The 72,089-nt window shown below is 42.4% G+C and overlaps 1 long non-coding RNA gene across 1 annotated transcript; it reads right to left on the bottom strand.

Moving 5' to 3' along the window:
* Positions 1 to 18,257: 18,257 nt before the first annotated feature.
* On the bottom strand, positions 18,258 to 48,548 carry LOC146805614 (uncharacterized). Its single transcript, XR_014967863.1, has 5 exons — positions 48,473 to 48,548; positions 48,271 to 48,381; positions 48,062 to 48,177; positions 47,907 to 47,983; positions 18,258 to 19,078 (listed from the first exon to the last, which is right to left on the bottom strand). It is a non-coding gene; the product is annotated as an uncharacterized LOC146805614 (long non-coding RNA).
* Between the last annotated feature and the right edge of the window lie 23,541 nt (positions 48,549 to 72,089).

Genomic DNA, 72,089 nt, shown 5'->3' with positions numbered 1-72,089 from the left:
GGAATCACAATACTACCCAGATACTGAAGCCCAAATGTACGCTCTGTAGTCTAAAGAGCAGTGCTTAATAGTTGTAGTTTTCAGTCCATGTGGCTAAAATAAAAACAAGATGACAGCAGCTGAGTTCAGAGAGTCTATTTGGTATCCTGCTTGTCAGATTACCCGATGTTGTCATGGAATGTCAGGGTTATGAGGGGCCCCTGGAAGGTGGTTGAGCCAGACAGGCCTGGGCTGACCATCTAACCTGATCTGTTCCTGGTGGGGTCATTAATGTATCAATATAACTTACAATAAACCCTCTCCTAATCCACTAGTTTTCTCTGTGTATTTCTACATGGCAACCTGCATCGTAACAATGGCGATCAGATTATAGACTTTATGTATGTAAGGTCCAGTGAAATATAAAGGAAAAAAAATGCTCCCAAGAAGAAAGCATAGGAAGGTCAGCACTGCTTTGGATGAACTGTGGTTTCAGCTGTTAAAGCAAGTATTTTATGAATAAGCAGCTGCATCAAGATGGTATGGAAAAATAAGTGACGATAAGCAATTGAAAGAGGAATTTGGACTAAATCTAGCAGAAAATGTAAGAAGTTGGGAGAAGAGAAGCTCAGCAGATTTCAAATGTGCCCAGGATTACAAGTTGTGTTATCGGTGGATGCTCAATTGGGGCAGCTAACATGCTTACAGTATGTTTTGAAGGTGTGTAAGTCATTAGAAGATCTCTTCAAAGAATATGTTTTAGTGTAGCACTTTTTTAAATATCGTTACTAGGACACAAAGAGGAAATAATGTTGTAGAGGACTACAGTCTGAAGTCAGTGCACAGTGTGATAAAAGACACCAACTCCTGTTTGCATGGCAGATAGGACTGCCTCTACTAGTCCCCACACCCTTCCCTAACTGTAAATACACCTCTCTACTTTAAAAGTAGAAATCCCCCCTGTCCCTTCTCCCAGTATACTGACTTTTGCCCTAAAAGGCATGAGATTTTTTAAATTTTTTGTAGCCACAACTATTTTTTCATTCCCTTTTGTAATTAGCAAATCAGGGGTACTTAATCAGTTGGCACTGGTTCACTGGCTGATAACACTTCTATGTGCCTGTTTGACTTTGTTTTCAACCTTACAGTGAGTGCAGTGCCGTTGATTTTAGATATACACATGCACCATTGAATTTTGAATTTGTGTTCAGTTTCACTTAACTGTTGCAGTGGGAGACAGCTGCAGTTTTCTACTTTAGCACATGTCCTCACCTCCACTCTCTCGAGGACTCACTGCCTTACTCGCAGCTGCAAAGTCAGGCAGTGAACCACCCGGAACCTGCTTTGTTTCTCGAAAGTGAATGAATGTATTACACCAGCCCCTGAGCAGCCTAATTGTGGAAGACATTTAATTTAATGACAATCAAAGATGATAAAGAAACTCATTGTTATGTAAAGATAATTATTCTTCAAGAATTTTTTATTTGGCAGCACGTGTCTGTTGTTTTGCCGCCTGGATATTCCCTTCACGATATGCGCATCTGAGGGCAAAACAATAAGAATTCTACAATGCTAAAGACTTAAAATCAAATATTGCACTGGAGATGGCAAGGCAATTTTTACTGGCTTCACTGTTTTTCAAGTTGAAGGAGAGCGACAATTATTTCGGTTTGTGACACTTTAGTAACGTATAGGGAAAATAAGCAAAATTAATTTTGGAAGGGTGACACTTCCAAATTGCAGAAAAAAACAGAACATGTTTTCTTTGAATTTGAACAGCTTATGGGGTCAGTTCTTATGCATATTTTGGAGATATTAATGGTTAATTTCTTTACAAGATAAAGTATGTTCAGCAGGTGATGTCAGATGCTGCTGACATTTTAAAGCTTTTGAATTTTCAAGTTCTACGTTTTCACGGAGATCTAAGTGTGTCTATTAATTTGGACCTAGGGTTTAGGGCACAATATTTGTTGCAACTGTTTTTAGTGACAAAAACTACTTCTTGTTATTTAAGAAGTAAATGAATGAGCTGCACTATGTGGGTGCCTTACATTTCAAAGGGGATGAGTGTGCTGAAGGACACCCTTCGAGATAGAGCAAGATTCCCTTACAGAGGAAGAGTATGTGGGTTGAAAGATACCTGTTTCAAAAACACTTTAGGGCATATTTACAAGCCCCTTGCGCTGCGTCACTTGTTTTTTTTATGCAGTAGTGGTGTAATCACTGCACCACACTGCTCCATATCTACAAACTGACGCATTGGGTTCAATGCGTCAGTTTGTATGCGTCAGTTTGTAGAGCCCTGCATCTGATTATACTTACGGCACGTATAATATAATATGCAGGGTAAGCGTTCCCACGTAAAAAGAACACGTAGAACTGACGCCATGAAATTTACAACATTTCACTGTGTCACTTTACGACTGGACTGCTTTAAAAGGATTATGCTTGCTCAGACCAGGTGTAAGGATTGACACAAGGCTTTTACAATGGGACTCACCTATGTGTTCTGACGCATTGTTGGAATTGCGTGAGTTTTACAACCAACTTTAGCAATGCATCCCTTTTGCACCGACAGATGCATCAGACTTTCTGACGCAACTGTTAAATCTGTGCTCCATGGAGCCCTGTATTGAAAGTACAGTGCGTCCACAGTGTTGCAAGGACATTTGGTGCAGCCGGTGCAAGGAAACTGATGCATCGATGCCGGTGCGTCCGTTTTTGTAAATTAGGACCTAAATGCCGTTACAGGGGATGAGTTTGTGGGGTGAAAGATACCTATTGCTACAATAAAAAATGCTCTTACAGGGATTAAAACACAAGAAGCCCTCTTAGGGGATGAGTGTGTGGAATGACAGATTCCCACTGCTAAAACACAAGATGCACTCATAGGGGATGAGTGTGTGGGTGAAAGATACCAATTGCTAAAAAAACAAGGTGCACTCATTAGGGATGATTGCATGGGGTGAAAGATACCTATTGTGAAAACTCAAGATTCACTTACGGGGGACGCGTGTGGGGAGTGAAAGATTCCTATTGCTAAAACACAATATTCCCTTACATGGGATGAGTGTGTGGAGTGAAAGATACCCACTGCTAAAACACAAGATGCCCTCATAGGAGATGAGTCTGTGGGGTGATTTTTTAGGTGCAGAAAATCACTTTGCATAATTCCGTAATAAGGTTCTTTTGAATGTATTTTATTAATAGTGTGCTCTATTTTCTAAGACTTTATTATATTTTCAATGTGCTATCTCTATAACAAAACGTCTGTTAGTTGCATTGCGTTACTACACAGAGCCTTCCATAGTAGCTGTTTATAACTGATCAGTGAAGATTAATTTTCATTTGTTTTTATGCTGGTGGTGTATTGGAGTGATTATGGCAATGATTTTTATTAATTGTGCTAAATAAAGATTTATCTCATCTTATTAACTAAAATTGTGCGGCTTGTTGACAAAATCTCATACTTGGTTTTTGCTCTCAAAGGGGATTTTACCAGGTTATTGACTTTATATTACTGACCTACAGTGATATCCACTTCAAAATATTAACCTGTACAATATTTTCAAGGCCAATAGTTATTGAATAGGAATAGTAAACCTATACTCCCCTACGTAGGCTTACCTTGACAATTTTGTGCAAGTCTATATTTTGCAGTCTATATCGTAGCGGGTCGATATTTCTGTGTTTAATATTTTAACAAAAAGCCCTCACAAAGATTCCTTTCTTTCTTGTACGATTATGGGATTGAAGTACTGGAACAGAAAGAACAGAACAACCCAGATATTCGGGTACCTAACAACAATCACTATACACCGCTTCTGCTCTCTTGGGAACTTGTCTACATTGCTGGGGCTGACACTCAGCAAATATGTTGGGGCGCTGTTAAAATCAGATATTTTTGGAATATGGACAAAATAACAATTGGCTAGAGAAGGGAATTGCACAGTGACCTAAGTTGTGTGATGGCAACACTGGATCCTGAGTTAAATTGCCATGATCAGCAAAGATTGAGTAAAGTGCATAGGGTCCACAATGGTCGTGAGATTATGAAGCATTTCCTTTATTTCTTGGAGGGTTGCAGGACACAACACTTTCTCAAGCACGAATATGTGCACGTTTTCTGTATTGAAGAATTGTAGGGCATGGAGCAAAATGATCTAATGGGCTTAATTTCATGGTCTAATCCAGTACTAAAAGCATATTATAAAGGGCACGGCTCTGGAGGTTTAGTGATCTTTTATTAACACCTATACATAGTACATTCAACAAAAATTCTGTATTGCACTGCACAATTTCAGATTTTGAAATTATCTACAGAACCACTAAACCAGCCCTTTTGGATATCGATGCAGCACCTAATGTCTTTTGAACTAATCTCAGGTAATAATTGTAGGTAGTTTTAATTTGATCATAATTTGATCCTAAAACAACATAAGCATTTGTAACTTGAAAATGTGGAAAATTCCTAAAATATTTACGTCACATGTTCACATGATGGCTGTACGCTTTTTAGATCAGCCACAAGAGATGAATTTTAGATACGTAAATGATCATTTGAAACCTAGTATCCCTTTTCATACCACCCAATATCCTTCAAAGGGTTGCCCGCTCTGGATTACATCATTACAACAGCACCTATTTCTTAATTGTTTGACCTTTCATATTGATGTCAGGGTGCAGGGTGGTCTACTCCTGCAAACTGCAGGCATATCTTATGATTTTGACTTCCTAGTATTGGTGGTAGGGACGGACACTTCTGAATCTTGGATTCAGTGAAGTGTATAATGTGCCCCTGATGGCCATGGTTTGCTGGTGTCCTTGGCCATGATCCAGTTTTCTGGCCCCTGCATCCACTAAAACAGCACATGGTGCTGCCTCTCCCAAGGGGTCGCTGTAAGAGGCTTTTGTGTCAGGCAGTGATGTAACAATAGCCCCTGCATTGCCTGCGGTATGGGGGGCCCTAGAGCTCTAGGGAGCCTCTTCCGGCACTCCTTTGCCCTTTGCAGGGTGGTCCCCTCAAGCTTTGTTACACCACTGGTGTCAGGTGCAAGTATCAGGGGTTTTAGGCATTCTAGAAGGCTCTTGGAGGACACTTGAGCTCCCAAAGACAAGGCCCACTGTGGCACATCTGTACCTTCACTGAGGAACACTGGAGCTTCACCAGAAAGGCTAGCCACAGAGGTGAAATGTGAGTGGCAGCCCAGGGGACTCCAATCGAGTGCACAGGGGAGCAGAGATACAGTGAGCCACTTAAGAGGTCACAGCAGAACCGGAGCCTCAGTGAAGAATGTCAGTCCAGAAGCTAGGGCCTCATGGGCTGGGCGAAGAAAAGGAGGAGAGAGGTAGTAATCCACTGGTGGCGAGATCTGAGATATAAACAGGGCTTAATACCATGCATCTGGAATTTGTCCTCATAGGTGGCCCATCATCAAGCAGATGTACATGGGCCCCTGCTGTTCCTGTGGTCCAAGTTGAAAGCTAGCTGAAAAGCATAGCAGACATGTCTTCCACTTCTGTTGATGATGAGGTCATGTGGCAAGGCGACCGAGCACTGATGAAACCTATAAATGCCGTACATAGTGAGTTAAAGGAGGGAATTGGCAATATCAGGAGAATTGTGCATGGGGTAGAGAAAAACCTGGAGAGTGTGTCGGGTGGGATCATGGTAGTAGAGCAGGAGGTAAAGTGTACTGGAAGTAATGATTTAACTCTTTAGGGTCATGTGACGGACATGGATGCACACGTGGTTGAGGTGGAAACCTCTGGGGATAAGGCTGTGAATGACCATGTCACATTAAAAGAACGAATTCCTGTACCATATGAAGCTTATGGTCCAATTGATGGAGAGAGTGAAGTTTGAGGGCTGTGGTACAATGGAAAGCGTTGCGGTGGGGTCCAATAGATTGTTGTTGTTTCAAGACCGGAGCAGTGAGACATGGACCCGGAAGGCAGCATGGGACTTTGAAAAGAGCTGACACAAGAGGACTTACATTAACAGTGCCCTTCCCAGCGAGACTCAAAAGTGAATGGTGGGGAAGAAGTTTTTTTTAATCCCACATGGAGTCCTTAAAAAGAGCTTAGAATCCATTCACTGAGTGCTTCTGTTACTCGCTACAGAATCCTTGGGGTGTCTTCTCATGGATGGTAGGAAGTTTAATAAAAGTAATGTAATTCTAACATACGATCACAAACATGCAACTTTAGCACAGTGGAACATCTCTGGTCCTAGTGTGTTCATCTCCAAGACTGATTTGTGAGAAACTGGGCACATTTATTGTTCATTTAATTGTACATTGATCAGTAAGTCTTCCACGTCTGTCCCTACAACCATATTAGGGATTTTCAGTAATAAATGTCTTACAAATCGTGCCAAAAACGTCAAAACAACACTCCCAGCACTGTAACAAAAAAAGCAAAAATAGAAGAGCTATCCCGAAGCAATATTACAAAAAAACACAGTCTGCGATGCAAAAACTGATTTATTTGATAGACGAGTGGTGGTGATTTCATTTAAAAAAAGAAGAAATTACTAGAGAATCCATTAATGATTTTGAATGTAAATCTAAAACGCTTTATCTGAACTAGGCCCGAGTTTCAGAATGGACTGCATCCTTTAAAATCAGTAAGGGATCAAAGAAGCTGGTTCTGAATCTTGCAAATATCAAGCTCTGTTAGTCCCTGGCAGGACGAATAACACAGTTGAAGAAAAGTCTTATTGGCCTTTCCTTTGGTGGTACCAGGACCAAACAGTCTATGGGTTAACATAGGAAAATATAACTCTTCTTTTTGGAATGAATAAATAACTTTTTTATTTTGTACATTTTTAGGAGGCATGACCATACTATGCAACGCTCATTGCTTAAACTTACACCCTTTGTTCAAAAAAGCGGATCTCGCAGTGTCCCCAAATGATAAATGAATAGCACTTCTTGATTGAATCAAAGCAATACTCAATAATATTACTACATGAACTGGAAGATTGGATAGAAGCTCACATTTTCTACAATTCTTCCAAACAGGATGTAAAACCTGTGATAATAATTGTACACTGAGCATTTACCCACGCGACAGTACTCTGTAACTCTCTTTGTGTTACTTCTCTGCATTCAATAGAGTTATTTAACAATTGACAACATTTAATAGTTACATTTGATTCCGGGGCTCTTGCTTCATGGTATTATATAATACATTGTGTGAAGAAATAAGTCTGTGATGGAAAACATATTTACCAATCAGGGTTTGAAGAAATGCTTATTCTATGCTCCTTGCTGTTTTGCCTCTATTGACCTGATTTGAATGTTATTATGGTAGACGTCTAGGACCCAAAGTGGCAGCAGCCAAAAGGTGTTTCAGACTGGAAAGGGCATCTTTTGCCAAATCCACATTTTACTGTTACTGAGGGCCGATCAGTACAAACACCCATAGGTTTTGACACAAAGCCCGATGTACTGAGGACGATTGACCAGACTTTGCATCAAAAACTAACGCCTAGTAGAAGCAGACGCAAACAAAGGGGAATGTGTTGATGAATCCCAGAAATGCATTTCATGTGTGCTGTACTGCATATCACATACACAATCTATACGGCCTTTTTGCGGTTTTCTGCGCACAGGCTAGGCGTTATTCAAACAATATTAACAGCAGCAGCAGGGCAAGATCTCTAGCTAGGTCTCTGCACTGTGTTTGGCCCTTCATGCCTTGGAGCGAATTTGGATGATGTGATGCGTAGTGTGAAATCCAAGACACTCTGGGGCATATGTACAAGCCACTATGGCCACCACAACATCACTTCAACTGGCGTTGTGGTGTCTGCGTCTTATGTACAAGGCAGTGTCAAGCCACTTAACGTGGCTGAACGCTGCCTTGTACATAAGGCCCTCTTTCATGACATGGTTAGTGTGAAAGAGGTGGGCAGTAGGTGTTGCGGTGGGTGTTCCTTCGCATCACCCATTCATTTTGAAGCTGCCCTCTTATGTACATAGGAGGCAGCGCCAAAATTAAAACCAGGTAAATCCTGGTCTTTTTTTGCAAAACGAGGAGAAAGGCATTATTTCTCCTCGTTTTTGTTTTTTCCATGTGTGCTGCCCTGTGCAGCACAAATGGAAAAAGCAAATTGCCATGGTTTGTTTATGTACAGGAAGGTATTCCTTCCTGTACATAAACAAACCTTAAAAAAATGCCATTTTGTCACTTTCATGTGTGCTGCATGAAGCATCACACATGAAAGTGACAGAATGGCATTTTAGGATTGTGTATGTGCAGGAAGGTACACCATCCTACACCTAAACAATCCTACCCTGCATTCAGACACCCTTGCACTACGGTGCAAGGGTGCCTACGTTGACACTAAGTCGCTAAACTTTGCGCCATTGCAGGGGGAAATGCAAGACTGCACCACATTCTTGTAAATATGGTGCAGCCTTGCGTTTCAGAAGCAGCAGAGCGCGGCGTTTAGCCAAGGAGGCTAACGCCACGCTCAGCCACTTCCTTGTACATATCCCCCTCTGGGTCTCATTTATGGGTTTTTTACCATACGGCAGCACAGTTGGCCTTGCTGTTGCGCTGCCCTGGGGCAAAAGAAAAGGGCAGGAATGCGCTATATCTATTGGATATGGCGCATTCCTCTACTTTCCCCTGCACTGGCGCACAATGGGCTGTCGTGCACCAATGCAGGCACCTTTGCACCATGGTGCAAGGGTGCCTGTATTGCGGGGATGACTATTTATGTGCAGGAAGGAAAACCTTCCTGCACAAAAACAATCACAAGAGGCTTTATCCTCTTTCTATGTGTGCTGCAGAATGCAGCACACATAGAAAGAGGAAAAACAAGAAGAAATAAAGATATTTCTCCTAGTTGTGCCTCCCTTGCGCCTCCCCTGGGGAGGCGTACATTTTTGGCACTACCTCACACTTACGATTTCTTGTAAATCTGGGGCAGTGTCAGAATGCCATGGATGTTGTGGGAACGCCCCCAGCAACACCCATGCAATGCCGCTTTCACAAAGTTTTCTGCGTGAAAGTGGCACATATTTTTAAGGCCATGAAAAGCCACGTAAGGTGGCTTTATATGGCCTTATAAATATGCCAGTGGCACATTGCACCACTGGAACATCACAAATGTGACATTCCGGCAGCGCTATAGTGCCAGTAGGGCCTCATAAATGAGGCCTCTATGCCTAAGTCTCTTCACCTAAAATGGAAAACACATTCCTGCACCTGTTTCAGTGCTCTGATGATGCAGTTATTTTGGACAGGAAAGCTGTGAGGCGACTAAGCTTTGCAAACCTTTAAAATTTACATTAAAACGTGACTTGGTAATAAATGTGGGGTTCTGGCAGCAGTATTGGTGGCCACTAGCACTGACTATGGAGCCTACCAAGGAGAAACGGTACCAATTTGCACCAAATACAGTCATCAAAATCAAACCCTCTTGATAATGTCTATATTTTTCATAGCTTACAAAGAATCACCTGGGTTTTAAGGTGGGCGACCTTTAGTGCCTTTGGTGCTGCAAAAGAAGATGATAAATAGCCCACTACATTGGAGTGTCTGTGTGGAGGGAGAAAGTGGAGATCCAGAGACGGGGTACTGAAACCTTGGAGCAAGATTGTACAACCAGGGATGAGCTACCCAGGGAAGAACGGTTTGTAAGCGTCAACTCAGTTCCATCCGGATCCCATAAAAGCTCTTATTCCACCTCCGTAGGGACAACAGGATCTATTAGACCTTGATCAAACACTGCAGTCACAAGACCCTCTGCCGGCTTTTCGGACGGACCATCTGCCTTACTCTTCCATTGGAGAGAAGGGAAAGAAGCTAGGTATTCAGGCAATATCTTGGAAGGGTCTTTACGAATATTAGAGGCCAGCAACTTTCTGGGTTGCCTGCTCCAGATCTTCTTCCAAATCACTGTCTGGGAGGTCAGAAAATGAAAAAAAGGACTCAGAACTGTCCCTCCCTTGTTGCAGCCAACTCCATGCTACCAGGGCAGAGAATGTGAATGGCTAGAAGAGATTGGATCTGGCAGGTAGTGAATGAGAGGCCACTGGCGGTTCAACCCTATGAGTCCCAAAGACCGGGACCTCCAGAGGATCCAGTTGAGAAGGCGAAATATGAATTGACAGAGGCAACTTATCATAACCAGATGTAGTTTCACTATCATGGAGAGAGGAGGCTGCAGCTGCAACTGCAGATGAGGGCATCCGCACCCATCCTGTTGAGGCTCCATAGTTGCAGTCGGTAGGGATAGGCCCACTGTTAGAAACGCATCCATTGTGTGTTGAATACAATGAACTTGACTGCCCTTCCCTGGTCCAGCAACGTCTCTGGGCACTTTCTCAACTTGAGATATCTCTGCGGCAGCCAACACCGAGGAATCTTCAACCCTCTCTTAACCTCTAGGAGGTGAGGAGAAGGGACAGGTGGCCACTTTCTCCCCCTTAAGTATTCATACTACCATTGCCCCCCTTGCCATGCAACAAGTGCTTTTTCTCTCCGGCTTTGGAGAGGTATGAGAAACGTGGGGGGCATCAATTGCCAATTGATCACCTCTCTTCAGGGTGCCCTTTGCTAAAATCCTGGTCATTATGCTCATTACAATATGGGCGGTGCCCAAAGCCCTCCTTCTCCAAATCAGCAACTCCAACTTAATTGTCTGCAGGCAGGGTGCAGACCTTACAGCCTGCTGCAATATATCTTGTAAAGGAGCAGGCAAATAGAAAAATGGAGCCTGGTGGGCAGAGCCTGCAAAAAGGTGGCCACCCCAGTCAATATGCACGTTTCTTTGCACTGTGAGTGACCCCAGGCCATGCTCATCAAAACACCAGCAGCCCGTCCCACCAGAAGTGGGGGCCTTGGAAATCACTGCTCCATTGGATTGCGTTGCTACCCACAGTCATCCGGCCCCTCTGCACTTAGCAGTTGGCGGTTGCGGATGCCAATCAGCACATCCGCTGCTTTCCGCTGATGCCAGCAGATGGTGATGATACCTGGAGATTCGTAATTCATTTATTTTGAGAGGCATGATCAGCTTTGAGTGATTGGGATATGAAATCCATGATACAGCAGGTGCATTGCTTCCCCTTTCGTCAGCCTAGTAAACCTTCCCGACACCCCGGGCCATATTGATTTATATTTTGAACTTTATCTTTCGACAAGAGGTTTTTCAAGCTGCCAGCTAAAGCATGTGGCATTGATTTTTTTGTTCACTCAGACTTTTGTCATCGAACAATTGTGAGGCGCTGGCAGATGCGTGAGTTCATTCCAGCACTGCAGAAGCTGTGGGCCCCAGTATCGCTTATGTAACCTGCAACCCTATGAATTCGGAAAGATGGCCAGACCTTTTATTGTTATAATAGTCATAAAACACAGGAACTACTGTCTAAGTTCTTCATGGCACCAGGCTGAGATGCCCTCTTTCCCCACAGCTGTTCTCACTCTATATTGAACCGTTTATTCCATCTCTTAAAAGGAGTGTGGAGATACAGCCCTTGAGGTTTCATTGATACAAAGTCAAAATTCTTGCTTACGTGGATGACATTGTGGTTTTGATGCCAAATTGGGGATTTGAAGGCAGTGGTGTAGCAGCCCAATCATTTAGGGAGGTTTTGGACTACAGGCTAAACCCTGAAAACACTCAGCTGTTATCCATTGTAGCTCCTTCTGACCAGGATCAAAGGTGGGTGCAGTCCCTTGTCTACCTTGGGGTCAAGGTAACAATTAATATACCAGAAATCTTGGAGCAGAATTATGGGATGTTGTACCCGCATTCAGCAGTGGTCTTTCTAAAGTGGAACTGTCTGCATGTAGGGCTTATAGGTTGCTGTAATCTAATTAAGATGACTATCCTTCTGCGGTATTTGTATTTTTTCCATTGTATCCCACTCTTACTTCTAGCTGCTTTTTTTCAATAGAGTGGCGGCATTATGGCAGACGTTTATCTAGGCCTACCGTAAACTTCGATGCAGGATTCAGATTTTACAGCAGACCAAGGATATTGGGGAATATATCACTTCCTATTCTTAGATAATACTTTTTGGTGTCATCCTTTACACAGCTCTGGTGGGTGCTGGAGTGGTTGCCTTGGCCACTGGCTGGCATGTTTTCACAGTTTCTTCCGTCAGGCAAATTGATTGTCTCCGGTTCCGGTATTGTTGATACAATGTACTTTAAACATTCTCGCTTTAAGACGCAAATCATTTTTCATCAGGTCTGGTGCTCTTTTAGGAGAAATGTTTCGGGTTTTGCCCCGTTTAATTCACTTACGTACTTGGGCTATAACCCCAATTGTCCTCAGAGCATTCATGATGTGTTCCAGGAGATATGGAAAAGGTTCAATCTTCGGACTTTAGGTCAACTTTTCAAGGGTAATGTTCTATCTTCCTTTAGTAGTCTGCAGCATCAGGTTTTCCTTCCATCCAGGTTCTTTTTTTAGATATTTACAATTACAGAATTTTATTTTTGGCCTTAAGGGAGAGGACCTGACCTGCATTGATAGTTTGGGCTTGCATCTCATTAGGGAAACTCCCTGCCAAAGAAATTTAGTGTTTGTTTACAAATCAATGTATATGGCTTCACATAATCTAGTTGAGGATTTGTCCTAGTAGAGGGTCGATAAGTGGAGCTATTGGCTTGGTTCGGATGCTACTGGGGCCAATCTATAACATAGCAATAGGATGTCCCATTTTGTTCTGAATGCATCTTGGATCAAGGTACATCACCTTAAATGTATCAATAACTGGTACTATACCCCGCATTGTCTTTTTATTATGAAGCCATTGCCGGATGATCTGTGTTTTTGTTGTTGGTTGGCGGGGGCTAATGCAATCGATATCTTGCCTTGCACTGCAACTGTTTTGGCAATTTGTTTTTGGCAAGGGGAGGGCATATCAAAAGTGGTGGTTCTGCTGATCTGAAGCTTATCATTCTGGGGCATTCACTGACTATTCCCCCCGCACTTACCTGTATTGTATTTCTTTTCCATCACTTTAGCGAGGATGGTCTTGGCATGATTCTGGCTTGCTAGTGATGGAGCAGGGTTTTCACGAAAAAAAACCTGCTCTGATTGAACCTCTCATTTTGCAAAATAATCATAAAAAGTTAACTGTGTGCTACTAACCATGTTTGAATTTAACTGTGTATGCGTAAATGAGAACGCGTTTAGAGAAAATCTGTGGTAGCCCGCAAGCCTGCACATGACTAATGCAGAAACTAAACACTAAAGGGTTGCAAGTTTAAATGATCATATCAATGCTTTTTGAATCTTGAACAAACTATTAATATTGCTAAGCAAAACACTTTTAGAGAATAAGCTCTTGCAAAAGATATGATATTGACGTTGTATTTGTCTTCTCCTAGAAAATGGCCTTTTCTGTGCTGGAGAGAAAGGCCTCAGAAAATCTAGCTTGAAATATTAAACCATGGTGTGAGGAAGGGAGAGTGCTTAATCAATTTTCCGTGTGTCTTTGGTGATGACCAAGATTATGGAGAAAAAAATTAGCCTCTGAAAACGAGTTCCTCTGGAAGTGGACATGCGGACAGAAAAAGTAACATTAAACGTGAACGATATGTGAACATGCTGCGGAAGAGAAAGATACAGAAGCCTCAAAATGACGTATTGAGTTTGGACAATAGTGTGTTTGAAAATCGGAACTTGCTCGGAGATGTTTGACCAAGACACCCCTTGTTTTAGCCAATTAGAATCTTTAATTAGGTGGGATGGATAAAGTAGGGGTTGGACTTGAGTGAATGTGGGCTATAATTATACCTAGGAAGTAGGTAGGTCAGGCTGCGTATACCTAACCGTGAGAGGAGAGAGCTGTAACACTGTTTCCTATTCTTGTGGGAAGGCTTATGATCTGCTGATCCTGACTCTTAAACTTTGCATTTCAAATTCTTTTTTGAAGTGCTCTGCTTAGTCTCATGGCCAGAGGGTAGCATTTCTAATCTTAAAAACTTGAATGATAGGTAACTATACTCAATCTCTGATTTGCATAATTATCTTGCAAATGTTTTCTCTTCTTTTGTCTCTCTGCCTATCCACTCACGCTGTTCAAGAGATGTATACTGTTTTGATTGAAAATGAAGTTTCATTTGTGTGAATTACTCTGATTTGTGCTGTATTTGTACTTGATGAGCATTACATTATTTTAGATAAAGATTATTGTTATTAACAGAAAAGTGTCTGTTGTTATTATGGTAGGATATTGATTCACAGTGTAAATTCAGATTATTATTTACTAAATCCCTGCCTTCTTAAAAAAAAGTCCATCATTTACAGGTGATGCATGAGTTGGTTAGTTTGATATAAAGTCATACAGTGTGGAGGGAACTAAAATTTGGGTCTAAGCTATGAATGATTTTCTCTAAGTTCACGAAACGCTGCATCGCTAGCGAGCCACTGATCACAAGCAATCTAGAGATGGCCTTTATTGACAATGACTTGCAGAGCAAACGGCTATGTTGGATCTGGGATCCCCTTCTGGGCTGATTGGCAGAGATGGCGGTTTTCCAGGGCTGGTCCACCTTTCCTTGAGCTTTGGGGTTTTAATGTTCTTGTCCACGGCCCTCTTCTTCTCCTTGGTATTAGCGCATATATTTATTTTCTGGCTTTTATCATGTAAGATATTTTTCAATGATCTCATGCTGAATTTGTTATGTCCTCTGCCCCAGTACTCAGGATTTTTGTTGCTCCTTGTTGTTTAAAATGGAAAACCCCAATAAAAAAGAAAAAAAAAGAAATTCAAACGCTCTTTAGAACTGACCCTTAATTCAGAAATAATTGTAGTGCAAACATCTCTGGGAATGTCTTTCCAAATATTATCCTGTTTAAAATGCACTTTTTTCCACAACCTTTTCAAAAACGTCATGAGCGATAAACCTTGTTCAGTGTGAAAAATGCTATATGATTTATCATGACTTGTTCTTTAAAATCTTTGGGTAAGAATCACCAAATTCACAAAAATCTCCCCATCAAATTCCATGTGCATCTGTTTGAGCTTTAGATCACTGTTATCGTACCTACATTCATTTTTTAGTTAACCGTTTCCCAAAATGTTGCAAAAAAGTATTTGGCTGATGAGTCCTAGTTCGCCGGCAGATGTGTTTTAAAATCATAAACTGTTTGATGAATGTTAAAGGATCAGTCTGTTCTAAAAAACACAATTTACACAACCTTTCCTCAAGTGTCTCTGACAGAGAGCCCACATCTCATTCATGTTAAATTGCCTGTAAATCCATCTAGTTTACAGAAATTTTACTGGCCAAGCATACTTTATAGTGCTACAATTGTCTTCAATTTTCTAAAAGAGCTGATCACGAAAAGATGCAAATAGCAATTCATGAAAATAAGTGTAGGATATACAAATGTTCTGCATGGTTATCACAGAGTTTTTGCCTTTTTCTGGACTACAGCCTGCTCTCCAGAGGACAAAGCATCGTCTCAATGCTACCTCTTTTGAGTTGCAGATTGCAAGAAAGTGGTTTATTAGTTGGGCTGCATTGGCATCCACCAGTAATATCTTGTTAGGTCCAGTCACAAGTTTCAGTAATTTAAAAATGAGCTCAACCCTGGCAGCTATGTCACAGAACAGAGAGTCTTAACTTAATGAAAATGTGTAAAGCATTAAGAAGTACTAAAATGGTTAAAAAGTAAAAAACACAATACAATAAAAATACTACTTGAATTAAAAAAAATATTGAAAAATGTAATAACCAAAAGGACAACAAAACAACAAAAAAACAATAAGAGGAACTAGAGATATGAATTTTTAAAGGTTTACAAAAATATAACACCAAAAAATGCAAAGCACAAATATGAGTCAATGGTTGTGGTAGACTGGGATCCATGCGCGATTTGAGGCTGATCACGAACCAAGTTACACCAAACCAATGACCTCGTATCAGGCAAAAATTGATTTTGGGTTGCTTGTGTTCCAGTTCAGGGAGGACCTAGCCTGGCAATTTGGACTGGACTGATCCTATTGGAGCAGGGTCAAGGCTGATTTCCATATGGCTGGGTCCAAACTGAGGTGCCATGGTGAACAAAAGAATGATGGGTTGGAATTTTGCCCCGAGTGATTGTCAGTGATTAGACTTATTGCAAGCATTCCTCCCATCGCCCTTTGTGTACTTTGATGTAATGCCCAAAGTGGTAACTGTAGGTCTAGACGAGGGTACCATGCTCACTATGCCACTTAAGCTAAACTACACCCAATTGATGAACCCCAATCAGAGTGAAACTGGTCTTGAGTTGCTAGAGTTCTAGTTCAGGGAGGACTTGGCCTGGCAGTTCGAGAGTTGACTGTTCCTACTAGAGCCCTGGTTGGAAAGTGGATTTGTCCTCCTGAGCCCGGAAGTAGAAAACGCTTGAAAAAGTTTCAAAGTTAATCGAACAATGGACTTAGGCCAGATGTATAAAGGTTTTTTGCGTGCCCAAATGGGTTTTAGACCTGTTTGCACCTGAAAAAAACTTGTGGCCCATGAACTAATCCTATTTTACGCAATAGGATTAGCGACTCGGTATTAGGAAGGGGCGTTCCAAGGGCGTCCCTTCCTAATAGCGACTCCTTAAGCTATGTAAGAATAATTTGCAACCGCAATTGCGGTCACAAAACTCTTGCAGTTTACCACCCTTCTCAGAAGGGTGGTAAAGCACTCACTTCCCCTTTCCATTTGTGAATGCATGCGCAGATATTTTTTAAGGGCAAGCAGTGGTCCCAGGGACCACTGCCTGCACTTAAAAAATGAAACTGAAAAGTTTCATTTTTATTTTTTAAATGCTTCCCGTTTTCCTTTAAAGAAAACGTGCTGCATTTAAAAGTAGTCCCAGACATGGAGGTCTGCTGGCCCCAGCAGGCCACCATCCCTGGGAGTGCCAGCCATTCCCAATGGGGTCGCAAATTTCGACAGCCTCATCAGTATGCATTAGGCATGCAATTTGCGACCCCATTGTGAGCTGCAAACAGTGTCTCAGACACTGTTGTGCATCCCAATTAGCGAATCGCAAATGTGACGCAATTTGCAACTCGCTAATTGGTGGGTTGCACATCTTGCCCTATGTCATTTTCGTCAAGCAAATGTTTTCTACCCACTGGCCAAATCTGAAATTGTATCTACCACTGTGGAACTGCTGGCCAGATACTCGCCACAGGTTGGTCCTGCTAAGGCTTCTGGAGCTTTTGAGACTTTTGCTTGAAAAAGTCCCTAAGTCCCAAATAGGAACTTTGTCCTTTTTTTCAGAGGCGCTGGAGACTTTCAGGGTGACAAACCTGAAATTCAAACCGATGCTGTGGAACTGCTAGTTGTGCACTTTTTTCGGTAGGTCCCCTCAGATCTGAAGCTCTAGAGCAATTGTTTTCAAAAGATTCCAAACATTTAGTTGGTGCCCAAGCAACCACAAGCAACGAGGACTGCAGAGAGATTACCTAGAGACTCTAAGCCTGCAAGGCAGATCCCAGCAGCAAAGTCCAGTTCAGGTTCAAGTTGCCTCCGATCAGCTGGGAATTGTGGAAGAAATGCCTCTTGCAGCTTTTTCATGTACATGTAGCTACACAGGAGGCTTTTCAACCGACCCATGGACACTTCTTTGTAGTGGGTGCACATACCTCATACAGATCATCATCAGTGATGCCATCAGTGATGTCACAGACCATGTCATGAGTGATGTAATATGAGAGGTCATAAGCAGGGCATTGCAGGGGTGCTAGTTATAGTTAACTCAGCTTACTATAACTTCTGAATTTCTCTGGTTTTGTATCAGTGAAATGAGAGCCTAACTAAAATGTTCCTATAACCTTTGTTTTTTTGAGGGAATTTTTAAGTTCTTTTAATGCATTTTCATAACTATAACGTCCCTATAACCTTTGTTTTTTCAGCAAATTTCGAACTTTGTTTTATTCTATTTCATAACTATAACATTCCTGTATTGTTTTTCAATAATTAGACATTGAACATTACATCGGCATGGTGCACCACCGATTGGTGTATTTGTCTTCTATTTATTTAAAAAGTACATTAATCATCTCATTTTAAGATATTTTAGAGTTTCGCAATGATATATTGACATATTTTACAGAAAGCTTCAGTGTAGCTGTTTAGTGAGATACTATTTTAACTTTGCCTTTTGGATTCATTTGTCAAAAAAACATCAAAAATGCATTTTCCTTCTTCACAGTGACACCGGAGGTCGCGATGATGTCATTAGTCACAAATACAACTGACAAAGTGTAAAAAAGATATCTAGACATATTTTACTCAAAGTTTGAGTCTCACTGTTTAGTAACATATTGGTTTAACTTTATTTTCACAACACGTATGTCAAAAACAACAGTTTCAAAAAATAACCTTTTGCTTCGGAACTTGCAAATAGAACATGACTACCAAATAAAGAAATGTCATTGGTTTGCACAGTTTCATTTATGAAAGGAATTACACACCCATTTCTCCCTTCTTGAACTTTCCAGGTACTGGTTAGTTTGTTGTAGGAGCTGTCCCAAACTGATTATGAAAATCGTGCTGGTTTTTAACTTATTTGGGCTATATCAACAAAAATAAAATGGCATCAGAAGAACCAGAGGAAGACCTACAACTGGTTGAAGTTGTTGAGGACTAGAAGGACTCAGCTGCACATGAGCAGTCTTTGGATGAAGAACGGCCAATGAAGAAACAGAGCATAGTTTGGGATTCATTTCACTATTCCATCTGGTGAATTGAAGACCACAACTAAATCGGTGAGGTTCAGCATATGTGAGAAGACGTAATCTCAGGGCATAGAAAAACAATATTTATGTGGTACAACAAGCATGTTGTACCACTTGAAAACATACCAAAGAAGCAACTTAAAATAGCACAGAGAAAAAATGGAGAAGGACACTCAGCCTCTAGAACTCCAGCCCCTGCTTCGGGCAGCAAAGTTGCAGCCAAAGTGAAGAGAAGATGCAGTGAAATGTCACCAGAACTAAAACGTTTTGCTACCTTCTGCATGGACCTCAATACCATTGTAACAGCTGGGAAGCAATCTGTGGATGTAAGTTTTCAGAAAGTGAAGAAACATACTTATTCATTATTTTTCCTTTTTATTGCAACAGTTCAACCACTGTGAAAAAAAAATAAACAAAGAAAAATATATTAGGATTTCATTTTGAACATTAGGAAACCAAAACAAGATACAATGGTGAAGTAGTGAAGAGACTTCTTAGATGCAACTTAAGGTACCTCCATTTAGTTTTTATCTGTAGTAACAGAATGTAGTCCTGCATTTGTTTTATGAATTCCTTTCCTACATTTAGAAAGAGTCTTTCATTTCTAACAGCTTGTTGGAAACCAAACCCCTCATATGCTGAATAATGTCGCAGAAACACATAATTCATATACATGTCAACACAATACCACATTTTGTTATCCTAAATTATCCTTAGAACTTTGTTTCTACAGATAGCAGATATGAGTTTGGTAACATTTCAGGTACTCTTGATTTGAATGTCATTTCTATGTCATTGCTCTCTGTCCATCCTCTTGTCATCTTAAATATATTGTGTAGAGGTTATATCAACTCCGTCATGAAATATGATTGCTAAAGTTGTGAAAGCTCTTTTTGAAATGGAAATCTGTCCAGCTACAAAGTCTGTAATTTCACTTTTTAATTTAGTACCATCCTCTCTGCATCGTTGTAGCATGACTATGACATATTTACCATACCTTTGTGGTAACAACATAGACCTAAGTTCTCAAATGCAGTTTGGACAGGTCATATCTTGATGGGCATTTTTGCCTACATTTTCACAGGCCAAAGATTTCCTATCTGGTAACGATAAGTAGAAGAACCATTCCGAATTGATTTCAGTACTAGAGGTGAATTCACAATATTCACACTTATGGTTTCATTTATAAGTTAAACCAAATAATTCATTGATATTCTTCTTCTAATAGTTCTAGCATTACCATTGAAAATTCTTGAGCATCCTGCTAAACATTTTGAGAAAATACTACTAATCCAGTACAGTACTCTACCGGTTAGACCTTTCTGCAGCTCTGTTGGTGGTGACTTGCCTGTCTTTGGCTCCATACAGACTATAGCCTGAAATGGATATATACTTTGAATAAAAATGGACTCATAAACATTTAAACCTTTAAGTGATTCTCGGAAGGGAACCAATATCACTTTGTTATGCACAGCTCTAGCTGGCATTTTATTATCCTCTAATTTATAGTAAGAGTTCTTACATATAAATTGCTGTGTGGACAAGTCAAAGTGTCCCTCTACAAATAAGTACACAGCAAACTTTTGCCAGTTATCATTAATATACAAATCAACAGTCCATGTTTGAACTTTGTAGTGAGTGTGTCGACAACATATACAAACATACTCTGGTTTTTTACAGCACACTTTGTTAAATTTTGTAATCTCTTCTTCAAAACTATCAACTATAATGCCTCTGTCCTGTTCTGCAACTCCTCCTGTTATCAACTCTTCATTTTCCATACAGTCATGTTCTGGAAAAAATAAACAAAACTGCACATCATCACAAACCTTTTCTACCTCTGCCACAGTACCATGCAAAAGTACTCTATTTATTTCTCCTAAACATAAAGCAGGAGTTGTCACATAGTACAGCCTCCTAACTAAAGTTCACATTGTTGAGAGGTGTAAAGCTTACATCCTTAAATGATGAAAGGTTTTTTTTGCACACTTTCTTTGATTAACAATCTAGTGAGTGTCCCTCACAATGTGTATTCTTTCTAACCTTGCAAGGATCCAATCCTTGTAAATCCTTGTACTTTTTTTGCGTTTCAAACCTTGCCTTGGAAAGATATGCAGAAATGTTCTTAGTATATCAATGGATTGCTGATGAATAGTACATACACTACTATAATTCCACTTATATACAAGGCCTGACTACGCCCTCCCGGTACCTCTTTGGCAGTAAATTGTCCTACATTTCTAGAGACCATTACCTCTGTCACTATAGGAGTGCCATTCTTCATTTCATAACATCGTCCTCTTTCATCAGTAGAATGAACTAATGTGTTATCATGGAGATGTTCATAAAAAATAGGCTCTGTAGTAGAAGTACGTATCCATTCTACGTTTCTTCTATTCATTACTCATTTCTTCTGGTTTTGTTTCCTCATGTACAACAGATTCTGTCTGCTGGTTAAGGTGTGGCCATCTTTGTTACATTCTTTCCTGTTCTTGTGATATAGATTTTGTCCACTATTATTATTTCCCACAGTTTACTTTTCATTGTCATTATTGTGTAATCTTTGCAGGTATCTACATATATTTGTTAAGAATTGAAGTTGCCCTCTTCCCAGTAGCTCTTTTTTCTTTCACCACTTGTTCTGCATTTTGACCATTTTTTGTCTCAGTTCTGCATAGATACTGTAGTTGCTTCTGTTGCTTTTTCCTCTGAGCGTTTGTAGGCATTCTACCTGTCTGTATTTATGTAGATAATGTTCTGTAAAATAAAAAAGTATATTTTGATTTTTACTCTAGCCAACTTACTAACTACTTTACTACATACGCATAATACAAAAACTGTTTTTATGTTATGTTGTTGTTTTAAATCTGCAGTTGAACTTAGCTACATAACTACATGCACTTACTTCAACATATCAAACCCAAAGCAAAACGCAAAACTCTATTTATTAGTTACCTTTTAACATTATAGCACCCTCTCCTACAACACAGCAGCACCATATATCAATTCTCACTTATACAATGTAAAAGACCAGTTTATCCCTTCTGTGGTAAATTTTAAAATGACCATCAACCAAAGTGTCGAAGTACGTATAAGGGCTTATTTACAAGCCCCTTGCACTGCAGATGTGTACTGGCAGCGCAAGGAGTTTGTAAATAAGCCCCACAGTGTCTTAATCCTGTAAATCCAAAAACACAACATACAAGCTATTTGTGTGCCTCTCTACCACTGTGTCACTGGTGTATTTAGTATCTCAGTACCTTTCTACTTAGATACATCAGATTTAAATTTTGGGAAACGGTGGATATAAAAATCCGCACATTAATCTCTATCAGAGCGTATAGCTCACTAATTCTTCCGAGTACATGCAAAGAGTGTATGACAGGTTGCATATATAATTCATCAGATTGTTCTAAAAGACTACATATTCTGCACTAAAACTAAATACATTGATTTGTGATTGAGTATATCAATACTCCCTGGATGATTGAAAGAGTGCATAGGTAGTGCCTAGGTGATGATTCCCAGATGATACAGGTAGTGCCTGGATGATTCCCTGAGTATGTGAGAATGTTGTGGGTCATTCCATATCTGCATGGTTACTACCTGTGTGTTTGCATGAGTATATCACTACAATCAGGGTGTTTGGATGGGTGCATGAGTAGTGCCTAAATGATTAGATAAGTGAATGACTTATGCCTCAACAATTCAATATATGCATAGATAGTGGTTGGATGATTAAATGAGTGCAACTCTGGTGCCTGGATGATTGCAGGAATGCATGCATAGTATATAGATGATTTATAGAGTGCATTGATAGTGTGCATGTGATTGTTTAAGTGTATGCACAGCACCTGGCAGATTAGATGAGTGCCTGAGAAGTTTTTCAGTGATTGGACGAGTACATAGATGCTGCCCATGTTTTGTGTTGTTGAGTGAACAGGTAGTGCCTGGTTGATTAGATAAGTACATGGGTAGTACCTGGTTAACTGAATGAGTGCATCAGTAGTGCCTTGCTAATCAGATGGGTGCATGACTAGTGTCTGAGTGATTGCATGAGTCCATTGTTAAAGCTCGAGTGATTGAATGAAAGCGAGTTTACTACTGGGGTAATTGTATTAGTGAAAAAGTATTGCCTCAGTAATTGAATGAGTGCATTGGTACTGGATGGGTAATAGGTTCACTGCAATGGTACAGCCTGTGTAAGTGAATGAGTGCATGAGTTGTGACTCAGTGTTTCGATGAGTGCATTGGTCGTGCCTGGGTGTTTGAATGACTGCATAGGTACAGCCTTGGTGATTGTATAAGTGAATGGTTAGTGCCTGGGTGATTGGATGAATGCATGTGTAGTGCCTGCATAGTTCAGTGACTACATAATTAGTGCCTGCGTGATTGCAATCGTGCATGTGCATTGCCTGGGTGATTAATTAAGTGCATGGATAGTGTTTGAGTGATTCAATGACTGTCTGAGTAGTGTCTGGGCGATTGGATGAGTGCCTGGCAGAATGACAAACTGCAACCTAAGGGCTGTCCTTCCTGTCCATGTCCACACAAATCAATTGGGCATGTACTCTTTGCCTATAAAGCATATGCAAAGCCAAGAAGCAAATGGTTATCTCCTGTGTGCAGACAACTAGGGACCCAAAGCTCTAAAGATGCCCTATGGATATTAAAATCAGATGCCAGAGCTCTTTTCGCTTGTGCCAGTGCGAAATGTTTAGGCCAATTCTGGGCGATTAGAAGGAGGGCACATTTAACAGTGTTGACTGGTGCGGATAGATAAAATACAGACTGTACTGACCAATCAAGAGTAGCTTAATCTCTAATGCTGCTATTTTATAGTCTTAAATAATTGTTTCTATGATTGTATTGTATGTATTTTACTCTGTCTATTGTGACTAGCCTTGTTCTTAGATTAGGGGCAATCACTTTCTTTTTTACTGCTCAATATGTGGGCTATTAACCTGGAAACTGATTTGCACAAAGTTTGATGATGCATTTACACTTTAGCCCCATAATCATGTTAGAGAGATCTAAATTGTGAATTGTGAGGAATTGCTTTATTTATATGATGTCAATGTTACTTTTATTATGTCAACCTGAGCGCTTTTATTCCTCATTTGCACACTTGTTTTCTGAAATGCTCTTTTAGTCTAAAATGATACACTCATGATCTGTATGGTTGCTTCTTTTATGGTTTGTCAAACCAAAATAAAGAATTTGACTTGGAGTGCCTGAGTAGTGCCTGGCTAACTGAAAAAGTACCTCCATTGCTGTCAGATACATAACAGTTGTTACTATATATGTGACACATTGTTTAAGTCAGTCAGTCAGTATCAAACTACCTATTTGTAGTGTATCTATCCTTTTCTACTGAGCTATGTGTGAGTGAAGTCTACATATCACACTTTTATATATAATTGGATACATGGCTGTCTAGGAGCATACATTGCTCTGTTACTCAGCATACAAATGCATCAGTAACTTTCTAAAACTGAAAATAAGAATTCTCCCTTTTTTAAAGCACAAAACATTTTTTTAATGGTATACCTTCATATTTTCTCAAATATTGATTGTGTTTTTAAAACATATGTTCAACATATCTCAAAGAAAACTTACACACAAAGTGAAGCTAACACAAGAACTCTCAACAGATATTCTGCACTATTAACTCTCCTCAATTTTAAACACGCATGTTTAAAGAAATACACTACCCTCAGCATATACGTGACATTTTCATCAACCTTAAAGAACACAGATCACCATGTAAATATATATGTGATTTCATAATAGATATACACCTTCAGGCCATCTTTCCAAAAATATATAGTTCTCTACATCTTTAAGTAAACTGAAGAGTCTCATCGTACATACAACTATCTGCGAGCAGAAAAACCATATCTCTCCATTTAAACATATGCAAACCGGTCATGTAAGTTAAAAACCACATTGACAAACAGTTTCTAATACATACCTAACAAGTATTACTAGTTGATAATCCATATACAGGAGCAGCACGTTTTCTTCTCTGTAATTCATGACTACACTACTCCTGTTTAATATTGTGACTAAAAGTACTACAATTATCAGAATGCAAATAACATAGATCTGTCTAATCTGCACATGATGCTTAGACATTTAATACACTGTAATTTTTTAAGGCATTGCTCATTGTAACTTTCAACAGTACTAACATCTTAAACACATATCCTCTGCCAGATACAATTCATCTGATATATTTTGTTTTCATATCACTGTGATACTCTTTTTGTTTTTATAAATCTCTCATATACATCTTCATTCCTAATTTAAATGTTTTAAATCATTAAAAAAGTTATATACATACCAGTGAATTGAGTTTTAAGATTATTTTGTTGTTTTAGCTCTTTCTAGATAGTTTTGACACTGTTAGGATTTGTAGAAACTAAGCACAAGAATGGTACACCACTCTCATACAAAGCAATTATAAAATGGCAACCCCTTCAACTTTCCAACCTACGATTATGAGAAAGGCAGCAAATGAAATCATGTCTTTCATTTTAGACTACTCTATCTCCACCTGTGAATGGTTAGCATCTGCTAACCCTTTCCGTCTCATTGAAAAAGAGATTCCAGTTGATGCATTTCTGTGATGTTTTCACGATCATCACGGAGTAATCACAAAAACCTATATTTAGCTTTATTTTTTTTAAATTTAGATACTGCACAACAGTTATTACAAGGTCCTGAGTTAATTAAAGTGTATCATTCCTTAAATTGTGTCATAACTCCTCAACGTTTAAAAAAATGTTCTGTTTCTTTAACATCCTTCCCTCAAATGCAATCTTAGCTCAGTGTATCTAGCAACCCAGTGGAACCAGGAGATCACACATTTACAGCACATTCTAGAAGGAACATGCTACTTCCAAATGAGATACAGCAGGGGTGGTTTACTCCACAGATTCAAAAGCATATCCATGTCTGTATTACATTTCTTTTTTTTTAAAACAGCTTCTTGCTAAAGCATCCAACACATCACCTAATTTTATTCATTTACATGTTGACAGCATCCAATAAAATATATCTTATAAAAAAAAAAAAATCACCTCAGTTTTAACTGCTTTACATTTGGAAAACTAACACATTTGGCTCCAGCCTTCTCCTGACTGCTATTGCTCCTTCACTTCAAAATGCTTAGAGTGTGGATTGTTTGCCATAGCTATGCTATGTCTATTGGGCTAAAGAGGCTGCAAAAAAGAGAGGTATTGATAGGGGGTTTGCCAAATGTGGAGATTGCTTAGTTTGGCCAGCGAGGGTTAAAGTTTCATCAATTGCTGCATGGTTAAAACCATTGTGGATTGCCGAGCTCCTCACCTCATTATTGTACACTGTGGTGGAAATGACATAGGCACTCTAACTGGGGTAGGGCTGGAAATCCTAATGAAGGATACCTTTGCTGAACTGATGTCACTTTTGCCTCACACTGTCTTGGAGTACTCTAATATGTGCCAAAGACAGAAATGGAAGTGGTCAAATCAATTCTGTGCCACAGATTGACAAAGCCAGGAAACATTAATAAAACTGATTCTGCATTCCTTAGAGCCCATCACATGGGTTGTATCTACAACAGCAATCTGCGTTTTGACATGCATGGAATTCATAGAAAAGATGGAGTGCACAGGGTGTTTCTAGGTATCCTGGAACTCTGCATCTGGTGTCATGTGTAGCTGTCATATACTAACAATCAACACAAAGGATCTTGTCAGAGCCCTCCTAGTACTCAAAATACTGTTACATTTCTTTGTAAAGATCCTTGTTTTTTTAGTTTCGGGGAATGTTCATGACGACTTCGTGATGGTCACGAATAAATTATGAGATCGCACAACAAAAGCAAACATTCAATGGCTACCAGCAGATGCAAAACTAATAAGTAAAAAAAAATCCATTCTAAACATTGCACTACACATATTACTATGTACATGCTACTTCAAATACATGTCTAAACTCGTGTTTGTGTACTAAGTTTCTTTAAAAACCATCTTTACAACCTATTTTAAGTATTAGCAGTTATTCACTGCGCCGTGATGACATCGTTAACTGCGATGATCGAGCCTTTTTCATCAAGTGTAAACTACATATATGCACAAATAATTCAGTATTATACACACTAGGGGTTTATTACTGTATTTTAAGTCATGTTTTTCTAGTGTTTTTATAAAAAACATCTCAAAAACCTATTTTCTGTGTTTGCGGTGATGCCGGGAGCCACGATGATATCAGTACCCATGACGATCGCATTTTTTTTACAGACAGAAAAACAAATACATGCACACATATTATCGTATATTTGGCACTAGCTGTTTATTACTGCACAGTCCAAACTCATGTTTCTCAAGTGAGTTTATATATAAACCATCTCTAAAATGGATTTTCCATTTTCGTGGTGGTGCCGGGACTTGCAATGATGTCGGTGCTCGCGATCACAGTGAACACTTCGCAAAAATGCAAAACAAAAGCAGGAATTACAACTAGATAATTCATTCTAACATCACACTGGATAAATCACTATCTAAATACCTCTATTAAAACATTTATCAGTCTCTCAATATTTCTATAAAAGTGTGATTTAACGATTCGCTGGGTTATGTGAGTAGGTGCATAAGTCTCCCACGGGGTCTGTGACTGGCTGCATAAGTCCTTCAGTAGGTCTATAAGTGGGTGCATAAGTCTCTGAGTGGATATATAAATAGGTGCAGGAGACTTTGAGGGAGTTTGTTAGTTGGTGTATAGGTCTCTGACTGGGTTTGTGAGTTGTTGTGTGAGTGTCTGAGTGGGTATGTGAATGGGTACATGAGTCTGTGACTGGATACATGAGTCTGTGACTGGATCTATGAGTGGGAGCATAACTGTCTAAGTGGGTCTGTCTATCAGTGGGCATGTGAGTGGAAGCACAAGTGTCTCAGTGGGTCTGTGAATCAGTGCATAAGTGTTTGAGTGGATCTGTGACTGGGTGCATGAGTCTCTGAGTGGGTTGTGAGTGGGTGTATAAGTTTCTGACTATGTATGTGAATAGGCACACAAGTCTCTGAGTGCATCTGTAAGTGGGTGCATGAGTCTCTAAATGCTTATGTGAGTATACACATGGGTCTCTGAGTGAGTCTGCGAGTGGATGCATTAGTGTCTGAGTGGATATGTGAGTGAGTGTACAAGTGTCTGAGTGGATATGTGAATAAGTACATGAGTCTGTGACTGTGACAAGCGAGGATGTGTATATAGATACTTTTCATTTTATATGTCCACCAATATTGGCGATGTTGCCCTGATAGTTGCAACATCCCTCCAATGGTACAGGGGGGGGCTGTGCTGGTGGTCGCTTCATCGTCACAAATACCGTACAACATTAAAAAATCTATTTTGAACACATAACTTGTATCACTAGCATCCATATTTCTCAAACATGGGGTCAGCGTTACTCCACTCTGACCCCTTATGTTCGCTTTAACAGAAATGTTCAGCCCCAGGAACAGTTCCTGATCAATGAAATGGCGGCCACAACTTTCTGTTCAAGTTGTGTCCAGCCAAACAGAGCATCCATGTTGGTGTGTGCATTCACATTTATTCTTGAAAGTATCTTAAAATATCCGCTACCAGAGATATCACTATAATTTTTGAATTATATTTCTCAAAAACTACAAAACAGATTTGCACCAAATAACAAAAAGTATATTCTATGTAACAATATCTACCATTCTATCAAACTTCGTGTAATTCCATCCAGCAGTTCAGGCTGTAGATTTGACAACGCATTCCTATGGTAATTAACAACACAAATGCACCTTCATTTTGCACCCCTATTTCTCAGTTCCCCCTGCACAGATTCCCCGCAAACTTTCCACGACACACAGAACATAGCTTGACACTTTTTTGGGAAAATGTCATGAACATTGGTCAACCAACGCCAACGTTATTGGCAAGTATATATGTATGTATGTATGTATATTACCTACTGGCAGTCGCCAGTAGGTAGTTATAGTTAGGACCTATTTTCCATAGGAAATCCGCAACATTCTATTTGGAATAACGTTGGCGCCGATTGACGAATCTTTGCGAAATTTTCCAAACTTTTGGCCAGCTCTGGTCCGCTCCTATCCTGAAAATTTCACGGTGATTCGTCAAGTGGGGGCCATAAAAAAAGGGGGTCCCAAAATGCGTTTTCCCCATGCATTTTCCCATAGGTCCTGTTGACGCAGCTACAGCCCGAACTTCTGAACGGAATTACACCAAAATTGGCAAAGAAGTAGTCCTCAGTTCAGACTCGCGCCTTTTGCCTAAATGGTGTAAATCCGTTCAGTAGTTCCTGAGAAAATTAGAGTTAAAAAGATAGATATATCTGGGCGGAGCCTAACAAAACATCTCATCGTGAGATCTGATTGGCTGTCAGTACTTCATCCAAGAAGTGTTGGCAGCCATCTTGGGGCCAATATACATGATAACACCTCATTAAAAAGCATTGCAGTTAATAGAAGGTTTTAAGACTTTAGTTACATTATAAATCATTTGTTGATGGTACCATACTCATTTTAGGAATTGTGTTGTGTTCTAAGGTGATTTTACCATGTGAAAAAGCCTTCTGCTGTGATATCATGAATCATGTTTGAGAGAAACCTATTTTCTCATGCTTTTCCCACAGAGGTTTGGAAGGTGATTTATAAGCTAAACTGATAGCATATTTTCTGTAAATGCACATTATCTTTCTCAGTAAAACATGTACATCCAACAAGGGCAGATACTGTCAGTTGATTCCTTTGTGTTCTACTGCAGCTTCCCAGAGTGTTCTAAAGAACAACTAGAGCGCTAACACTCCTAGTTATGACAAACGTATTGCACACCTGAAGCCATCTTGATTGGAATAAAGTGGTAACTCTTAAAACATTTAATTTAAAAAGAAACAAAATAATGGAGATCATTTTGCCATAGAAAGTATGATTAGTGCTGCAGAAAGAAAAATTAGGGCACATTTTGAGTGACTTCTCAAATCCTCTTCTATTTCATGAAAAAATTCTGACATGCAGACTGAAACATGCACTTTCAATACTAGCAGCAGACTTCCCTGGTAAGCAGTAGCTTTACTACAGTGATCTAATAAGCAACTAGAGTGCTAACATTCTGAATTTATGGCAAATGTGTGACACATCTGAATGCCTTCTTGATGGAATCAAAGTAAAAAAATGAAAGTATTTCCTACTGAGGAGACTGTAGAAAATGAGGAAATTAGGAAACTTCCTAACAAATAAATCTCCCAAGATGGCCACCAGAGACAAAAGAGCCCAAACGTAGACCAAATATCACCCAGATGTAGCCCAAGTATAGCCCAATGACAGAATGTCCCAGAGTGTTTTTAAGAACAACTAGAGCGCTTACTGTCTTACTTATGACAAAAGTATGGCACACCTGAAGCCATCTTGATTGGAATAAACTGGTAACACTTAAAACATTTAATTTAAAAAGGAACACAATGAGGGGGTTCATTTTGCCATAGAAATTATGATTAGACCTGAAGAAAGAAAAATTAGGGCACATTTTGAGTGACTTCTTAAATCCTCTTCTATTTCATTAAAAAATTCTGATATGCAGACTGAAACATGCACTTTTAATACCAGCAGCAGACTTCTGTGGTGAGCAGTAGCTTTACTACAGTGATCTAATGAGCAACTAGAGTCCTAACATTCAGAATTTATGGCAAATTTGTGACATATCTGAATACCTTCTTGATGGAATCAAAGTAAACAACTGAAAGCATTTCCTACTGAGGAGACTGCAGTAAATGAGGAAATTAGGAAACTTCATAATAATAAAATCTCCCAAGATGGCCACCAGAGACAAAAGAGCCCAAATGCAGCACAAATATCACCCAGATGTAGCCCACATGTAGCCCAATAACAGAAGTGTGCAAAACACTTATTTTTTGTGTATTCGCAGTTTTAAACAGTGCAGACTTGTCAGGTATTGGAGTGCTTTACATGAGCATTGGTTACATCACACAAGATCAAATTCATTTTGGTTATAGACATGGGGAGAATAAGTGATTTGACCAGAATCACAGAATGTTGAGCTGAAGCAGAAACTCCATCCTGGTTCCCCATTTGCAAAGTCTGCAGCTCTGGAAGTAACACCACATCCTCTCGCCAAGGTGCAACATTTAATCAAGTGGTCAACTGGTTAAAAAAACATAAAGATTACAAATAATTTAAAAGTTCTTTGTCGCTATTTGAAAACTCAGAAAATATGTCCTCATTTTAGTTTTTTAGAGCACTAACCATAATTTTGATGCAAATAAGACCCTCTCATATTTGTAATTTCTAAAGGAAATGCTCTAGATATTACAGTTTTGATTACATCAAGATAACGTCAGGCGTTCCACACTTTTGTAATAAATATAGAATGTTAGCAATCTAGTTGTTCATTGGGATACTGTTGAGAGGCAGAGGCCAGGGGCACGGACTCTGAAAATTGAAGGCAGGTAGGAGAGTGCAGAGGCAACAATTTGACCACACTGGGCAAGTAGGAAGGGCAGTGGCAGCACAACAGACTATGGAGGGCAGTGGAAAGGGGGGCAGGGGCAACCAACTAACAATACAGGACTGGCAAGAGAGGCTGTGGCAATATAATAGACCATTGCGGGTAGAAGGAATAGGCTGTGGTAGTACAACCATACATGCCAACAGACCCGTTTCAGCCAGGAAACGTCCAATGTTTTTAAGCTCAAATGGGCTTTATTTGATCTGTCTCCTGTCTACAATCTCCTCTTTTTCAATGTAACTCAAAGGGGAAAATCAATACCCCAGTTTTTTTTCAAAATCTCTCTCTTACCAAGTTCAAAATGTTTGCAAGTATGGTACATTGGATCATGGTAGGCAGGAGGAATTGGGGTATGGACATGGGCTCGGATAACAGAGGACAGGAGGGACATGGAGAGGTGCACCAAACTGACCCTACAGGGCAGGCATCAGGGTTTGCAGCAGCACAACACATCACACAGGGCATGCGGGACGGGAGTGCAGCACAACAATCCATAGAAAGCAATAGGGAGGGGACAGGACCATGCACATGGACAACAGAGAACATAGGGGAAAGAGGCAATGGTAGCTAGCTGACCATAATGGACAGACAGGAGAGAAAGCTGCAGCATAACAGACCATAAAGGGCAGGAGGGACAGATCAGGGGCATTACAATGGAACAGACAAGTCAGGAGGGAGGGAATAGGGGTCTGCACATGGAAACAGAGGTCTGGGGGCAAGAGGGCAGGGCAGGAGCAGCAAGATGACCATGGAGGTCAGGCAGGATGGGCACTAGAAACAAGACACACCATGGAGAGCAACAATGAGACTATGATGGCATACACACAAACCATGGAGGGAAGGTGGGAGGAGGTCAGGGGCAGCTAGCTGACCACACAGGGAAGGTGGGAGGGGCCATGGCAGCACAGAAGACCATGCATGGCAAGTGGGAGGGTTAGTGGCAGCACAATGGCTATGATCGGCAAGAAGGAGGGTGCAGGGGCATGCACAAAGGACCATGGAGGATAGAAGGGAGGGTCAGAGCCTGGGCACAGACTAGAGAGTTCAGGGGAAGGGGCCTCACAACAGACCGTGCGGGGCAGGCAGGAGGAGCAGTTGCAGCACAACAGACCAGGGAGGGCAGAAGGGTGTGGCAGTAAAATGGACCATAGAGGACAGGAGGAAGGGGATAGGGGCACGGCATGTGGACAGGCAGGGTGGAGGTGGCAGGGACAGGTTACAGTCATCTGACAATGCTAGGCAGGTGGGAGGGGAGTGGCAGCTCAACAGTACACTCAGAGTAGATAGGAGTATCAGGTCCATGGAACATGGTGGGCAAAAATTATGGAGCAGGGGCATGCACAAAGACATCGGAGAGCAGGGGAAGGAGAATAGGGGCAGCAAGCTAAGCACAGAGGCTAAGCAGGAGGTCAATGATGGGCCATAGAATTGGGCAATGGAGGGCAGGAGGAGTGGACTGGTACATCATGCTAAATGGAGGGAAGCACATCAGACCATGCATGGCAGGAGGGAGGAGGCTAGTCCATGGATTCAGACAACAGAGGATAGGGAGGAGGTGGATGGGGCAGCAAGCTAACTGTTCAGAGAAGGTGGGTATTAGGAGCGTTATTGTTTTTAAAATGTGTGTCTGTGCGAACTACTTAAAATATGAAGAAGTATGCAGCATAATCTCACTTTTATTCAGGAAGAAGAGGACATTTGTGACTGTGACTCCGGGCTCACTTGGGAGAAACACCCCCTGACCCTCCACCCCCCATCGCAAAATGTAATGCCTGTGAAAAGGGTTGGTGGACGCAGTGTTATATAGAACATAGTCCTGAGAGCACGATTGAAAATGAAAAGTAGATATAGTATATGGTATAAACTATGCACCAAAAAGTGTGATATAAGATGAACCGGGCGTGAAATATAATATGCAATACATTGTGCGCAATGACAGATTCATTGGAGAGCGCGAGATAGCACAGGCACTAGCGCGTGCTATGTGATATGCGCCTTGGAGTGTAATATGCACAGGGCAGTGTTGTGTAACCTAACAAGTCTCTAAAGTTGTAATATAAAATATGTGCTGGGGAGTGTAACGTTGTATATGCACTGTGACAAAAATATGGATCCCAGATTGTAATATGTATGGCATAGCGCTGTGCGTTATAACATAGGCATCGAGGAAGGCACGTTAGATGGGGCAATATAACCCGTGTGAAGGCAAGTGTGGCATGACATATTCACGGGGTGGTGTTACAGTGCACATGGGCTAGAGAGTGTCATAGCATACGAACTAGCTGGTGGAATACAACACAGAGGTGTGTGGCACTCGGCGGGCACTGGTGGGTGTAACACAGCATTGGGCTCAGTCAGGAGCACGCTGTGACTCTCAAGTGAGGTTCGTCTCCTTTCCAGAGAGTAAAATAAAAAGTATTACACATCCAGCGGTGGATGTGTGTTTTCTTAACCGTGAGTGGGGTTTCTTGCATAGTTTGGTCGAATTTCTGTCGAATCCCCTTTGAATGGCTTGGTGTGCGTGTGTATTAAATGTGCCCGTCAATAGCTACCCATGTTTGTATAAATAAACGACAAGGGTGTCTACTTGGAGAGTACCCACCGGCAGGGGCGCCGGGATTAGGCACGGTAGGGCGTCAGACATGTTAGAGCTTCACTAGAGGCGTAAATACATTCCACATGGATTCATTGTATGCATAGTCACCTTTTAATGAATATCACGCAACGCAGCCCCCCTCCTGAAGAATTTTTTTTTTTTAAAAAGGCCATGACCCAGGGGTTGGGGTCCCAGGGCTGATTAAGGCCTAGGGAGGGCCAAATACATTTTTTTCAACAAAATAAATTAGGGTGCAGGCCCTGGGGGATGGGGTCCCCAGGGCCAATAAATTAGAAAAAGAAGGGGGGCCACACAGCCCTCCTTCTTAAAAAAATAAAATAAATAAAAGACCGGCATCGCGCCGGAGGCCACGCCCCCCTCCTTGCAGCACTCTGCAAACGCGCCCCCCGGCCAGTTGTAGGTTGGGGAATTAATTCCCCTTCAATACCGAGGGTCCCTGAGGGCCAACTAGCCCAACAGGTATCTCAAGTATGCGCCAGGGAGCTGCGTTGCAGACAGGTGTTCTGAGGCCACGCCCCTTTTTACACCTCTATGCAACGCAGCTCTGTGGCGCTTACTGGAGTTACCTAGTGGTCTAGTTGGACCCTAGGGACCCTCAGGATTCAAGGGGACTTAATCTCCCAACTTAAAACAGCCACAGGGCGTGTTTACACAGTGGGGAAGGGAGGGGACGGGGCCTGAGGTGACGTGTGCAGGCACGCCCTGTGGCATGTTTTAAGAGTTAGTTTTAATCCCCTGCCCTATTATATACTAGGGGCTTACAGAGGAGGTCATGCTAATCACAGGGGGACCCCAACGCATAGTGTTCCCTAATGTATGTAGGTGTTTTCACTGTATTCTGAGTGTCTTTCAACATAGCAGTGGCTCTAGGACTGGTTAGTCAGACTCAGTTACCACCAGTATCCATCTGAAAAAGTTGAGGGTACAGGATGATTTTGCAACAAGGCTTCTTTCTGCTCTTCTGTTTGTTCTTTCTGCACGTTATCCTTCTTCCTGCACTTTTCTTCGTCTTTGAGGACTTCTGTTGCCTCTTTCTGCATTTCTTTTTTTTCTTCCTGTGCGTTATTTCTTCTTTCATCACATGTCCTATCTCTGTAGGCATAGTTAGAAATTAGCATTTAAAAAACCTTTGAAATTCACTGAAAAAACCAAAGGTTTGCTTTCTGAATAGGTTGTTGTAACTGGTATTAGTATGTCCATTGTTTTGAAAATTTTAGTTTCTATTTTTGAATGTGTGTATCAAATGTTATATTAGGGGGAGAGGAGGTCTGCCACTCTATCACAAGGATGATGTCATCAGTGATGTCATCAGTGATGTCATCAGTGATGTCATTTGAGATGTCATGAGTGATGTCATGAGTGATGTCACTGACCATGTCATGAGTGATGTAATACGTGACGTCATCAGCAGTGCATTGCGGGCGCGCGAGTTATAGTTAGCTGAACTAACTATAACGGGGGAATTTCAATAGTTTTGTACGAGTGAAAAGTCCAGTTAACTATAACGCCCCAGAAACCTAGGGTTTTTTCAGTGAATATATATATATATATATATATATACATACATATATATACTTATTTACACTTACACATAAATTTTTAGAAAATCTGTACACACCATTTATGGCTTAGCTAATTTTTACAGGTTTAGGGGTCTGAATGTCATATTTGTAAGTCACCCCTACAGCAGGCCTGACAGCCCTAAGCTGCTGAATATTACATGTGAAGGCATACCTGCATGAACAGATATGCCCCTTTCCTCATCAGTCCTATTTTTGCCATTGTAAGTGGGCAGGGAAGCCATTTTAAAACATGTGCTGGACACTGGTGAAAATTAGTTCCCCAGCTTTATGATGGCTTCACTGAAAATATGGATTTTTGGTATCAAACATCTCATTGGTAAACCCACACTGATTACAGTGATGGATTTTCCAATACATGCACCCAGAGGGCTCCTTAGAGGTGCCCCCTGAAAACCTACCAGACTCTGATGTGCTCCCTGACTGGTTTCTGCCAGCCTGCCACCTGAGACACTGTTCAGATCTCCTATGGTGAGAGCGTCTGCTCTCAGGAGGTGCTGATTAACCTTCTTCAGCCGGCAAGCTTCAAAGAGCTGCCATCCTTGGCATGCGAATTTGGCTCCCCTCACAGGAGAGGATGCCACCCCCTTTGTCCAGGACCCCCTTGGCACCTAGAGAGGTGAGAAAATTAGCTAGTCTGGTAGGCGTGCCACCTCCAGGCTATTACCACCCCTAAAGTGGGCTACACTTTTGTAGACACGATTTTTCAGAAGAAGCCATCATTGTGATGGCATACTTAGGATTTCTGGGACAGGTTAATGTCCACTTCCCACAGGAAGTGATCATATAGGGGGCGTAGTGACCCCAAGGGTCAGTAGCCCATTGGCTACTACCCTATGCTCCCCTAATGCCTATAAATTCAGTATTTAGGGGAGTCCCTGGTGCCAGAGAAGTAGATCCTGATGACCTAAGTAGAGTGACGATACCGAAGAGCCACAAAATCAGAGAGGAGATAAGAAACCGCTGACCTGGTACTTTCCCCGCTAGCCTGTCTGCATCCCTCATCAAAACCTGCACCAAAGTCGACTCGTCCTGCAGCTGTTGACTCCAGAAACCTGGGAGGAGTGCCTGCCTTTGATAAAGATCCTAGACCTCCTTTGAACAACGTATCAATTCTCCTGCACCCTGCAGGAACTCTAAAGCAAAGACTACGAGGCCTCCAGAGCTGCCAAAACCCAACGCCTGAAGCAACCTCTCCACCCATCGCCCCACTGTCCGAGTCGAAGTGGGACAATGGTGTCAACGAGCTTCCACAGACCTCGAGTCCATCATGGTTTCTCACCTCGTGGACTGCCCCACGCTGCCTGCAGCCTCTGCACACAGGCCCCCTCAACTGCAACTGCTCCCGGTAAGAAAATCCGACACCTAAGATCACCTCTGCATCCGTCGCCCCTGGGCTGTGGAGAAGAGGACTTGAACCTACCTGTTGGTTTAACCAGACTGGCTGTCCAGCCAGAGCCTGCAGCCTCTTTCCGCAGTGACCTATATCCATAGAAACCTATTGGTCTCCTGATGCTGTTTTGCACCCAGCTGCCCCCGTGCCGATGTTGATGTACTGCTGGTGCTGCCTTGGAACTTGCCCACTACTCACCTTAACTCCTGTAGATTGTTCCCATATGTCACTGTACTGTACTTGTTTACAAAACTTGTTCTTCCTTAAATAGGATAACATTGCACTTTGTCCACCTTTTGAACTGAAAAGAATTTATATTTAAAAATGTACTTACCGGAACAATTTTTCTCTGATGCCTAAACCTACATGTAAATGCTTGCTATTTTTATGAATTGGTGTGGATCTTGAGAACTGTGTGTCATTTATGGATCATTGTCTGTATTTGCAGATGTCTTACACTCTTCTGTGTTAAGTTTAAGGCTGCTTGACCACACTATCCCCTAACAGAGCACTTTGGGATTGCATAGCAAGCCCCTGTCCACTGATAAGGGAACCCCCAGACTCTTTACACGATATATCAGATTTTTGATGTACCACATAAAGAGCCAACTTCCTACAGGAGGCTTGCCAGGAGAAAAGTTTGGTACTTAAAAGCCTGCCACGAGGACCTGAGTGACAAGGTAAACCTTTCCCAGCAGTTGGAGACAAGTTAGACTTGGTAATTTTTTCCACCACTGGAGGACGAGGACAAGGTGCTAAGGCTTGCCTAGGGAGGTGATACAAAATGCAGGAAAGAAAAACAGATTTTCACTGCTAAGAAAACAGGTTCAACAGGACCTTTCAGAAAAGATATCTGTCCTTGTGGAGACATCTTCAGGCCTTGCCATACTGGAACATTTGAAAAACAAAAATTAAATAAGACTGAATGTAAAACTTTTAACGGGGGTGAGGTGATAAACCTATCACAGCTGCCAAGTGACTTAGGCAGCAAAAAAATATAGTTTTGTCCTGCTCACAGCCTTTGGTACCAAAACATACAGCTCCAGCATGGGCTCAAAGGCAATGTGTCTGATTTTGAAGGACTCTGGCTGACCAGAAAAAAATTGACACTTCAGAGTAAGTACTTTTTCCAAGATAACCTGCTTGGTGTATCTGGCCTTAAATTCATCACAATTGGCCTGACATTGCTCTTAAGTCCTGGTCAACCATGAACTGTTATTTTTCTATCGCGCTTTATTTTATTGAGGTGCAGTTGCCTTCAAACTTCAAAGATTAATATCTCTTGAACCACATCCCAGATTTTAACATTATACATGTATTTTGGGTCATTATTTTGTCTCTATTATTTTGGGAATTGTATTATGTTGTTTTCTTGACTTTACTCAAGAAAAATCGTCCCTCTCGTTTTATTTAAAAGGGGAAATTATCTCACCATAGACCAAATATCTAATGAGTCATTGTAGAGATGTCATAATCCTAATAAGTAAGTGCAAAGTAAGCAATGGACTAAAAATATATATAAAAAATACAATGTATTAATAATGATAATCTACACTCTAGGGGCCTCATGTAGGAAGCCAAATACCGGTCGGTAACGGCCGATTTTCGGTAATTATACCGTTACCGCCCGGTATTTTGGCTTTTGGTATGTAGGGGGACAATTTCTGTATTCGGAATTTACCGAATCGGTAAAATTACCGATTCGGTAATTTTACCGATTCGGTAAATTCCGAATACAGAAATGAGATGTAGGGGGAGTGTGTGGGTGATGTTTGGAGTCGGTGAAATGCATTTTATAGCGCCTACAAGTGTGCAATGTGGCAGACATACATGCCCTTCGGGCATGTATGTGTGCCACATGTGCACACATGGCCGTTTCAGGGGTGCAACAGGGTGTCAATGTGACACCCTGCCACCCTTGCATGTGTTCCCCCCATTACCGAATCGGTATTTACCGATTCGGTAATGAGGCATACCTTCCCATCAATGGGAAGGTATGCCTCATTACCGAATCGGTAAATACCGATTCGGTAATTACCGAATTATTCCGAATCGGTAATATTTACCGACCAATTACCTACATATCATTTACCACTTCATAAATACCGAATCGGTAAAATTCGGTATTTATGAAGTGGTAAATGTGTCCCTACCTACATATGGCCCTAGGTCACTTCCAGTTTAGATGAATATCATATCACCCCTCCTATTATAGGTTATAATCTAAATGTTGTTTCATGAAGTAATTAAAAACATTCATTAAAACTAATGTGATCAATACAGTTTATAAAAACAGTAAAAATGCAATTGTTAAAAGACAGTCTAATCAATACAGTTGTTACAAAACAGTCGACGCAGCGTTTCGGTGACTTCTTGATGTTTAACACCTTCCTCAGGACTAACAACGTTTTATGCACTTAAAAATCTTTTTTGCTATGAAATTTCCTGGGGCCAGACTTTATAGGCCTTCTATGATTCTCCAGGAGCTGTTTATATCTTGGTCTTTCACCCAATGATATGTTTGTATATTCGTTAGAGCCACCGTATCACCTTCTTCTTAGAGTATTTATTTGAATTTGATAAAAAATGTCCTTCCTTTTATGGAATTCGAATTGATCCTTATATATGAATTCGCCACTGAGCTTGTATAACAACGCTTTTTCAATTGGCGCCTTTATGCTCTCATATTCGGAGGGTTCCACATATAGCCAGTCGGATCAAAATTTCACGGCCTCCTCGCTCTAATGGATTTCCGGGTTTGTACGTGTTTTCTTGACACACCACCGCACCCAACAGCTACCACGCCGCTGCTGGGGCAAGGTCACCGAGGACCAACTGACTACCGCCCTCGCCCTGAGACCACCCACCGACCCCACCGACCCAGACACCGCCGCGACCAACCTCACACAGTGGATCAACGACTGCGCCAACACCCTCGCCCCTCTCAAGACCTCTACAACCAACCACACCAACAAGAAAGCCGCCTGGTTCACCGAGGACCTCCGGATCTCCAAGCACACCTGTCGGAAGCTGGAGAAGAAATGGCTCCACGACCGAACACCAGACAACCACACAGCCCTCAAGAGCGCCACCCGCAGACACCACCAACTCATCAGGACCGCCAAGAAGACCGCCTTCAAGGACCACCTAGACAACTACGTACCCAACACCAAAGAGCTCTTCAGTATCGTGAAAGAACTCTCCAACCCCAGCTCCAACACCAACGACATCCCGCCATCTCAAGACCTGGGCGACTCCCTGGCCACCTTCTTCCACCGCAAGATCACCGACATCCACAACAGCTTCAACTCTGCCCCCCCGCACCCACCACCGAGTCCACCACCCCTGCGACTACCACTAGCACCAGTCGCCTGACCGTCTGGTCCAGCGTCAGCGACGAAGACACCATCAAAACCATGAACTCCATCCACTCCGGATCCCCATTGGACCCCTGCCCTCACCACATCTTCAACAAAGCCAGCGCAACCATCGCACCCCACCTCTGGAAAACAATCAACTGTTCCTTCGAGACAGCAACCTTCCCAGAAAGCTGGAAGCACGCCGAGATCAACGCCCTTCTGAAGAAGCCCAAGGCGGACCCCAAGGACCTCAAGAACTTCCGGCCCATCTCCCTGCTCCCTTTTACGGCAAAAGTGACCGAGAAGATTGTCAACGAACAGCTGAACCGCTACCTCGAAGTTAACAACATCCTGGACCCTTCCCAATCCGGTTTTCGCAGCAACCACAGCACCGACCCCGCCCTCATCGCTGCCACTGACGACATCCGGACCCTGATGGACAAAGGAGAAACAGCCGCCCTCATCCTCCTGGACCTATCAGCAGCCTTTGACATGGTCTGCCACCGCACCCTACCAGCACGCCTCCATGACGCCGGTATCCAAGAGAAGGCCCTGGCCTGGACCACATCCTTCCTCTTTGGCAGAACCCAGAGCGTCTGCCTCCCACCCTTCCGCTCCAAAACCACCGAGATCATCTGCGGCGTCCCACAGGGATCCGCCCTCAGCCTGACGCTGTTCAATATCTACATGGCCCCCCTCGCCCGCGTCGCACAACAACACAACCTCAACATCATCTCCTACGCCGACGACACCCAGCTGATCATATCCCTCACCGAAGATCCCCACACCGCCAAAGCTAACCTCCACAGAGGAATGAAGGCCGTAGCCGACTGGATGAAGGACAGCAGACTGAAGCTGAACTTAGACAAGACAGAGGTCCTCATTCATCAGCCTGGGACGACTCTTGGTGGCCCACGTCACTAGGCACAGCCCCGGAACCCACGGACCACGCACGCAACCTGGGGGTCATCCTCGACTCCACTCTCTCCATGACCATTCAAGTCAACGCCGTCTCCGCGTCCTGCTTCAACACCCTCCGTATGCTCCGCAGGATCTTCAAATGGATCCCCCTCAACATAAGAAAAACCATTACCCAGGCCCTCATCACCAACAGACTCGACTACAGGAACGCCCTCTACTCAGGAACTACAAACAAGCTCCTGAGACGACTCCAACGCATCCAAAACGCCTCGGCCCGACTCATCCTCGACGTCCCCCGCCGCAGCCACATCACACTCCACCTGAGAGGCCTGCACTGGCTCCCCGTCAACAAAAGGATCACCTTCAAGCTCCTGATCCACGCACACAAAGCACTGCACAACACCGGACCCACCTACCTCAACAACCGACTCAGCTTCCACACCCCCACCCAAAGCCTCCGCTCAGCCAACCTCGCCCTCGCCACAGTCCCTCACATCCGAAAAACCACAGCCGGCGGCAGATCCTTCTCCTACCTCGCCGCCAAGACCTGGAACACTCTCCCCACCATCCTACGACAGACCCAGGACCTGCTCGCCTTCAGAAGACTCCTCAAGACCTGGCTCTTCGACCAGTAGCACCCCCCCCTTTCCAGCGCCTTGAGACCCTCTCGGGTATGTGGCACGCTTTACAAATGCAGTGATTGATTGATTGATTGACTTTGAAATTATTGGTACTGTTTGAACTTAGAAGGTACTTCTCGGGGTATTTACTTCCTGTTTCTTGTGCCATAGCTATCATGAAATGGACAGAGATTAAGGAAGAGCAGAGATAAACTGTGTTTAGACCTAACCAGATTGTCTTTATTGGATTGATAAGGCTCCCCAACATTTTGGTGGTGTCTGGCCATGTTGCTTGTTTCAATTTAACACTTAATGCCTTAACGTCCTGACTTCCCACAGTCTCTTAAATGAATAAGCATTGGCAATGTCAAATGCTGTTGCTTTGAAAGTGCTTGCTGCTGGTATTGGCTTTGCCAACGCTTGAAGGATTATGACACAAGCATTTTCAAAGTTGATTGTGGTTAGCAGGTGTCTAAAAAATTTATTTTAGATTCTTCCAAGATGGTTATCACGTTGCATCCAGGCACAGCATGACAGCCATTGTGGAAGTATAAAATAAAATGATTATGCAAAATGGCCACCCATCCATGTTGGCTTTGTCACAGCTTGTACCCCAAACCTGCAAGTATTGGCAAAAGCAGCAGTGAGAGCGACTGGAAGTGGGCAGAGGAGAGACAGGGGTGTAGAAGGAGGTAGAAAGACACACCTAATGCCAGCAATGCTCTGTGACACAAGATTAGGATAGGAACAGAGAGATGTGGCTTGGAGTGTGGCAGAGAAAGATAGAGAGGCAGTTATACCTATGCTGATTGGGTAGATACGGAGGCAGAGATAGATGGGGAAGAAGGATAAAGGAAGTGAGGGAAAAACATTCCCACCATCTTCTATAGCTGAAATTCCATGGATATCTGCAAAAATAAAATAGCTCCCATATGTCAGCAGTGAAAGGGTACACTCAACCAATCAAAACATTAGACCTTGCCTAAAAGCTTCAGGTGCAGCTAACACAAAAAGTTGGGTGGAAATGATTGATTCAAGAGCAGATAATTGAAATAGAAAATAAAGAAATACAAACATGAACAAGGGGCAGAACCAAAGCGGTCTCTAATAGGCCTGGGCCAAAATTCGGTTCCGTTCGCGGAAATTGCGATAATTTGGCATTTTCGCGTTCCGCGGAAAGCGCGAAAATGTCAAAATTTCCGCGTTCCGCAGCTTAGCGATAATTTGTTTCTTGCTCGCGCTGTAAAATAATACATTCTCGTGTGCACGCGATCGCCTCACCTGAATCCCCGCATTCGCCGACAAGTTTCCCGATCCGGTCGCGTTCTCCATGAGATGTTGGATTGTTGGTAGCCATTTGCGCTGTCTCGCAAAAGTTTGCGCCCGCAGTAACGTCATGCGTCGCGCGATCACGTCTTTCTTCTCGCGATCATGCACCGCGAGACAAGTGAAAACAAGATGGCCGCGCCTGCGAGCAACCGCAAGGGTAAGTTGGCAAGCCGCGACCATGCAGAAAATACCGCGAACGGGCGGGTAAAAAACTTCCGCAACTTCGCGATATTTCCGCATGTTTGCGGAGATTTTTAACATTTTCGCGATAATTTGCGAAAGTGAATTTCGCAAATTCCGCCCACCCCTAGTCTCTAAATGATGCCCATCAGCCAGATATCTGTTTGCAGAGACTACAACAATATTCATGGTTATTCTACTTGGACAGTCTAGAGATCTAATAGAGAATAATGCAGGGGTCTCTCATTAATGAAAGTTTGGGCAGCCCCTCGAACATCACAATGCAGTTTAGCTTTGTACTTGCAGGCATTTAAAATTAGAAGCAAAGAGCCTTCTTTTGAATCACGTAGCATCACGCGAACGCCCATGCAAAACTTGGATAATATAGGGCCATATGCTCTAGCAATCACGGTGTGGACATTTGTGAAGGCGTACAAAGTGAAACATGGCCAAAACTGTGAAATAAATAAGATACAATTTCAACATGTTTCAGACTGAGGCAATTCTCGATTTTGCAGATGACCTTATTATCTCCTAATTATTTTCCTATGAATTGATTTGAAGAGTGTTTTCATACCAGGGCGAATATCGATCTGCTGCTGCAGCTAATCTTATTTTATAACAGCTTTTCCATATCGGCAATTATGCATGGTCTAATTTGTCACAATTTACACCGACATCGCGTTTTGATCAATTGATGTGAGAAGTACTTTGGAACAGCAGCATTATTGAACACCATAAAAAGATTAAAACACAGTGGAGGAAGTGGAAGTCAGTACTAGCCTTGCGTGAGGCCAGTGTCGCCTTCACTGCTGTCCTGCTTCGCGGGCACTTTCAACCGCAGTCCCTCCACTGGGGGTCTCCTATGACGCACAAGGATAAAATCTGCCTTTTCAAGTCCGGTTGGCAAGAGTAGCGGCTATTTTGTGGCGTGGGCCTCGGGCATTTTTCTTTTCGCATTGAAAACATGCTGATTTTTGCGTGTTCACATCCTGACTGGAGTATTATTTACATCCCTTGTCCTCCAGAGCGTTTAGCTGTTTTGTACAGTAAGCTCCTTAGAGAAGGAGGAAATGGTGAGTTTCATGTCACTATATGATACATGCACAAATAGGACCTCATTTACAATATTTTGCCACACAGCAGTGCAGCAAGCCGTCCTTCTACACTGCCGTGCATCAAAAAAAGGGCGGGAATGCTCATATGGCGCATTCCTTCCCTTTTCCCCTGCGCTGGCGCACAATTGGTGACCAGCGCCAATGTAGGCACCCTAGCGCCATGGTGCAAGGGTGTCTGCATTGTAGAGGTGAGTGTTTTTGTGCAAAAACAATCACAAGAAGTGTGTGCATCTTTCTATGTGTACTGCAGAATGCAGCACATATAGAAAAAGGAAAAACAAGGAGAAACAGAGTAGGAATCTGACGCATTCCCAGGTTTACAAAATCTTGTAAATCTTGGAATGAGTTAGGTTCTATGGATATTGCGTCGGAACACCCAAAGCAACACCCATGGAACGCCCCGATTACGCAGCGTAATGCGTGAAAGGAGGCCATATTTTGAAGGTCATGAAAAGCCACGCAGGGTGGTTTTGCATGACCTTGTAAATATGGACAGGCATACTGCGCTGCCAGTGCGTCAAACAAAGTGACGCACCGGAGGTTCAATGGGCTTGTAAATAAGCTGCATAGGGGATATTTACAAGGAAATGGCGCAGCGTGGTTCTGCACGCAATTAAGCAGTGCCGGCTGTGTCATTTAAAATACTCAGGGATGTACCATATTTACAAGAATAAGGTGCACCCAAGTGTTTTCCCTTGTGCTGGTGCTAAAAATGCTGCATTGCGCAACACAGCACCCTTGTGCCATAGTGCCTTGCATTCAAGAACAGACAAGGAGACCCTAAAAGTCTGACGGGACCAAGGGTGGACGTATGCTAAAGCGTACAATGGTCCCGTACAGGTTAGATAAGTACAATATCACAATTTAGTAATCAAAAATTGGAATTACAAGTAGTATCAATGCAAGGTACGGTTTTAATTCAAAATTGAGTGCAGGAAAGGCTAATATACAAGGGGGTGAGAGAGCAGAACGTGACAGGGTAAAGGGACATCAGCCAATTTCCTTACCCCAGGCAAGTGACTTTAAAAAGTGACTTTTCAATTTGTGAGAATGTCGATAAGCAGAAAGCCACAATCAAAATTACATCTCATACTCCACAGTCAGATACAAATAGAGTATAGAGTTGAAGATGTAGGTGTCGATGACGTTTCAATCCCAACTGAGGTAAAGGGATCTCATCAGGACTAAGCAGTAAAACAAGTGCCTGGGAAGATGCTAGTAGGGTAGGCGTCAAGGGCCTATGTAACCTCGATTGAAGATGGGCAGTGGTAAGGAGGGTAGCCAGAAAAGTCTTTATTTCTGCATGAGACAGCTGGGAACAATCACAGAAAAACAAAACAAAATTGCGAATACAGACCAGATACGGCACCATGTTGATAGTCGGAGGCCGCCTCGAGCCGGAAACCCAAGGTGTACCAGCCGCGGTCAGGAGAACGAGTATTGCCTGTAATATGAGCACCTCGATGCACTTGTTTTACTGCTTAGTCCTGATGAGATCCCTTTACCTCAGTTGATTTCCCTTTACCCTGTCACGTTCTGCTCACTCACCCGCTTGTATATTATCCTTGCGCTGCACTCAATTTTGAATTAAAACCGCACCTTGCATTGATACTACTTGTAATTCCAATTTTTGATTACTAAATTGTGATATTGTACTTATCTAACTTGTATGGGACCATTGTTCGCTTTAGCATAGTGCCTTGCAGCACACATAGAAAGAGCAAAAACAAGCAGAAATAAAAGTACTGCTCCTTGTTATGCCAATCTAATGCCTGCCTCTCAGTGGCGTTAATTTTTGGGGCTGCCTTAGATTTGCAAAACCTTGTAAATCTAGGGCAGAGTCAAATAGCAATGTGTGCTGCGGTGGAATGCCTATAGCAACACCCATTTCACGCCCCTTTAACTCAGATTCCTGCATGAAAGGGGACGATATTTACAAAGCAGCGTTAAACCTATAAAGTGGCTTAACGCCACTTTGTAAATATGGAGCAGGCATTGTGGCACTGGAATGTCGAAAAATGTGAAGTTCTCGTGGTGCAATGCCCTTGTTAATATGCCCCACAGACTCAGTGGCATAATGCAACATGATGGGACCTTGTAAAATATGGTGAGGGGGCCCAGCATGTCTTGACACAATCAAGCTGCAAAATGTGCGTCATCGTAGCAATGTTCTTACAAAAATGTACACCCCACGCAAAAACAGATCAAATTGTGAGATCATTACTGCTTCTAAATACATGTTGTGGTCAAAAATCTATACCGGCGTCTCCTGCTTTTATTTCCTCATGGAAGCAGTTTTTCAGCCCTTGCAGCCTAGCAGATATTTCCTCCACTTGTCATAAAGTCTGCTCCAGAGGTTTCCTTTTATTAAAGCAAACACATTTTCTCAAGGTGACCTTTGCATTTGACTTCTTGGTCTCTGTCTGGGATGTCCATCTCTCTTGTGGGATTTGTTTTCTTCCGATCAACAACCACCGCACTGTGGATGGCTGCTGCGTGCACACTCTGACCTTCAGCTGCTGAATTACGCTATTGACTGGAAAAGCAGGGGTACTTTTACAGCGCAGGAAGCAGCGATGTAACACAGGCGCCAGTAATATGAAATCCATCTAATCAGTCCTCCTACTGTAACTGAGAATGTTGGCGGGTGTTGAAGGTATTAAAAGACATCAGGACACATTACCTTGCACTTCTCAATCATGTACTGGCGATGTCATTGGATGGCACAGATTTCAACACTTATCACAGCTTGTGCTGTTTATGTGGTCTGATTTTTTAGAGTCACTGAATTCCTAGTACAGGTGAAACGCCCACACAGCACAGTCCTCATATGTTCAAAATGAAATGTGTGGTACATGGTCTTTTGCAGTAAATACAAATATTTCAAGTGCGACTGATCACTTGACCCTACCCGCACTGCATGGTGCAAACTGTCGTTTGCTCATTTTATAACCACAAACTTTTGAACATTCAAATGCACGATTTTAATTCATCGTCAATTGCTTGAAAGAAATATAATACAAAGATTCTTTACAAAAAATCAATTGTGTTCATGAAACTAATTTTAAACTATTGTATAAATGTGATTTCCCACAACGAATACATATATTCAAAATACAACAAATGTGTGATTACTTTGTTGTTTGTCCCAATACATTTTGGGATGCCCGATCCCTTCTTCAGGTAAACTGTAGAAATAAAAACATAAACATTTCTTGTACAAGCTCTGCAATGGTGGAAAAAGTCACATAAAACTCTATACGAAATAAGCAGAAATCTGGTTGAAAAAACCTAAGCGGTACGTCCAAACCTGTACATGCTGCACCTCAACCAGTGATACTCGTTAGACACCCTGTGCGTGTGTGGGAATCCACTCACGTGAAAATACGCAACTTACCAACAATGCTTAATAACCAACAAACGATCCGCAGTAACATAAATTACTGTGTGTAATAGGAAATTCTGCTGAGAACCAAAAAAAGAAAAAATGTTGAAAACTGAGTGTGCAAATATGGACTCTTTGATATATCAGCTTGCTGAGACCTTACCTGGCACTGGAAACACCAGCTGAGACCTCTGTAGTTTAAAATGCCTCAACGCCGCAAGTCCTGACTCAAATCGGTAGCTGAAATAACGAATGAAAAACTTCTCAATGAACCATCTGGATACTGAATGTAACATGAAATGCCAAATCTACACGTACCAACAACGGAATAAAACAATTCTCCAAGCGATGAAACAGGCACATAGAAATTTATCGTATGAGTCCTCACTTATGCAAAGCGACACCTGACGTCTCTCAATGGGAAGGTAAACAACCTAATGCAAACAAAGTGGAGAGAGTACCATTCTAGCTGTGAAACTATACATTTAAGACTAAACATAGTGTTTGCGAAAAGAACGCTATGTTACCTTGAGATTGCGGCAAAAACTGCTTGGAAAACGACCCCCTTCGAAATGGCCACTTCACTGTGCATGTGCTGCGCAGCCCACTGCCTTCATGCTCCCATTCACAAACGCTGCCTGTGAACCGTAAACCAGAAGTCAATCCAATAGTGAAATCAAAAATGTCCCGCTAAGAACGCCGATCAACACAACGCGTCTCCACTATTACCTGGATTGTCGTGAAACTCCCGTGCGAATCACTCTATTTATCACTAGAACGCCAAACAGTTGCACGTTCTCCTTCCCTGTCGGTTGATAAACTTGCGTCAGAGCCATGAAAATAAACGAGGGACTATCCATTTGCCATAAAAACGAAAACAGCGGCCATCTTGAAATATCGATGTGAAGCAAAAATGTCAACTGCAGTCTCCCTTAAAAATAGTGTTCACGACAATTCCAACCAAGGAGTGATGATACTGTGCACGGTGAATGTAGAAATAAAGACTAAATAGAATAAAGTAGCCTATATGAAATAAGCAGTAACAAAGTGAAGTGTACAGTGTTAGTCCATCTGTACGTACCTTGATGCCTGTAATCAATACAAAGTACAATATAGACCACAATAAAATGTTGAAAATTGAACCATACAGTTAGGTTGCATACATTAAATGGGAAAAAGAATCTCTAAGCAATACATTAGCTTCACGTTAACTCAATACAAAAAATTTATTTGTGTGTTGATGAACTCTAACAGATCATGTAACCTATAGAAAGCACCCCATGTCAATTTTGTCATTTAATCCCCTCAGCATCATTGTATCCAAGAATTATATCCACCAGATTTCACGCTGAGAAAGCCATTTGGCTTGATTTTTTCTAATATTTGGAATCTGAGTTGAGGGATAATATGGTTTTGTTCAACCCAATGGGTGGCTAGACTCGATGTAGTTGCCTTATTTTTGATACGACTATTGTGCTCTGTGATGCGTACCTTGACTTTTCTTTTGGTGTTTCCTATATATAGCTTGCCACATGGGCATTTGATGCTATAAATCACATATGCCGAGTTGCAATCTGATTGATCCCTCAACTTGACACATTTGCCTGTTTGGGGATGTAGGATTGTGTAACCTACGATATCATTATTGCAATGTGTGCAGTTCATGCACTTTTTCATTCCTGGGGTAACTGCCTGCCGAGTATTAGTTTGGGATGTTACTGTGACCAACTCTTTTACATTTTTGCTCCGTGTGTAAGCAAACAAAGGTTTGCTGCTGAAAAGTCCTTTAAAATCTTCTTCATGCTGTAAGAGTTCCCAACGAGTGTTGAGAATTTTCTTTATCTGGTCGGATTCGGTGGAAAACTTTGAAACAAAACCATTCTTTCTTGTTTTTTCTTGGGTTTAGATTGTAAACGTTCGTCCCTGGAAAGGCCCGCAGTCCTTGATTCTGCTGTTTGAATTGTGGTGAGAGGATACCCACGTGCCTGAAACCTTTGTCTTTGTGTTTCAACTTCTTGAGATGATGCTTGTTCGGTGGAAGAAATCCATTTAATTCTCATCATCTGAGAATATGGCAAGTTCTGTAATAAAGCTTTGGGATGAAAGCTAGTAAACAAAAGAGCATTGTTGCGATCAGTCGGTATGTGATACACTGCAGTTTCCAATTGTGCCCCAATTTTGGTTACCATTACATCCAAAAATGCGATTTGACTGTGATTCACAGTATGTGTGAATTGAATCTGTGTATTTTTCATGTTAAGTTCCTCTATTTTTTGTAATGAAGTGTCCTCTGGTCCTATCCAAATTAGAAAAATATCATCAATGAAGTGCTTGAAAAATATTGTGTTCTTGTTCCATACTGCGTCAGACAATATGAAATCATTTTCAAATTTAGCCATGAAAATATTGGCAAATGATGGGGCTCCTGAAAACCCGATTGAAGTGCCGCTCATTTGTAAATAATACTCTTCCTTCCATTTGAAATATGAGTGTTGCAAACAAAATTGTAATAGCTTCAATATGAAGACTTTGCTTCCATACCCTCTGCTAGAGGAATGGAAGTGTACAATGCGGTTACAACTATTGTACACAAAATTGCTTTGTTCACATACAAGTTCACTGTTTTTACTAATTGAAGGAAATGAGCTGTGTCTCGAATGTACATGATCCAGTTTTGTACAAATGGTTGCAAAAACTCATCTATGTACCGCACAAGTGGTTTGAAAATAGACCCGCAGCCACTCACAATTGGTCTAAAGGGGGGATCCAATAGGTTTTTATGAATCTTTGGTAGCATGTGTAGTTTTGAGAAGCTTGGATGCGTAGTGGTTAAGAATTTTTTGGTGTTAACATTGATCCACTCCATTTCCAGTGCTTTCTCCAAAATCTCTGTGAGCGTGTGTGCGATCTCATTTGCTGGATTATTTTCAAGACTCAAATATGTGAACTGATCCTTCACATGTTCGGTGAATTTCATTTCATAGAACTTGGTGTCCATAATTCCCAGAGCTCCGCCCTTGTCAGCTGTTTGAATAGTTAAGGCTGTGTCATGCGCCAATTCTTTAATTATGTGTTGTTCATATTTGTTGATGTTGGTCTTGATGCAAGAATTCCTTCGAAGTTTGTTCAAATCTTGTTTGACCAATATTTCAAAAGTATCAAGAGTTTTATGCGATGTTGGTGCCATAAAAGTGCTTGGAGTTTTAAATTCCTTGTAGTCAGTTGACTCTTTCTCCAGTGTGTAATCTGTGTACTCTAGTCTGTAGTCGATGGAACAACATTGGAGAAAAAATGACGTAATCTTAGCAAACGCATAATCTTGAAAAAACTGATTTCAATAGGCGTGCGCAGCACAAACCATTATCTACTTTTGCAGTAAATGGCATTATGCCTTGTTCATAAAGATTAGTGTACACATAGGTATGAACAAAGCACAACCAAAGGGGATGCTGGACGGAGTGTTGAAAATTGCAAACACTCACCCCCAGTCAACTGATCTGGGTTTAATCCATCATCATTCTTTAGCTCACTCCGCCACCCCAGTTCAGACATGGCCATATGCAAATCAGTCTGACCCTGTGCCTCATGGGAACTGTCCAGCCCGAACTGCCAAGCCATGTCTTCCCTGGACCAGAAACAAGCATCCTGGGACCGGTTTCTGGCTAATCAGCCGTCATCAGCCAGGCTAGCTTGAATCCAGTGGCAAAGTGAGCAAGGGACTCACGTCTGGGCATACCCTGCCAACTTAGGGCGAACAAAGCAAAACCAAAGGGGATGCTGGACGGAGTGTTGAACATTGCAAGCACTCAACCCCAGTCAACTGATCTGGGTTTAATCCATCATCATTTTTTAGCTCAGTCCGCCACCCCAGTTCAGAAATGGCCATATGCAAATCAGTCTGACCCTGTGCCTCATGGGAACAGTCCAGCCCGTACTGCCAAGCCATGTCTTCCCTGGACCGGAAACAAGCATCCAGGGACCGGTTTCTAGCGAATCAGCCTTCATCAGCCAGGCTAGCTTGAATCCAGTGGCAAAGTGAGCAAGGGACTCACGTCTGGGCATACCCTGCCAACTTAGGGCGAACAAAGCAAAACCAAAGGGGATGCTGGACGGAGTGTTGAACATTGCAAGCACTCAACCCCAGTCAACTGATCTGGGTTTAATCCATCATCATTTTTTAGCTCAGTCCGCCACCCCAGTTCAGAAATGGCCATATGCAAATCAGTCTGACCCTGTGCCTCATGGGAACAGTCCAGCCCGTACTGCCAAGCCATGTCTTCCCTGGACCGGAAACAAGCATCCAGGGACCGGTTTCTGGCGAATCAGCCTTCATCAGCCAGGCTAGCTTGAATCCAGTGGCAAAGTGAGCAAGGGACCCACGTCTGGGCATACCCTGCCAACTTAGGGCAAACAAAGCAATACCAAAGGGGATGCTGGACGGAGTGTTGAACATTGCAAGCACTCACCCCCAGTCAACTGATCTGGGTTTAATCCATCATCATTCTTTCGCTCACTACGCCACCCCAGTTCAGACATGGCCATATGCAAATCATTCTGACCCTATGCCTCATGGGAACAGTCCAGCCCGAACTGCCAAGCAATGTCTTCCCTGGACCGGAAACAAGCATCCTGGGACCGGTTTCTGGCGAATCAGCCGTCATCAGCCAGGCTAGCTTGAATCCAGTGGCAAAGTGAGCAAGGGACCCACGTCTGGGCATACCCTGCCAACTTAGGGCGAACAAAGCAATACCAAAGGGGATGCTGGACGGAGTGTTGAACATTGCAAGCACTCACCCCCAGTCAATTGATCTGGGTTTAATCCATCATCATTCTTTCGCTCACTACGCCACCCCTGTTCAGACATGGCCATACGCAAATCAGTCTGACTCTGTGCCTCATGGGAACAGTCCAGCCCGAACTGCCAAGCAATGTCTTCCCTGGACCGGAAACAAGCATCCTGGGACCGGTTTCTAGCTAATCAGCCGTCAGAGCCGGTATGCCGAGACGTGGGTCCTGTGCTCTCCATGCCACTGGAATCAAACTATTCTGGCTGAAGAGGGGTGAAACCCCGAAACCGGTCCTAGAATGCTTGTTTCAAGTCCAGGGAGGACCTGGCTTGGCAGTTCGGGCTGGACTGTTCCCATGACGCACAGGGTCAAGACTGATTTGCATATGGTTGGGTTCAAACTGGAACGGCATGGTGAGCAAAAAAACGATGGATTTAGGCACAGATCTCTGTACTGGGGTGAATGTATGACATTGTTCTGCATTCTGTCCATCAACTTTTGTTTTTGCATTTGTCACCCCGAGTGGGAAGGGTATGCCCAGACGTGGGTCCCGTGCTCTCAATGCCACTGGAATCAAGCTATCCTGGCTGGACAGGGGTGAAACCCCAAAACCGGTCCTAGGATGCTTGTTTCGAGTCCAGGGAGGACCTGGCTTGGCAGTTCGGGCTGGACTTTTCCAATGAGGCACAGGGTCAAGACTGATTTGCCTATGGCTGGGTTCAAACTGGAACAGAATGGTGAGCAAAAAAACGATAGATTTAGGCCCAGATCTCCGTACTGGGGTGAATGTATGACATTGTTCTTCATTCTGTCCATCAACTGTTGTTTTTGCATTTGTCACCCGAGTGGGAAGGGTATGCCCAGACGTGGGTCCCGTGCTCTCCATTCCACTGGAATCAAGCTATCCTGGCTGAAGAGGGGTGAAACCCCGAAACCAGTCCTAGGATGCTTGTTTCCAGTCCAGGGAGGACCTGGACTTGAAAGTTGAGAGAGGTTGAACGTTCGGTTGATTGCACCTTATTAAGTGTTCATATAGTCTCCCCACAGTATGGTTGTGTGCAGTAGAAAAGTGCCTCAACCTCTTTTGTACATTTGCTCCAGATTGAAGGGTGTTGAAGAGATATTGCTCGTTTAAGTATTCTGGGTAATATGTACAAACCACAATCTCCACAGGAACGTCACTTTTTCAGATGTTCATGTGGTGATAGGGGCTTTGCCCTATTTACAAGGCAGCTTTAAGCCCCTTAACGTGGCTTAATGTTGCCTTGTAAATAAGGCCCCCTTTCACGCTATGCTTAGATTGAAAGGGGTGGGCAGTTGGTTTTGCAGTGGGTGTTTCTCCGCAACACCCATTGATTTTGATTCTGCCCCGTGTTATACCTGGCATCATTGGCATGGGTTTCCCCTGTATTTTGTGCCTTGACCTCCTGTGTTTTTGCTGTGTGTTGGACTCCGTTTTGATGGTCTAGATGCTTTGGGCACTTTGCCACTGCTGTTCAGTGCCAAAGTGCAAGTGCTCCCTTTTTAAATTATTGTTATGGATTGGGGTTTCCATGATTGGCATATTTGATATACAAGTCAGTCCCTAGTACAGTCCACTGTGTACCCAGGGCCTGTAAATAAAATTATGCTATTGGGCCTGCAGCACTGCTTGTGCCATCCACATAAGCAGGCTGTAAATGTGACTCAGATCTGCCACTGGAGTATCTGTGGGCAGCTAGTACTGCCATGTCGACTTGACAAGTGCACCCACTTGCCAGGACTTAACCTTCCCTTTTATTACATGTTAGTCACCCCTAAGGTGGCAGGTTGCAGTGTATGTGAAAGGTAGCACATGCCCTGGTGTGTGTGGCATGTCCTGATAGTAAATTCTGCCAATTTCGTTTTTCACTATTGCAAGGCTACCTGTTCCCATAGGGTTGAATGGGAAGTTTGCTTATGACATATTATAAGCCTAACTACCCCTGGGAACAAGGTAGGAAAATAACGTTTAGTATGCCTGAACTCAGAATGTAAAAATGCATCTTTTAGTGAGGGTGATTTTTACATTCTTTGTTTTAAAATACCACTTTTAGAAAGTAGGTATTTTCTTGCTTAGTCATCCAGTATGCCTCTGCTGGGATGTGGATTGACTGTCAGGGTTTGGAGTGTCAGGGGCTGGAGCTGAGAAGTGAAGTGGCTCTAGAGAGTCTGATGAGTCAGTGCTGGGCTGAATAGACCTGGCCTGCATTTAGAGTAGGGGGAGGATATTTCCTTTCACCTCAATGGGCCTGGTCTGCCTTCCACAATCCTGTCTCCACCTCCTGCGAGGACAGAACTGGTTTTGACTGAGCACAGGGCTTCTCTGCTGCCAGAGAACAACGGATTTTGTAGTATAAATATTGGGGCCCAGACCCCAGAATTTTAGATAACTTCTGGGAATCAAGAAGCATATTTGCCAAGGAGAAGAGCCAGAGAAGCTGGGGAGGAATATTGCCCCTGTGCTGTTTTGCTGTCTGGGGTTGACCTGCAGTGGCTACTTGCTGCCAAGGGAAGTAGAATGTATTTGCTGTTTGCTGTGATCCCTGCTTGAGGAAGATCTCCAAGGGCTTGAAATAGAGCTTGCCTCCTGTTTTGAAGTCTCAGGGACACAACAACTTCATTGCTCCTGTCAACAGAGCCGAGGACACCGCTCGTGATGCCCACAAGGCACCGTCCCGACTCGCACCGTAGCCCTGACTTCACCGACGTTGGTGCTTCATTAACGCAGTGCAGATACTCAACATGGGTGACTCCCGAATCCATCTACACCGCACCATCATATGATACCTACGTCTCACCTTCCCTGCATCACAGTAATGAACCGAGGCTTCACCTCCCCTGGGGTCATAAGGAACTGACGCCGCCCAGCGCCAACGAAGCATCACTTCCCCGACGCTCTGCACCGTCTTTGCTTTCATCGTTTCAAAGGTACTGTTCTTTGGGGGTCTGCTTTACTCCATGCCAGATGCCCCGCACTTTGCAGTCGGTGCCATACTTTGGGATTTTTCATCTGTAATGACGTCATAATAACTGCAGGTAGAATTATCTGCTGCTACAAACTTTATTTGAGTGAATAACCTATTTTTAAGGATATCTTGATAGCTGTATTGGGGATTTTTGTCGTTTGATCTTGTTTTGGTTTAGATAAAAATTACTTATTTTTCTAAACTGTTGTGGTGTCCATTTGTAGTGTTTTCACTGTATGTGTTCGCAAATGCTTTACACACTGCCTCTGAGATGAGCTTGTCTGCTCGTGCCAAGCTACCAAGGGGGTGAGCAGGGGTTATTTTAGAAGTGTATCCCGCTTACCATGACTAGGAAGAAGGGCCCCGACTTGGACAAATGTACCCACCTCTGCCAATACAGACCCCCATTTCTACCACCCCCTATTTACAAGAGTGGCCTAAATAGGAAGCAGCGCCAAAATTAAGACCAGGGAAAACCTGGGGGCATATGTACAAAGAAGTGGCGGAGCGTGTCGGTAGCTTCCATGGCTTAATGGCACACTCCTCCACTTCTGAAACGCAGGGCTGCACCATATTTACTAGACTATGGTGCAGCTTTGTATTTCCCCCTGTGCTGGTGCTAAGTTTAGCAGACTAGCGCCAACAGAGGCACCCTTGCACCATAGTGCAAGGGTGTCTGCGTTCACGGTATGATTTTTTATGTGCAGGAAGGGCCTCCTTCCTGCACATAAACAATCTTTAAATGCCGCTTTGTAACTTCAATGAGTGGCGCTTAACGCAGCACACATGAAAACAGCAAAAACGAGGAGAAATGTAACCTTTCTCGTGGTTGCGCTTGGGTGAGACCGGGATTTCCCTGGTCTTAATTCTGGTGCTGCATCCTATTTATGCCTCCTTTGTAAATAGGACACAGCGTCAGAATCAATGGGTGTTGAAGTGGAACGCCCACAGCAACACCCATTGCCCTCCCCTTTCATGCTAAGCATAGTGTGAAAGGGGGCCTCATTTACAAGGCAGCGTTAAGACTCATTAAGTAGCTTAACGCTGCCTTGTAAATAAGAAGAAACCCCTATCACCACAGGAACATCCTAAAAAGTGGCGTTCCCATGGCGATGGGGGCTTGTACACATACCCCATGGTCTGAACTTGGCGAAACAAGGAGAAATGCTTTACTTCTCCTTGTTTTTGCTTTTTCCATGTGTGCTGCCTACTGCAGCAAAAACGGAAAAAGCAAAACACCCTGGATTGTTTATGCGTAGGAAGGTGTCCCTTCCTGCACATAAACAATCATTTGAAAAAAAAATGTTTTTTAACTTCCTTGTGTGCTGTATTAAGCAGCACACATAGAAGTGACAAAACGACATTTATGAAGGGACACCTTCCTACACATAAACAATCTTCCCTTCACGCAGACACCCTTGCACTATGATGCAAGGGTGCCTGCATTTGCGCTAAGCTGCTAAACTTAGCACCAATGCAGGGGGAAATGCACGTCTGCAGTATATTCTTGTAAATATTGTGCAACCTTGTGTTTCTGAAGTGGCGGAGTGAGGCGTTAAACCATGAAGGCTAACGCCTCACTACGCCACTTCTTTGTACACATGGCCCTCAGTGCAGTGTCTGTTGATGATTTACTCTAAGACCTTGGCCGCGAATGGTAGCAGGAAATCGGTCTGTAGTTGGTGAGTGCTGAAGTGTCCACAGAGGCAAAATGAAAGATATGTTTTGCCCAGTTCACATGAAAGTAGTACATTTGCATCTGTAAAAGTACACCTACGAACTGGTATTGATTTACTACTTTTTGGAAATCACAATCCTTCACAATCATATTCTTAAAAAGCTATGCCAGATGCAGGTTTTAAGAGGTACTACTGGTAATTTTTTGTGACCTGACTCCATCTCCTGTGCTTCCCTCTCCCTGTGTGAACTTGTAGTACATGGGCTGCAATAATGCACAGTGAAGAGGAGCCCAATGTACAAATCCACATTATTTTTAGGTTCATGCCTATCAGACAGCTTTTAGCAGTCTTTACGCAAAAGCATCTTGTGAACCATACCAAAAACCGATAGTGGGCTTAGAGTACACATATTGCTTACCCTTGGATATCTTTATTGCTTCTAATTCAATGGAGTGCTTTCCTCTTCTCATGTTGATCCCTCCCTTGGAGCATACCCTCACTACAATCCTTGTAACTGGCTGACTTTCATGTTTCTACTGCTCAGTTTTAGGGAACTATTTTTTTCTTTATGCATTGAATGAGTGTACATGTGTTGTGTTTTTTGCTCTCTCTCTCTCTCTCTCTCTCTCCCTGTGCTGCATACTCCTCAAATACCTGCCGACTGTTGCTCTCATACCCCTCACAGTCACGACAAAAATATTTTAATTTCATTTTACTTTTTTGGGAGGACACAGCAGCTGCCATTTTCTCACTCCACATTCCAGCTCTGTCATGCATCCCTGTTGCTCCTTCGCCCCTCACCCCCTCCATCATTGCTTCCCTCCACAGGTCTTCCATTGCTCCCCCACTCCTCGAGGTCAATTAATTGTTTTATTTTACATTTTTGTTTTTTGGGCCTGGATGCTGCCATCTGATACCGGGCCACTCTGCTAAAAATTGTGATACTGTTCACTCAATTGAAAACTTAAGTACAGGTGTTAGTTTCAGGTGATGAGGTGGAAGGAGGAAGAAAGTTTATATAGTTTTTTTAGAAGATATGAATTTTTCATTTATTGTACACTTTAAAATCACCTGACATGTATCAAGGCTTTAAACTCATGACTGCTAGTGCTCTAAATGCATATACCACTTCATTCATATACTGTTGATTATCCATAGTGCTTAGTTTGTGCCGGTAGTTGCAGGTGAGGCCCACCAGCACTCATTATAGGGGACCTGTTCTTTATTTTTCCTCCATAAACTTTAAAGGAGAAAGCAGGGGTAAAAAAAGAAAGTGCAATAGTGCAATAAAGATCCAGGGTGAGTCTGGTGGTGGATTAATGAGGCATGAGGTGGAATCAAGAAAAATAGATCCTTGATATTCAATAGCCCATACTTCAATTGCATCAGTCACAGGCTTTCTATCCTTTTACAAATTAGGCACTGCTTACCCACATCATTGATGTGTAGGTGATGGTGATGACTGAAGAGAAAGCTCATTTGAGGAGTGTGTCCATGTGTTGTCCACAGGGGAGAATTAATAAGTATTGATGAAATGTGTACAGACACCAGAGTTGGCAGTTTAAATCTGTTACTGTGCCATATGAAAGATGCTAATATCTGTGGTATATTTGTTATCATAATGTCAAGATTTTCTACTTTCACAGACAAAAATTGCTCTTGATAATAGCTGTTTTTCCAATCAGGAAAACTGGAAGTATATTAACAGAATTTCTTTGCTTGTATTTGGATATTAGGTCGATTTGAAAAGATTGTTATTACATGTTTCAAAGTTTAGTATGCACAATGATGTCTGTAATATTTGGGTGGGAAGTGGAACACCATGTGTATCATTTCTTGTAAGATATGAATTTCGCACTTATTGCACACTTTGAAATCACTTGATAGATATGCAGGCTTTACCCCCAAGACTGCTGTTGCTGAAAATGCAAATACCACTTCTTTCACATGGGTACTTACCCACAGTGCTTAATTTGGGCTGGTGGTTGCAGGTGGGGTCCACCACCACTCATTTTTGGAGACCAACAATTTACTTTTCCTCAATAAACTGTGATCCACAGGAAGATAGAGAAAAATACAAAGGGCAACAAGAAAGACAGAAAAACAGGAACAATGTGAGAAAGCAGGGGCGATAAAGAGCCTGCAATAGAGAGATAACAATTCTGGGAGTGTCTGGTGGTGGATTATCAAGGTTTGAGGTGGACTATAGACAATGAAGCCTTGATATTCGATAGCCCAATCTTCAGGTGCGACAACCACAGGCCTCTGAACAAAAACTTGGGCACCAGCGCATATTTGTTTACAAATTTAGCACTACTTACCCATGTCATTGGTATGTGTGAGTGAAGACTGAGAGAACAGGGTCATTTGAGGAGTGTTTTCAGTGTGCTGTCCACAGTGGAGAATCAATAACATCCTTCCTTAAAGACAGACATTTGATCGGACTGTCAAAAGACATAGAACTGTAAAATCCAGGGTGTCTTGAGCATCACATACTTGCATGCACAGTCATGGAAGGGGATTTCAGAATGATAGAAGATATGATGTAATTTGAATCCTAGCAGGGGAGAGCAGTTAGAGTGTTTGCTGGTGGTATGACCCTCCCTGGTGCCTGAATGAGTGCTGACTCTAAGAGTGCCTGCATTCATTCTCTGTGTGATTGAACAGACTGGCTGACAATCCCTTGTGTAGTATTTCTGTGTATAAGTGAATGATTCTGAGAGGGGAGTTACCATCTATGCTCAGAGTGAGACATAGAAAATAAGTTCTCATTCTTGACCGTGGGCGTCTCAGAGGGCAGAAGATTTGTGTAGGAGGAATATAGAATTGACTAGTTCTGACTCTTTAGGCCTCGGAGAATATTTTCTGTTCTGTCCATAGGTCTAAGTGGACTGTTATCAAATATATGGACACAGGGGAAAGGGAACTTTCCTTTGGTGATTAGACAGATCTATTTTATGGGTATGGTGGGGCATGGATGTGCTCTAGTTTTCTAAGGAGTGAGAGACTTAGGGGCAGATTTAGCAAAATGCCAGGCATGTAACACAGCAGGACACCTTGCTGCACTGAATTGCCTGACAGGTAGAAGGTAGGAATGTGCCATATTTAATATTATACGGTGCATTCCTGTCCTCACCTTTCTGCATGAAAACAATCCTTTGAGGATTATTCCTCTTTCTACGTGTGCTGTGAAAGAGGAAAAACGAGGAGAAATAAACATATTTTTCATCGTTACACCTCCCCTGGGAAGGTGCAGCATTTTAAAGAATTTCCAGGTCTACCACTCATGGAAAATCTGGAAAATGCCAAAATCCATGGGTAGGATGCATGGGAACATGAATGCTCCACCCATGGAATGCCTCCACGGGGCACATTAACACAAGGCAGCGATTTGCACTGCCTTGCATTACTCCAGATTTACCAAGCTGCACAAGTTAACCTTGCATGGATTGGGAAATCTCTTTCAAGGGTGGCTGAAAATATTTGATACATTTTGTCCTCAATGTATCTACTTCAGATTTACCTATGTCAGGCAAGTTGAGTCTTACAATTGACTTAAGTTAGTTGCATGTTTTTCCCATCAATGGTTAGATTGTGGGGGTCTGCATCTTCTGCCCATCACTTATTTGTTGTTTTCTGTCACAATTGTTGGTAGTTTGTCATCTATTTAACAACTAAAATATCTGATGAAAAGAAGGCATTCTTTATTGAAGGTAAGTTGTCTTTTTCCAGATCACTATCATTGTTGTGAGATGGAAGTACCTTGTTATTGGGCACAGAGTACCTGCAAACACCCCTATCAGAGATTCCCCAACTCCTGTTGCCAAGTCGCAGAACACAAACAAAAGGGCACGTGGGAAGTCAGAGAAAGATTGACTCCAAATATTGGCTAGAGTATTATGTTAGTAGAGAAACATTTCATTTTGCTAGGGCTGTGTCAGCTTTCTCAAAGTGAATTCACAAAGGAAGGATGGGGTAGTTTTATCGTTCTGTGCAAAATTTACTGAACTCTCTTTGCAGGTGATCTGAAATCCACTTGGTTATATTTCCAATAAGTGACCCTGCATAAAAGATCAGGGCTAAATTCGGGTCCAGGCATAAAAACGGGTTTGCGCAGGGATCATAATTGAGCTGGTAATTACACATTGGGTTTTTATAACGAGATGGGGTATTTACTGCATTTCATAAAGACTAAACCTTATAAAACTTTCCATTGGCGAATACAGGTCACATCTACCAAATTTTATTGAGGAACATGCCTGGAAAAGGAATTATGCACATTTTGGCATCCACATATTATGCATAATTTCTAGGGGTAAAACTTGGAATATGAGATATTTACCACACCTGGTAAATACTGCATCTGAGGGAATACATTTTTACGTCGAACAGGAAATATCTTAATCAGGGACATTTTAAGGATTTTGTGGGCCTGGGCCAAATGTATTTTGGGGGCCCCTGTTTGAATCAGGTTGGAATTTATGATCCAGTTTCAGTTCTTTTATACCTCATTTGGCTAGGTCACTGACAGTTCCCAGGCACAATTCTAAATGTGTTTACATCCAATATTCAGGGATAGTGACATACTTTCAATATTGTAACACAGCAGGAGCTCACTAATATTACTGCAAATAATTTTTCATATGTGAGGTCCTGTTTTGATCTTAAAGAAACTTTGTTTATGGATGTTGCATGGAGCATAAACACAACATGTCTTTGCAAAATGTCTGTAATAGACATTCACACATCACTCACATTAAAAATAAAAATGAAAGGAAAACGGTATTTAAAACAATCTGTTTAAGAATTATTCAGGGGGGCAGAGTTGGCTCTATGGGGAGCGGGGGCTGAAAGCCGGGGGCCCTGCTCCAGAACTCACTTTGGCCATGCCTTAAAATGTCTCTGATCTTAATGTCTTCTTGCCCACTCATAGTCAGGGCCCCAAGTCTCCAGGGGCATCTAAAGGATTTTAGGGGCCCTGGGCCAAACGTATCGTGGGGACCCTGCTCGGAACAATTTTGGATTTATAATCCAATTCCAGCTCTTTCATGCCCTCTCTGGCCAGGTCACTGACAGTGTACAGGCTCACTTGTCCAAATCTAAATGTGTTTGCATCTAATATTCAGGGATAGTGACTTCTGTTTTCAATATTGTAGAACAGCAGCAGCTCACTAATATTACTGCAAATAATGTTTGTGACACCCTACTATTTCTCATATGTAACGTCCTGTTTTGATCTAAAATAAACTTTTTTATGGCTGTTGCATGAAACAAACACAATATGACTCTGCAAAATGTCTGTAATAGATTCTCACCCACCACCCACAAAACGGTATTTAAAACAATCTGCTTAAGAATTATTCAAGGCACTCAGGACAAGACTTTACAGAACAAAGCTGCCTCTATCAGGGGGCCCCCTCGCAGGCTGGGGCCCTGGGCCAGAGCCCACTTTGCCCATACCTTATAACGTCTCTGCAAGTCTATTGTTCTCTCTTCAGTACTCTCGCCATGTTGGCAAACACGTTCCTGCTCAATGTTCCTTGACCCTGAAAGGACTTGCCTTTGTCATGTATGTGTCATCTGCATGCCAGTCTGATTCACTCCACAGGCCTGGCTGTCATGAAAGGAAACAAAGGCAGTACAAAGAAAGAGGTTAACAAGACCTTCCTCCCACCTCTCCCACTGAGAACTTTCTAATAAATCAGCCTTCAGCAGAGTGAGAAATCTGAGGATGAAAGGTTATAAGTTGATGAGTCAATACTGTTTAATTGGCTGACCAATCTTGAGTCCCTGTAAACACCCTATAACAAGGTGGGGCGTGTAGTGATGTGCAACATTTCTGACAACAAACCCAAGTACAAATAAATAACTGTTTCACTTGATCAATACATCACGCTACTATTTAATTTAGCTCTATGTGAGCTTTAAGGAAACTGTTTTTTCATTATACTAAGGGGCATATCTACAAGGCGGCTATATAAAATTATAGCCGCTTTTGCGGCCGTCTTCGACCGAAAAGCGGTGATAATTTTATCGCTATATTAGCAAGGTCACGCTATCGGGTGAAACCTTGCCTTAGCGCCTGAATTCCTAACGCCCATCTTTGCATCTCTAATGCAATGCAAAGTGGGCGTTCCTCCCCAGGATAACGGGAGAAATGTCGCTAAGCGACATTTCTCCTATTATCAAGCCTCACGCAAAGCAGCATAGCGACAAGAAAAGTAGCGATACCCTCTGTTATCGCTACTTTCCTTACGCCTGCTTTGAAACTGACTTAGCCATTATATCCTATGTAAGGTGGATATCATGGCTAAGTATGTGAGGCCCTATCAGCAAGCTATCACCAGACTTCGTGGGATTATCGCTGGGTTTCCCGCGATAATCTCACGTTTGGCAGTTAGCGCTAGGATTTTTATCGCTTTTCAGATAATAGCTAATAGCACGCTATCTCAGTGATAAAAATCCATGCTAGCCGATGATAATTATCCTTGCGCTAAGTGTGCTTAGCGATAATTATCGCCGGTTGTTGCTGATATGCCCCTAAACTAGCAGTGCATCTCAATCCTGGAGGGCTCGGAATTGCATTGGTTCCAAATGCATTAGTGTAATTTTGCACTGATGTTCCTTGAGTGTACAGAAAGTAGCAGTTAAAGTGCTGTTTTGGACTGATACTTCCACAAACTGGTCAGGCAGAAAATAGCATTTTGCACTGATGGGCTGATTCAAGTATCTGTGTAAATATCCATGAAATGTGTATTTTATCAGCAAATGGTAGTTAAAATCTGCCTCTGTTCTTTAATACATATATACGATTCTAATATTTGTGGTATAATTGTTATAGAAATGGCAAGATTTTTTATTGTCAAACGAAATATTAAAACTTTTAAAAATTGGTCTTGACAATAGCTGCTTTCGAATTAAGACGACTCGAAATGCATAAACATAATTTCTTTGCTTGTATTCGTGGCTGATTTAACATTTACAGTAAAACTGATAAACACATTTTCGCTTTACTAAGTCAACCTGAAAAGATTATTAAATATTTCACAATGTTATATGCAAAATTATGTCTGCAACATTTTTTGTTAAAATAGCATTGCCGTTCGCTAATGGCCAAACAATGTGAAGAATTAGCATTCTAGTCTTGGGTGATGGGCAGATTTTCAAAGGTATTGATACATGGTCGCTTTCTATGTTTAACTTCATAGGCAAATGTAGAATTATATTGCTCAAATGTTTCAGAAATATACCAAGAAGAAGCAGTATGCATGCGTGTGTGTATATGTGTGCATATATGTATAAATTTATATCTATCTATGTATGCATTTATATCTACACCACAGGGTATGTTATTTATCGTGTGTGGTAAATACCACTTATTGCGAGTTTTTGGATAATAACATTCAAATTTTGGTGCTTAATGCACCAAAATCCGCATGAAACCGTAAATACTGTACGGTTTTCCCCTGTTAAATGTTGGCAGGTTTGACATTCCCAAATTTAACAAAGGTTGGGTGATTTAACGCATCCGATAATTATCAGATGTGTTAAATACTTAACAACTCATGATTCCAACCCATGCATAAACAGAGGTTTACTCACTGGTCGGAATTAACCGCCCAACTTGTAATCAGAGCTAGTCTACTATCAGATGGCGTTCTGACTGCAAGTTGGCTAAGAGTCACCAGAGAGGGCGAGCTTGTCTGTAAGATAAGGAGGGGTGCTTGTTGTGATGGTTTTGTAAATGATGCAGCTCATTTTGAAAAATGTGCTGGCCGGCAAAGGCAGCCAATGGAGTTTCATAAGGATGGGGGTGATGTGATCATATTTCTTCATGTGCTCGATGAACCATGCATTTATAGTGACAGTCTGCACGCACCTTATTACAAACTACAGCTTCTTGGTCAAGAAGATACGGCACTCCCAGCTACTGTATGCAAAGATCTTTATTCAGCTAACACATTTCAACGTGTTTCACTCCTGGCTGAACTTTAGTCACAGTTACAGGATATTTCTTTGCCCACAGTCTTTAACCAAAACAGATGATACATAAAATAAACAAAATAGACAAAGGACAATGGTTAAGTATCGCTCTGCACCTGAATAAAGCAGCCATCTTATAATAGCTACATATATACCAACACATCTTCACTGTTATGTTGAAGCAAAATCTTAAGCAATTTGTACATTTATCCGTCAACGAGGTATGCCGTCCCTCTGGGCTCACCTCATGGGCTGTTTTGCACTTGAAATATGCGCATTGTCAAAATACTCCAAAAAATATAGCATGTTTGCCCATGCCATCTATGGCATCAGCCATTAAATATTGACAAATAGTGAGTGCAGCTGACAGTGCAAAGCCCAAATGACCAATCCAGCTCCAGTGGGCTAAAAAAATGCATCCAAAGTACAATTAACAGCAAAAGATTCAACATATCATAATGGACATGCTAAAGAATATTTTTAAATTGTAAAATCATCAATTACCCAGCTGAGTCTATCGCAAAACTGCCCTACTCTATTCACAACAGGCTGCCACAATTAAGTTTCAAGTAATCAGGTCCTGTAATAACAAAAAATAAAAAAAGCAGACTGGTTATTAAAAAGAACATTAACAAGGCAACACCCTGAATTTATAAGAGAAAAGTAATTAAATGAAAACATGCAATTCGGCATCAACATTTAAACCCCTTGTCTCTAGTGCATCAAGCTTCAAAATATACAGAGATTCTAACATTTTTAAGTTTTTCTCCCTGTTACACCATCTGGGGTTTTGGGGTATATTATCAATCACTGAATGGTGCAAAACTTCTGTGTTCCCCTGGTGTGTCTTCCAGATGTGTCTAGCTGTGGGATCAAAATTATCTTGGTTTTTGATTGCCCTGAGGAATTGTAAGACTCGTTTGTGTGCCTGTAAAGTTGTGCTACTGATATAAATGTTATTGTATGCACTTTTTAGCAAATGCACTGTGTTGGAAATACCCCATTTTGTAGACCTTTTGCCTTCTTCCTCCTCTGTTTGTGACTTTGTTTTAGCTGGCTTTAGGACTCTGGGAACTTTATCACTGCTAACCAGTGCTAAAGGGCATGTTCTCTTTGTCTTAAATGTAATGGCGTTTGGTTTCTCCATGAATGCCAAATTTGATTTACTGATAAGTCCCTGGTACAGTGCACTACATGTGCCCAGGGCCTGTAAATCAAATGCTACTAGTGGGCCGGCAGAACTGCTTGTGCTACCCACATATGGGTAGCCTTTCAAACCTGTCTGAGGCCTGCCACTGCAGAGCCTGTGTGCAGTTTTTAAGTGCCATATCGATCGCTCAAGTACACCTATGTTCCGGTCCCAAACATTCCCTTTTACTAATTGTAACGCATCCCTAAAGTAGATCCTAGGTAGTCCCCAAGGTAGGGTGCAATTTATTTAAAAGGTAAGCCATGTACTTTTGAGATTACATGTCCTCGTAGTGAAAAAGTGCTAAATTCGTTTTTCACTATAGCCTTGCCTATCTTTCCCATAGGTAAGCATTGGAGCTGCCGTGTAACACATTACAAGTGTATATTCCAATTGGGAGCTGATTGAAAATTGGAGTTTGGTGTCTCTGGACTCACAATTTAAAACACATTTTTAGTGAATTTGTTTATCAAATTTCAGGTTTGAAATTGCCACTTTTAGAAAGTTGGCATTTTCTTACTTTAACCATTTGGTGCCTCTGGCTGTCCATAGAATACACATCTGGATTGGATGACAGTTGGGCTTTGTGAATCCACTCTAGAGAGTCACAAACAAAGGGAGCTGAGGTTTGCCCGCATATCCTGATGGCCCATGACTAGACTGATGAGCCTTACTGAGCTAGAGTGGTGAGAGGAGCTGACACTTGCAACTGAAAAGGGCAGTGCCTGTTCCTACACAAAGAGCTATATCTCCCCCTCTGGTGTATCAGGAGCCGAGGCCAGGAAGGGGCAGGATCTTGTGCACTATAAAGATGTTTCTGTGAAGTCTCCCTACTTCAAAGTCTAAAATGGGTTTAAGAACTGGACCTCTGACACAATATACTCAGAACACTTCTGGACTGAGGACATTCTGCCAGGAAGAAAAGCACTGCCAGGCGGGACAGCTACTTTGCTGCTTGCTTTACTGTGTTGGCCTTCTGTATGCTGCGTCTTGCCTGGGAGTGAGAGAACTGGACGTTGCTCACTGCGTTCTGCTTTCTAAAGTTTCCCCAAGGGTTTGAGTTGAGCTTGCCTCCTTTAGGAAGTCTCAGGGCCATCAAAGACCCCCTGCATCTTGCTGCCAGCTCCTAGGCTCCTTGGCTGTGAGTCCTGACCTGCCTGAAGAAGTCACTTCGGAACTGGTGCATCTATGTGGAATCGACGCATCGCAGCTGCCTGCACCGAAGCCGTGGTCCCCACTCATTGAGTGCGTGATGCAGTGACTTATAACACAAGCCTCGACGGTTCCTCAGCGCTTCCGAAGTACAGCCGCATTGTGAGTCTCAAGCACTGCTTCACCGAAGTCTGTGACACACCTCCCTGACTCTGACACAGCACATGCAGCCTGGTGGTTCTACATTGATGCAGTCGAATCAGCACACCATGCTGTGACATTGACTCATCATTTACACCACATTGCTTTCAGGACCCAAAGTCTTGCACCTGCAACTGACGTATCACCACCTCTGCACCCTGCATCATCCCCGGGCATTAACAGCTCAATGACCCTGCCTTGCCTACAGGAACTGATGTATCAAGTGGCTACAGTGATACCTCACCTTCTTTGTGTAGTGCATTGTCCCCGAGCACTGACATGCCATCAACCTGCATAGCAGTAAGGAACATACGCATCACCTGCCTTCACGATGCCTCATCTCCTCTGCTCATTGCCCCATCTTTGACTTTTGACACATTCATGGTACTTTACCAGGGTCCATGTGACTCCTATAGCAAGGCCTAAACTCGTGGATTTGTCCTGGTCAAGCGCAACTAAATAGCTGCAGTTGGAGCTATTGTTTTCTAAGCCCTATAACTGCATTTCATATTGAAAAATTCTTATCTGACTCACATATGTTGGTTTTTTTGGCATTTTGGTCTTGTTTTCTCAGATACATTTCGGTTATTTTTCTAAACACTTGTGGAGTACTTTTGTGGTGTGTTCACTGTGTTGCTGTGTGTATGTGCACAACTACTTTACATACTGCCTCTTCGTTTAGTCTGATTGCTCTGTGCCAAGCTACCCGAGGGTGAGCACAGGTAAACTTAGAGTGTACCCTTGCCCTAACTAGAGAAATGGGTCCCGACTTGGACAGGGTGCCAACCACTGGCAATTAAATTCATCATTTCTAACACACTGCACACTCAATTTTACAAGTTAGATGTTTGGAAAGGTTTAATTGCTGCAAAATGTTGTGTTTACTGAAATTTTTGGATCCCCGTGCCTTGAGGCTTTGCACTAGCCACCTTTATAGAACCCTGCTCTGGGTTTCAACCATAGTGCACTCATATTTCTGATTTCATTAACCACCAGCCTATCTCTAAAGGACTTCTCCATTCTATAGGTTATGAGTGGTTTCTTGGAGATCTTATTTGCTATTACTCTGTCACTCTTCAGCAAGTGCCTATGTTTGGACATTATTTTCTTCACTGGGAAATGGTTGTTTGTGTATGATGTAATCTCACAGTTTTACGTCCCTCTGTGTGTGGTTTCTCTGAATATTTCTTAAACAATACATTGGGGTGTGAGAGTTAATCTACTCTTTGAAATGCTGTTTTAAAGATATTGCTACTATAGGCTCTCTGTCTGTTAAAGTTCTTGCTCATATCAGTACTAGTGTTTTTGAATTTAGTATCCGTGTTGCATATCCATATTCTTCATATGGTATACTTTTTTTAAGACAGACCTAGAGGAATGTAACATACTATTCCCAGATGTGGACTTCCTATGTACATTGGTTGTGATTGTACCATCCTCTACCTTTAGCGCTACATTGACAAACTCACTTCTGACTGCACTGTTTAATTAAATAAACTGTTCCTGTTTGGCCAAACGCCCTTTGTCCCTTGTATTTCCAAGGTATTTCATGTTCAAGCAAATTAGCGTGCCTGGTTCCCACTCAACATCAAACATCCTCTTAGGAAAATCAGCTGAATCTTGACTGTATGATGCTAAATTTGATACATATGGCTTCCGGTTAAAATCAATATATTTAGATGTATTCTCCCTTTTAAAATTGCGGCCGGGCCCTGGGGAATGGGGTCCCCATGGGCGAAATTGCCCTGATGAGGGGGGCCGCTTGCCCCTTCCCCTTTTTAAGTGCAGTCAGGCCCCAGCGAATAGAGTCCCCGGGGCTTAAATTAGTACGGGGGCCACATGTTCCCTCCCAGTTTATTTGAAAGGCCAAGCCCTGGGGAATGGGGTCTCTGTGGACGCAATCAGCCTGAAAAGAGAGCCCCTTCCCTGCTGATAACAGCTGGGCCCTCAGGGAAGGTGTACCTGGGGCTGAAATCGCCTGGGGAGGGGGCCATGTACGCCCCTTCCCCCAAAATATACAGATTGTCCCCCCAGGACCTGGCCCTACATGGGGGGCATAAAAGAAGCAGAGAGACAGTGGTCGTTTTAAAAAAAAAATGCCATGGATCCCCTGTAAATTTGCTGCAAAATTAAAAAAACAAAACTTTTTAGCTACAGACGGGGCCCTGCAGGACCCCACCATCAGGCCTAGGGGTTCAGGGTATTCCTACTTTGCCCTTTTGATTATTTTTTTTCTTGGGACTCGGGCTGAGTCCCAAGATGTCAGCCACCACCTATGGGTTGAAGTGGTGGCAGCCAATTAGATCTCAGCATGAGGCCTGAGGATTCTGAGGACCCTTCACATCTCTAGATATACATAAATCTCCCAAACTACTGAAGGGATTTACACCAAATTACAAAAAGCACCATTTCTTGACTAAGATCCGGCTTTTTGGTGTAAATGTGTTCAGCGGGTCAGGCTGTAGTCATGTCTAAAATCCCTATGCAAAATTGAATGGGGAAACCCCCCACTTTTTTCTTGAACGCCACTTGAAACTGAAACTTTCTAGACAGCAGCTGAAGTGAGTGGCAAACTAATGAAAATTTCAAACAGCGCCAAAGTTACTAGAAAAACAAAAAACACTATTCCTATATAAACTAGGTCTGAACAATAATGGTCTCCAATTGGTAGTTATTGTTATATCAATGTTTCCATAGGAAATGCATTAACTTTGGCACCATTTACTGAATCTTCATGAAACTTTCTAAAAAGTGCTCTCTTATGCCTGGTTTGTGCATGGAAAGTTTCGGGGTGATCCATTAAACATAGGCAGAAAAATGGTAGGTCCTAAAATGCAAAATCCCCATGCATTTTCTCTGCGACATCTTTATTTAGGGATTGAGCAAAACCTACTGAAAGGAACATTATATTTGGCAGGAAGCTAGATCTTGGTCTGCAGACTGGGCTTTTTGTGATTTCATGTAAATCCGTTCAGTAGTTTTTGAGAAACTAAGGTTGAAAAATATTTGTATATCTGGACAGTTGGGTTCGAGGGACTCAACCTAGTTTTAAAAAGTAGAACATTCTGATTGGCCCATGGAGCTTTTGTCCTTGGGCCATCTCACTCTCATGGGAGCTAGACTACCCCTGGAGTGAGCACTCTGATTAGCTGCTAGCAACAAGAGTAAAATGTTGCTGGAAGCCATTATGGGACTTGGTGACTTAGTTGCCTGTCCTGAAGTAAATAAAACAAGCATTTGCAATGCAATAGGTCTAGCATTTAGAAACTTTGACCTATTAGTATTGTAAATGACAATGCCTTTTATTATTGCAGGTGTTTTTTAAACACATAAATTAATGGCATTGTCATTTACAATGCCAATAAGCCGAAATCTTGCAATTGCGAGACCTATTGCATTGCAAATGCTTGTTTTTTTTACCAGGAGAGGTGGGCAAGGGCACTGGGAAAGGGCGACATGGTGTCAAAGACAATCAAAAGTAAAAGCTATTGTTAATGCAACAGGTGCAGTGGCGCCAAGGCTGTGTGGTGTAAAGGGCCCACTGCTCCCGAATCATGTCTATCTTTTACTACCTAACCTGAGAATAGTCAGCCCACTTTCCTTGATCGCATCAGCACCAGTGTTGCCCTTGCTGTGCCACACCCACATACAGGCCTGCGCTTTAACACCCAGTCATGACCCCCCCGCCCTCGCAAGCACCCAACCCCACAGCGCCCAAGTGCTTGCATACAAATGTGCGCTGGGAAGGGTGCTATACCCAAACTCCAAATGAGCCCAACCCAAAACAATCAGGAGAGATTAGATGTATTCCCTCCGATGCAGCTGCCAGCACCAAGAGACCTTATTGTAATACCCAGCCATTAAACATTGCATCCAGTGCTCGAGTTTCTTATTGCCATCATACATGCCAACATTTTAGAGCAAAAGACACACAATTGATGGACGGAATGCAGAACAAATCAAAACATTCAACCCCAGTCAAGAGATCTGGGTTAAATCCATCATTCTTTTGCTCACATGCCACCCAAGTTTAGACCTGGCCATATGCAAATCAGTCTTGACCCTGTGCCTCATGGGAACAGTCCGGCCCGAACTGCCAAGCCAGGTCCTCCCTGGACCGGAAACAAGCATCCTAGGACTGGTTTCAGGATTTCACCCCTCTTCAGCCAGGATAGCTTGATTCCAGTGGCAGAGTGAGCCCGGGACCCATGCCTGGGCATACCCGGCGCACTTAGGGCGAGGAAGCAAAAGACACACAATTGATGGACGGAATGCAGAACAAATCAAAACATTCACCCCCAGTCAAGAGATCTGGGTTAAATCCATCATTCTTTTGTTTGCTCACCATGCCACCCCAGTTTAGACCAG

Source organism: Triturus cristatus, chromosome 8 (genome assembly GCF_964204655.1).
Source record: "Triturus cristatus chromosome 8, aTriCri1.1, whole genome shotgun sequence".
Classification (NCBI taxonomy): domain Eukaryota; kingdom Metazoa; phylum Chordata; class Amphibia; order Caudata; family Salamandridae; genus Triturus; species Triturus cristatus.
The sequence above is the reverse complement of the archived record's forward strand: the minus strand, read 5'-3'. Positions and strand labels throughout refer to the sequence as shown.